At 59.5% G+C, this 66,010-nt stretch overlaps 5 protein-coding genes across 9 annotated transcripts; all 5 read left to right on the forward strand.

The window, feature by feature from the left end:
- Window positions 1–2,766: 2,766 nt before the first annotated feature.
- Window positions 2,767–18,823, forward strand: SFPQ (splicing factor proline and glutamine rich). 3 transcript variants are annotated; one of them, XR_012653106.1, is made up of 12 exons: window positions 2,768–3,524; window positions 3,905–4,093; window positions 4,188–4,489; window positions 4,603–4,698; window positions 6,052–6,248; window positions 6,540–6,624; window positions 6,916–7,033; window positions 7,252–7,300; window positions 7,380–7,501; window positions 16,500–16,544; window positions 16,840–16,914; window positions 17,838–18,823. XR_012653106.1 is itself a non-coding variant. In XM_075047276.1 (11 exons), the coding sequence occupies exons 1-10, from the start codon at window positions 2,868–2,870 to the stop codon at window positions 16,518–16,520; spliced, it is 1,836 nt and encodes a 611-aa protein (XP_074903377.1). In that variant the 5' UTR covers window positions 2,768–2,867; the 3' UTR covers window positions 16,521–16,544; window positions 16,840–17,895. The 3 variants fall into 3 exon arrangements, 2 of the variants coding, with proteins under 2 accessions (XP_074903375.1, XP_074903377.1); XM_075047276.1 differs by having other exon boundaries at window positions 16,840–17,895; XM_075047274.1 differs by lacking the exons at window positions 16,500–16,544; window positions 16,840–16,914; window positions 17,838–18,823 and adding an exon at window positions 10,152–15,024 and having other exon boundaries at window positions 2,767–3,524.
- A 2,493-nt stretch (window positions 18,824–21,316) lies between these two features.
- TMEM35B (transmembrane protein 35B) lies at window positions 21,317–23,261 on the forward strand. Its single transcript, XM_075048700.1, has 3 exons — window positions 21,317–21,589; window positions 22,521–22,701; window positions 22,793–23,261. Exons 1-3 carry the CDS (start codon window positions 21,482–21,484, stop codon window positions 22,921–22,923), a joined length of 420 nt encoding a protein of 139 aa, XP_074904801.1. The 5' UTR covers window positions 21,317–21,481; the 3' UTR covers window positions 22,924–23,261.
- A 2,038-nt stretch (window positions 23,262–25,299) lies between these two features.
- Window positions 25,300–26,307, forward strand: LOC142040613 (platelet-activating factor receptor-like). The gene has a single exon (XM_075048701.1). It carries the CDS (start codon window positions 25,300–25,302, stop codon window positions 26,305–26,307), a length of 1,008 nt encoding a protein of 335 aa, XP_074904802.1.
- Window positions 26,308–29,177: 2,870 nt separating this feature from the next.
- DLGAP3 (DLG associated protein 3) lies at window positions 29,178–58,161 on the forward strand. Of its 3 annotated transcripts, none has more exons than XM_075048702.1 (12): window positions 29,178–29,343; window positions 46,238–46,321; window positions 49,114–50,215; window positions 51,269–51,474; window positions 52,015–52,129; window positions 52,264–52,498; window positions 53,095–53,435; window positions 53,556–53,641; window positions 54,346–54,770; window positions 55,085–55,176; window positions 55,375–55,518; window positions 55,983–58,161. In XM_075048702.1, the coding sequence occupies exons 3-12, from the start codon at window positions 49,172–49,174 to the stop codon at window positions 56,199–56,201; spliced, it is 2,907 nt and encodes a 968-aa protein (XP_074904803.1). In that variant the 5' UTR covers window positions 29,178–29,343; window positions 46,238–46,321; window positions 49,114–49,171; the 3' UTR covers window positions 56,202–58,161. The 3 variants fall into 3 exon arrangements, with proteins under 3 accessions (XP_074904803.1, XP_074904805.1, XP_074904804.1); XM_075048704.1 differs by having other exon boundaries at window positions 52,063–52,129; XM_075048703.1 differs by lacking the exon at window positions 29,178–29,343 and adding an exon at window positions 37,464–37,615.
- A 1,066-nt stretch (window positions 58,162–59,227) lies between these two features.
- SMIM12 (small integral membrane protein 12) lies at window positions 59,228–60,600 on the forward strand. Its single transcript, XM_075048705.1, has 2 exons — window positions 59,228–59,282; window positions 59,533–60,600. The coding sequence occupies exon 2, from the start codon at window positions 59,550–59,552 to the stop codon at window positions 59,823–59,825; it is 276 nt and encodes a 91-aa protein (XP_074904806.1). The 5' UTR covers window positions 59,228–59,282; window positions 59,533–59,549; the 3' UTR covers window positions 59,826–60,600.
- Window positions 60,601–66,010: the final 5,410 nt, after the last annotated feature.

Below are 66,010 nucleotides of genomic sequence, written 5' to 3' on the forward strand. Positions count from 1 at the left end.
ATGTCTTAAATTTAAAATTCCTGAGTATGTCTAGTTCTATGACATACTTGAATTTGTGCAAACAGCCATTAAACTGTTTCCTTCTTGATGAAAAATGCCCAGGGAACGAACGCCCAGGGAATGCAGACATAGCAGCTCCTCACAACGTTTAATTGCTTCTTTAGCGGTGGTACACGTTACTGTGATTCATGCAATTTTACTGTTTGTACATGGGACACTTACAGAACCTCATGGGGTAATTATTCTTAATTAGCAGGTTGGACACATGCTGCTCTTTCCTCCTGCAATCTGCAATTAATAATATAGAGATAATGCAGATTTCTTCTTGTCAGTCTTTTGTTTATGTTTATAGGAGGAGGAAAAGGTTTAGGGAAAAATGATCTAAATCAACCACCTGCTGAGATTCATGCCTTTCCTACCTGAAGATTACCTTGCGCTCAATGGCGGCTGAGATGTTCATAACTTCAGACACCTCAGTGTCAGCCCGATTCCCTCTTTCAAATATTCCTCTAAGGCCGGCTGCAGGTCTTTTTCTCTTCAGTCATGAACTGCTGCTTACCATGGCTCAATTCACTTTTGTAGATCAGTTGTACAGTATGAAAAAAAAAAAAAAAAATCTTTGGAAGTTGTAACACTGGTGTTATCTTTTCAGTAGCCATTAATATTTTGGAGGAGGGAAGCATCTTCTTTTTTGCTTCTCCCAACAGCCCCCTTTAAACTAAACTAATGTACGTCTGCACTAAACGTCCCAATAACCAGATCAATATGAAGATGGAGAAGTACTACAGAGCCACTTCAAATGTTATTGCAGTTGTCATAAAGAGTTTCCAGTCTCAGACACAATGTTTATTTACAGTGGGACATACTGGGGAGAACATCTCGAGCTTTCTTCCTCAGTGTTTGTTTTTGTATGAAAACGGCAAGCTCCCTAGTGTGAGTATTTACAAAATAGGTGATTGTTACCGGAGGTCATTTTTATTTCAAAGTCCTCATAGGGACATCAATGTTTCTTTGATTTCAAGCCCAGGATAAATAGTTACAAAACATGTAATCATATCCTGGTCTCTGCTAGGTGTGTGGAAATTCAAAGCTACTTTGTAGACTTCAGATAAGTTGTACAGATTTATGCAGGACTGGGAGCAGAATTATACTCTTTATTTCTTTCAAAGGATGCTAAAAATTAACAGCTCCCTAAAATACAGTTGGCTTACACTTAGGACACAACAAAGGTGAAACCAACCCTTTTACACTCGACTTTTTGTTGCTTCGTGAACAGAGATAACCAGGTGTGACAGCGAGGCAGTGCCAGTTTGTGTGCAGGAAGGGCCAGTCCCAAATTTCTTCTTCCAGCACTTTAACCTCTGAGACACCTCGTGGTGGAAGCATTTACTGCTCGCAAAGAGGGGCTGACATCTTGGAGAGAATCCATTTTAAAACAACTTGGGGCTTCCATTCTGCTGCACATGGAAGTGGTCATCGTACGGCCAGTACAATACCGATTTGGGGAAAAGACCGATCTATACCAGATTTTTATTTAAAAAACGTAAAGCCACGGGAAAATTAATTTTGTTAAGAACAAAGTCAGCCTTTGACTGCCCAGGGCTTCACAAATATTTATGAGATCGATTGATAGTATTTTATCACAACAGTGCAACAGTTACAGTTTCCGTGCAAATAAAACAAAAGTGGCTTTCGCTTGGGTTTCACGTGGGGTTTGGTTCTTCAGACCTGAAACTGAATGTGAAACATCAGTGGGAGCTTGGGAGCGTGATGGATTGAAACCCTCATGAAGTGAAAGTATAAAAATGCCATGTTGTTCTAACGTTAGCATGTCTCCAGCGCAACGCCGCTGAAACCAGTGACGTTAAATAGATGGAAAGCGCTCTCAGCCTATTTTCTGTATTGGAATGTGGAATATAGTGACCACAACCGCTGTGAATTTTTACAGCCGTGCATTTTATTTTTCTACTGAGAGCACACTGCTTTACGTTTTGGGGACCTGACGCCCTCTTTCTCGTCAGCAGTGACAGAGCCCAGAGCCCTGTCCTGCGCTTACAGGGAGTTCGTCAGTTGTGGGTTGCCGTTCGCCGGCTGTCCGGCTTTTCAAACGAAATGGAGTGAAAGCGACCTCCCACGCCGGAGCTGCGTTTCCGCTGCCACCCTTGAATGAATAAATAAGAAACTTTTTGTATCAAATTTGCTTTCAAAGCACAAGAGAAGGCTGCCGACCGCGCGAAAAGTAGCCAGCCGTATTTATTTGAAAAACGCACGTATTGGAGATTTTCCCAGATGACGCCTGTGGCCGCTCAGCCGGGGGTGCCACAAGGCCCCGCGGCTCTGCTCTCTCTGCGGGCAAGCGGCTTCCCGGAGCCGCCCTGCCCGGGCCGCGGGGCTCGGCCGGGGCCACGGCCTGCGCAACGCGTGGCCGCCCCGGGCCGGCGGCTGGGCCGGCGGGTCCCCCTCCGACTGACTCCCCAGGCAGCCAATGGCAAGCCGGGCTTCTGTCGTGATTTCGCCTCCCGCCGATCAAACTGCCCAATCATCACGCAGGAGGTTAACGGATCGTCCCGTGCGAACGTCGGCGGTCAAAGGAGCCAATCGGCAGAGGGCAGGTTCCTTACCAATGAGATCAAAGAGTTAGCGGAATAGGGACGTGCCATTGGCGACTCCACCTATCTGTCAGCACCGTCGAGGCCGGTGGTTGGCTGGCGGGGCGGAGGGGCGGTTTCCGGGGGCGGGGAAACTATATTAGGGGCGGACAAAGGCGGCGGCGAGGCCGTTTAGCTCGCCGCCATTTTGAGCAGCGGGCTCTGAGGAGCAGCAGTCGCGGCCGGAGCACTTCTCCTCCTCCTTCCTCCATCACCACCATGTCGCGGGATCGGTTCCGTAGCCGTGGCGGCGGGGGAGGCGGCTTCCACCGGCGCGGCGGCGGCGGTGGCCGCGGCGGCCCCAACCACGATTTCCGCTCTCCGCCGCCCGGCATGGGCATGGGCCAGAACCGCGGCCCCATGGGGGGCGGCCCGCAAGGCCCGGGCGGCCCGCCGGGCGGAGGCCCGAAGCCCGAGCCTCCGAAGCCGCCCGCGTCGACCTCTGCTCCGCCTTCTTCGTCCTCTTCAGCCGCCGCCACCACGGCGGGGCCTGCCGGCAGCCAGGCCGGCCCGGGAGCGCCTCCGCCGTCCGCGCTGCCCGCCGGGCAGCCGCCGCAGCAGCAGACCCCGGTGTCGGCGGCCTCCTCGGCTCCCTCCGGCCCGGGGGGACAGCCGCAGCCCAAGCCGAGCCCCAGCCCCACCCCAGCCGGCGGCCCTAAGAAAGGACAAGGACAGTCGCCCGGCGGCGGGCCCAAGGGACCGGGTGGCCCCCAGCAGGGGCCCGGCGGGCCGCACAAGGGCGGACCGGGGCACCGCGGCGGGCCGGGCGGAGAGCCGCGCGGCCGCGGGCAGCAGCACCAGGGACAGCAGAGCCTGTCCGCTCAGCAGGGCTCGGCCGGCGGCGGCGGCAGCGGCGGCGAGAAGCTCTCGGATGAGGTGAGTCATGGCGCCCTCCCCCTCCCCGAGCCACAAGATGGCGGCGGCTGCGGCCGGGCACGGCGGTTCTGTGCGCCCTCGCCGCCATTTTGAGGGGAGGAGCGCGGCGGCGGGGGGCCCGGGAGAAGGGCGAGGCGAGAGGGGCGGCGGCGCTGGGCGCAGGCGGCCTGCGGGGACGCCTCGACATAATGTGCGTGTTCCCTAGGTGCCTAGGCAGTTCCCGACTGCAGCCTGAGGGGGTCTGTGGCAGCATGGGTTTGTATTCGCTTGCGGTGTCCTGGAGGTGCTCTGGGCTTCCTGGCGGGAGAAGGCCGCAGCTTGGCGGTGCAGGCGGCGGGGCTGCACGCAGTGATGGCTCGAACCGGTCTGCTTCTTTGTAGGGATTCAAAGCAAACCTCTCTCTTCTGAGGCGACCCGGGGAGAAGACCTATACTCAGCGTTGCCGCTTGTTTGTTGGGAATTTGCCTGCTGACATAACAGACGAAGACTTTAAAAGACTGTTTGCCAAATATGGGGAGCCGGGAGAGGTTTTTATCAACAAGGGGAAAGGCTTTGGATTCATTAAATTGGTAGGCTTTCACACTGTACGTCCATCCGTTTAATTCTCACAAAATAATAAGTTACGGCTTGGTTTTCTAAAATTGGATCTTAAACTTTCCTCAGGAATCTAGAGCTCTTGCAGAAATTGCAAAAGCAGAACTGGATGATACCCCCATGAGGGGCCGACAGCTTCGTGTTCGGTTTGCCACACATGCTGCTGCTCTTTCAGTGCGTAATCTTTCACCCTACGTGTCCAACGAGTTGCTGGAGGAAGCTTTTTCCCAGTTTGGTCCAGTGGAAAGAGCTGTTGTGATTGTAGATGATCGAGGTAGATCGACAGGAAAAGGCATTGTTGAATTTGCATCAAAGCCAGCTGCAAGAAAAGCATTTGAACGGTGTACTGAAGGAGTGTTTTTGTTGACAACGTAAGTATTTTGCTGCTTAGGATTTTTAGTTTTAAGCTGAATAAATGGTCGGCTTCTAGTTTTTCAGAATGGAGATTCTTATGGAAAAGTGAAATGAGTATTTTTTTCTTCAGCACTCCTAGGCCAGTTATTGTGGAACCATTGGAACAACTGGATGATGAAGATGGTCTTCCAGAAAAGCTTGCTCAGAAGAATCCAATGTATCAAAAGTAGGCACTATCTTTTGGTATAAAGAGTGTATAGATGATGTGCATAGTATTGTCCCTGACTCTGAAGGAGATGGAGTAATTTTTCAGAAACAGGCTTTGAATTTTGAGTAGTATTTTCAGTTCTTGGGGGTTTTTCTTTTTGAAGAGTGTGTTTGTAGATAATATACTGATTTGTTCAGTATATTCACTAAGTGTTACACAAGCAGTTTTCTACATTGTATCACAAAGAAACAGTAAAGCCTAAATAGCAGTCCATTAACAGATTTTTTTTTTTTGGTATATATGTAGAAACTCTTGAAAATCAGACCTCAACTGTTTGCTCATCCTGTTGAGAACTGTCATCTCACTTAAGGTGTATCTCAAGTTGATGATCCCATAGGGAACTTACAAACTGATTTTTTTTTAACTCATTGCATGACTAATAAAAACTAGTTGCCTTTGGATTTGCCTTCTGAAGCTGACCACTGGGCATAAAAGAGTAGATAAGAGTCTATAGGAGTCTTTCCTAAGTAGCCATTTTAGGTTAGGATCTGCATATTAATCCTCTTCGTTGTAGAACTGTTGTGTTTTCCCAGATCACAAAAGGGAGTGCAGAGGGGAAATCCAGTCAGTCTTGTTTGTGTGAGAAAGTGTTCAAAGTTACTTGCTTTTATCAAAAGCTATAAACGGTTTAGAGGCAGTGTCTTTGAAACAGTGTAGATTAGTATAGTGTTTCTAAAATGTTAAAATATTTTACATTGCTAATGTATGGAAAGCTTTTGAACTTTCCTAGTTTTGTTCCATTAATTACTGAATCTTAGGCTTCAGTTTCTTTATAGGACAGCATAAGCTGTTGGCCCTTAGGCATTTTGCAAATTATTTAAGTTAGTGAAGATTATTACTTGCCTTTAACATGCAGTGCTTTGGATAAGTCAGCACTGAAAAAAATCCATCTTTCCATATGCTGTTGTTTTGAGCAGCTGTACCTACTTGGGCAAAGGCCTGTCTTGTTTGAGGATTTTGCACCTGGCAGTTGCCAGCAATGGAGTGTCTAAGGAAGAAGTTAAGAACAAGATAAACATGCAGTAGAACTGTAAGTGGGAAGATTTGCTTGGATGTGATAGTGCAGGAGTCTCTATATTTGCTACGGTAGTTGTAGAGTTTATTTATATTAAATGCTGCTGTTTAAGCGTGTAAAATGCTGTACTGTTAGCAGCATTGTGTCACAGCAAGTTTTCTATCACATAGTTGTGAGGTAGTGTTTTCAGGACTCCTTTGATGTTCCCTGGTAATTCTGCTGTTTTGCTTGTGATCTTTTATTGACCTTCAGTTTCCAGGTTTACCTAGTCTGAATGAGCATCTTCCTTTCTGCAGGGAAAGAGAGACTCCTCCCCGTTTCGCTCAGCCTGGCAGTTTTGAATTCGAATATTCCCAGAGGTGGAAATCTTTAGATGAAATGGAAAAACAGCAGAGAGAGCAAGTGGCAAAAAACATGAAAGATGCCAAGGACAAACTTGAAAGTGAGATGGAAGATGCTTATCATGAACATCAGGCAAACCTCTTGCGTCAAGGTAATTGGCTCTGAATTCTGTATCATCTTTTTGCTTTAAATGCTAGCTTAAATGTATAGCTGTTTAATGGTTTAATGAATAAATTCATGCTTCTTAGTGCTAACCTAAGAATTTCAGGCTTAGGAAAGAGCAACTGGTAGTTTTAAAGTTTTTATTTAATTGAAATATTGTTAAGAATAGTAGTGCTCAGAAGGTAGCTGTCTGCCATACTGTAGATGAGGTTGATCTAATTCTGATCTGAGTTTAAATATGAGTTTGTGAAATAGCTGCTGACAGGCTTCATTTCTGCAGACCTTATGAGGCGTCAGGAAGAACTGAGGCGTATGGAAGAACTCCATAATCAAGAAATGCAGAAACGCAAGGAAATTCAGCTGAGGTTGGTTTGGCTTTCATGGAATTTTTTTCAATGTTACATTTGTTTCTTTTTAAAATGACTTATGTATGAAAGTTTTTATTTTTCAAGAAATACCATTGCCGCTTCAGTTTGTGTATGAGACATTGAACTGCAGTGTAAGTTTTTCCTTGAGTATTTGAGGATCATAAAGTATCTTTTTTTCCTTAAGTGTAATCATTCAGTGCCTTTTGAATTGCTTGTGCAAGTGATGTTCATGAGATAAGTGGATGTGTTGCACTCCTGGGGTTTAACAGTCTGCTTTGGGATGATCAGGCAGGAGGAGGAGCGTCGCAGGCGGGAAGAGGAAATGATGATACGTCAGCGGGAGATGGAAGAACAAATGAGAAGACAGAGAGAAGAGAATTACAGTAGAATGGGTTACATGGATCCAGTAAGTGAAATCATGATGGTTTTTGGATACGTTACCATGTTCAGGAATTTTTTTGATCTGTTTTCAAGATCGATGTGTTTGGCTTCCTTTATGTTACATAATGGGATGTCTTTGTGTAGGTGAAATGGTAGTAGTTGGCTGTACATATGCTTTATCTCCTGAAAGGTATGGATTTTAGTAGTTGATTATCTGTGCTAAAAGTTGTTTCTTCTATGCAGAGGGAGAGAGACATGAGAATGGGTGGTGCTACCACAATGAACATGGGAGGTAAAGAATTTTTAAATAATTACTTTATGTGGTTACCTTAGAAATTGTCAGAATATGATTATATATTTTTCTTTCTTAGATCCTTATGCTTCTGCAGCCCAGAAATTTCCACCTCTTGGAGGTGGTGGCGGCATAGGTTATGAAGCTAATCCAGGAGTTGGCCAAGCAGCCATGAGTGGTTCTATGATGGGAAGTGACATGGTAATGTATCCTGTGGTGGCTTTAGTTTAGCACAGGGGAAATGTTGTGGTTGGGAATTGAGTTCTCTACCAGTGTTCGGATGGTTGTGTAAATTTCACTGTTAACTGCTGACTTTCTTGTCAGGTGTTTAACATGAAGACTAGTGTGGCAGTATGTAGTACTAGATTAGTTCTTAACCATTATGGTAGCTTACACAGTCGGAAGTTGTTTGTAAGTGAATTCAAATGTGCTGTTAAGCATATTTGCAATTAACTCTGACTTTATTGGACTTTGGAAATTCTGCGTCACTGTTAGGCTTGGAAGGATTTTTTTATAAATTCTAGAGTATCTGACAAATTTCATAATCAAAATACATAATGTAGTAGCTTTTCAGTGATTTGACATTCTGTATTTATGGACAAGAGAGATTTTTGTTCTCCTTTCCAATGTGTAACATTGCATTTATTTTGGGCCTTCCAAGCCTAGTTAGGGTTGATGCATGTTGGTATGGGTATGCTGTTAATTTAAAAATCTGCGCTCATGACTATTCAAGCAGCAGATTAACTTAAGTAATCAATGGTAAACAGCATATCACTTACTCTGTATGCTGATGTTTGCCATAGAAGAGCAGAAATGCTGTTTTTTAGCTTTAGGCATGTTCCAGTGATCCTTGACGGTAGCCATTTTGTGGTTCCTATCTCACAAAGGAATGGTAGCCTGTTCTTGTTTTCCCGTGCTGGGCATGACTATATAGGTAGAGTTTGTTAAAGCTACGGCATATCTCATCTTCTGAGGTATGTTTCCAAACTGTACTATTTTTGGCACACTATATGTGTGAATGGGCTTTGAGCCTGCTTGGTGTTATCACACTGAAGCAATATGGATGTAGATTAAAGAAATGCTTAATGGGTAGGATGGAAATCTATGTTGGCTTAGGTGGCAATATTAGTGTGCTTTCACCCTCCTGAGAGGGTGTACACTCTGTAGCACAAGCTGAACTAAATGATTTTTGGGTGGGTTTAGGCCTCTGGCTTAACGTGGTCAGCTACCATAGTAGCTTGTCAGGTATCTTCTGTTTTTTTGGGGGAACCATATCTTTGCAATGATAACTTTGCAACCATCATTGATTCAGTAGACAGTGCCGTTGGCCTTAATGTATCTATATAATCTACTGATATTTAAGCAGTTCCTAAGTTTCCCGTGAACAGTTAGGCAGTCTGTGGTGAATGCTGTGTACATTTTTCTCCTGAAAATCATGGTACAGGTGCATGCTGAACTTGTGTAATACTTGAAAATGTGATATGGTCAGACGGTGTGACAGTAAGATGGTTTAACTGCCTTGAGTTTCTTAGCATGGGGATCTCTGTCACACAGTGCTGTCACAGTTACTGGGCTGATATCTTTTAAACAGAATTGGAGATAAGCTTAAGCTGCCATGAATTAGGCAGAAAAGAACCTAGGTAATCTTTCTGAAATTCCTTTCTTGGAAGGATTGAAACTGACTTTCAGCAGTCAAGAACTTGAAGTGTGAATTTTCAGTTGCAGATACCTTTTGTAACAAGCAACCTACCATTGTTCTGTTACTCGGTAGTGGAAAACTTGCTTGAAATGAAAGTTTAAAGCTATCTTTGACTTTATAATTTGTCAGTTCTGTAGATTGAATGCTGATCACACCTACTGATACAGTAACTGAATGAAGTATATGCAACTAGAGGTACTAGTAAAAATACCTGAAGTCTCTGCTTTATTGCAGGGTAATTTAGCTTTTACATCTTGGTGTGAAACCTTTCAACGCTGTGAAGTTGTGAATTTTCCAAGAGCTTGTTGTGAAGGTGGGGTGGGAACGGAGATATTGACTAGATGCACACAACCCTTTGTGCATAGTTCTAACTCGAAACACTGAATAAATTGTAGTTCTTTGAAGACATTTTGCATATTATACAGCAGCAGTTCCGGAGTACGTGGGATTTTAACAAATGCAAGTCTTTTGATCGAGCAATTGCGTTGGTTAGGTAAATCACTGGTCATTAGCTTTTTTCACATTTTTTTTTTCTTCTTGCAATCCAGTAGTGCTCACAATCAGTTTTGGTTACTGCCTAAGGCCTCTGCAGTTTAGTCAGCAGACCGTAGTCTTAACCCCATCTTGAAAAGCACATGGTCTCTATTGCAGCACATGCCATTAACTGGTGAGTAGGCATTCTGTTTACAATGACATTTTATGAATGTCAGCTCATACTTCAGTGAACTGAAGATTCATTCTCTGGCTAGGCTTATTTGGAAATGACAGTGATGTAATCTAAGCTTTTACTGCACTAAAGGTGAGAAGTTTGCAAGCTATTTGCATTAACTTGGTTGAAAATTGCTAGAGCTCATTTGGAAAAGTTGTTAATTCACATCTGCACTAATGCTTACATTTCTAGCACTGCAGGGAGGATCTGTTCTTTGTAACAGATGTATGAGAATGCATCAAGTGGGAACATACCTCAAGGCATGTATTACAATAAACTAATTTTTAAATTACCCTTTTTTCCTTTCTATGTTCCCGGTACCTGTGGATCGGCTCAATGGTGATTGTATCGACGAACCTTGACTACGGAACCTTCTAAAAATATATACTTAACACACATGGACATCAACTACATATAATGAACTGTTAATTCTGTTCCAATAGCGTCCTGAACGCTTTGGGCAGGGAGGTGCGGGGCCTGTGGGTGGCCAGGGTCCTAGAGGAATGGGGCCTGGAACACCAACAGGATATGGTAGAGGGAGAGAAGAATATGAAGGCCCAAACAAAAAGCCCCGATTTTAGATGTGACCTGTAGTTTCATTCCAGTTTGTTTTTGTCTGTCTTGTTTAGACACCAACTTTTTAATTCTTGCATTTTAGTAAGAAAGCTACGTTTTTATGGATGTTAGAAACTTACTGACCTAATATTTGTAAGTGGTCTGTTTGGGCGAGTACAATTTAATTATGTAATGCAGTGTTTCAAAACAAATTTAGCTGTTTTTTTGATGTATAACGTCCCTAACTTGATGGCAGTGTACCTTGTGCCACTGAATTCCCAAAGTGTACCAACTTTTTTTTACTGTGCTTCAAATAAATAGAAAACTAAATGTAGTAACTCTTCTTGCCATTCGTGGTTAAACATAACGAGGCTAAATACCACACCTTCCGCAGTAAATCAAGAATCTTGAGTAGAGGTCAAACTAGACCAGGGTGTGGAACTGTAGTGAAGAGTGAGATCTCTTCCCATAATGCCTCTAGCTTAAGATTGGGTCAAATAGTAGCCTAACTTTCCAGTAGGTGCAGATTTTTTGAGCATTAATTGTGCTGCAATAAGGAAGCAAATTGAAATCTTGCAAGTGCTGTAAGATACAATAATTAAAGCTGCACTGCAAGCAGTGTAGTATGTAATGAATTTCCTATTTTAGCTACGGATAATGGGTGGTGGGATGGTAGCTCTTACCACCTTGGCAGTTACTGCTTGGAATCTTTTAAAGACTTTAAGCAGAAGACTAGCAATGGTTATTTTAAAATAAATTCATAGAATGACTTGTATTGGCTGACTTCCTAACTAAAGGATTGTTAATGTGATATTTATATGCTCTTAAGCTGTCTGAGATTACAGGATCTGGCCTTGCTCCGTATTGTATACTTACCTGAAATTGCTTGGCAAAAAGACCAGAAGTGTTACTTGAGTGATTACGGTTAACTTGCTTATGTCCTCATGCTAATTGAGTGGACTAATTTGCATAGTTCAGAATACAATCATTTGTATTATTGGGACTGCAGGAACTATTCTTAAATCGTGTAGCTGGTGGGCAATTCCTAAAAACCTGTATGTAAAATACAGAAATTAGCTTGCTTGCATGATGGTTATCGCTCTTTTATTATTGATGTTTGGAGATAATGCATCAAAAGTAGTATCTGAATCTGGAGTTTAATAGTTAATACTACACAGTACAAATAAACTCCCTTTAAGGTTCTTTTGTAGAAGATTTGATGAATTCGTTAGCTTGCTGTTCATTTTATTAAGCCCCAGAAGAATTTCAAAGCATTCCGGACTCATTGATAAGGTAGTTGCTTTGCTTATTATTACATTGTACCAGATAAGCTGGGAACATGACTTCCCAGTGTAAAATACCTTGGTGTTAATGCAGGATATGTCAACCTGCTTGGCACGAAGTAGGTAAACTTATTTTGGCTGTACCTTCACACGATTCCCCAACTACCGAGCATTCTGTGAGTAGCTTTAATCTTCCAAAGATCTTTCCATTCCTTGTGTTAAGCATTGGCTAATCCTAAATTCTATGCTAAATTTTCTCTGCGGTTAAAACTTTAGTGTCAGATTGCAGTATTCTAGAGTGCAGATGATCCCTCTTGAAGTACTCACTGTAAGTGCTGTTACTCCTTAAATGAAAAAATAGCATGCTGTGAAATGCTGATACCAGGTAACACTGACTTGGAATATTAAGCGCACTAAATAGCGACTCAGCTTGTTTGGTGAACGCTTCTTATTTTCCCAGAAAAGTTTGGGGGTTGTTAACATGCTACAACAATGAATTGCTGTTCAGGAAATTCCGAATTGGCAGTTTGTAAACTGTGGACCAAGTATTTGGGAGTACTTGTATTGGATACTTAGTTTAAAAATCAGCAGTACCGATGCAATTTGCTTTATTGAAGTAGTATTAAATAATGCATATGTTTTCTGGAGGGTGTTCATGGGACACCCGCAAAAGGTGAAGGTGTCCTAGATGGGGAATTCTGAACGTGAACATTAAATTAATTTTTTCAGTTTATTTTTCAGATTACATGTCATTCTTTATTAAAGAGATGCTGGTGCATATCCTAAAGTATGTTCTTTTGTAGTTCTGTAACTTGGAAGAGTGAAGGATGCTGATGTCCTTGTACCTTACAGAGGTTGTCTTTTGCTACCCCTGTTTTGTATGTAAGCTACCGTTGCTAGGTATTAAAAATAGCCGAGTTGCAAACCCATGATTAGTAAATACATTGAAAGATTTGGCAGTTTTCAAAACATCTGAAAGTTTGGTTAAATCTAGCTTTGTTGTAGCTGCATAAGCAGAATTTCTAAAACAAGTTCTGCTTTTGAGTTGCATGTATTAAACAGGCATACAATTAACTAGCCAACTTCTTTTCAAGACCTTTTAAAGGTGGTGTCTTAAAAGCTGGCAAACATGTCAACTTTAAAATCTGATGAAGTTGCTAAATGTGGGAGGTGATAAAGTTATGTTCCTTTGATCTGTTCCTATGAGGTTTTGGACTTTTTTCATAAAATCAGATTTATATAACTGAATCTTTAAAACCATTTAGACAAGTGCTTTGTTGGTCAGACCTGTTTTTGGATGGTCTGGATCACATAACACATTTTTGTACTGGACTTGGAGGACATTGGCTGTTGCAATTTAGCTTGCTTTATCAAAATTGAGCCCATTTTGACACTTGGATCTCTAAAAACTGCAGCATGTAGAAACTGGTATCGTTATACATAAATCTTCACGCTTTCTCAGAAATGAATACAGAATAATCTTGTCTTCTGGTGTAGACACATGACACTAATCATTTATACAGCTGATGAGAAACTGAAACTGCTTTTGAGATTTTGTGGTATTTTTGTGGTAGAAAAATTCTTGGCTTCTCCTTGGCAACCATTTACTGTGGCAGCAAGTTTTTGCTGGAGTTTGAGACTGCAATTTACACTTAAAACTAGTGGCCTGCTACATAACTGCACTTAGCCAGCATTTCTGCAGTTCATAACTGTGAGGAACGTAGTACCACAAATGGCAATGGACATTAGGACCCGGATGTAGTATTCCTGCTTGCTCCAAGATTCTCATTGCCGACTGCATACAGGTAGGTAACAAGCAATATAATATAACTTGGTGACTTTCTATGTAATCTTATACTGTGGGTATTCTGACATCACACTTCTGACTGTGGAATTACAGTGCAGCACTCTTGATACCTGTATGTTAAGCTTGCATCAAAGCTGCGTGGTTTTCGGTTTTAAGCTTTGTCTTGTTCAGAGTCAATAAGCAACTTACTGTGATTCTTAGATAAGTATTTTCAGACCCGATTCCTTTGTACATATGACTCGGCTTGTGTGGATTTTTCTTAGTTCCGATGTAACGAAGATATTCTTAGAATGAGCTCTGTGGGGAAGAGGGAATGTGATCTTACACTCACTTAACAAGTCAACTAGGTGCTATCGGTGCCTAGAAAAGGACTGTTTAAACTTTCTGTAGTGACAAAATGGCCCATCTGCAGCGCATCCCTTTGTAGAGTCTTGGCTCAGTAGGAAATGCATTAGCAATCGCTGTTCTAGCCTTGTGTGCACTATGTGATAGTCACTTAAAGCTTGCTAATACAGTCAGCTTTGAGACTGATGTGGAATATTTTTGAGGACATACAAATGAGTGCTTGAATGAATATCCCCGCGAGTAGTTTCATAGACCTTATTGGACATTTCAGTTGTCTTTTTTTAATCTTTGATTGACAAGCATAATACATTCCTCTGCCTTTAATTGACAGTGATGAGATTCTGTATTTCTGCCTTGTAGAGTCATCTTGGTAGTGTAATGCTCAATTTCATTTTTCATCAGTCTTGGGGATGTAATTCTAAACTCTTCCATTACTAGAAATACTGAATGTAGTGTTTCAGGATTAACATGCTTACATTTCCAGACATCCAGACATGCTGATCTCCAGCTCTTTTGCATTAGCTCTTGAATTTTAAGGTCCCTTGTTTCAGCACATGATCTAGCTCTTGTCTGATACTCAGTTTATTTCAGAGGTGTTGTAACGTGTTTTCCCGCTTGTTCTGCAAAGTTCTGCTTTGCATACTTGTTTCTGGTATTGTCACATTTGGACCCTTCTGTGTTATCTTCCAGGCAAGACTCCTGCTGGTGAACAGGGGATCTGCTGGACGGCCTTGCCCTCTGCTGTAGCTATCTTCTCATGTTCCATTGAAAACTTGAAGTAGCAGCTGCACCTTAAGATCATAATAACAGGTCTTTGGTTACACCACAGTGAGTGTAGCCGAACTCTAGCTAGTCAAGCAGTGACACCGCTTGTCACAAAGTCAGTTTGGCTTTTCGTGATGGCTTACTCTTACCTGTGACGAGAATTCAGTAGCAAAACTGATGGCAGTATGCGTACTGTCGTGTAGCAAAACTGAATTAATTAATCTTTAAACCAGCGCTCAGATCTGACTAGTTTTTCCAGTGTGCTCTGGATACTTGACTTGACCTGCAGGAATGTCGTGGAGGGGTTACTGGCACATCTGCCTCGTTCTACGTGCTTGAACTAGCAGGTTTTTGACACTCTTGGAGCAAGCAATTTGTGACTGAACCATGGGTCTCATACCAGCTCTGACTGCAGTAATGAAACTTGGTGTGGTAGCTAACTTAAAAGCAAATAGTCATGTCTGCTCTAAGTCAGTCTGTAACAAGTGGGTACAAGTAATGACATTAAGTGCTTGCATTGTGTTTCATCTTGGGTTTTATCTGTGTGTGAAATACACTTTTTCTCAAAAGCTTATCTGAAGCTCAGAAGTGTGGTGTCAGAATACATATGCGTACCTGCTAGGCCCTCAGATCCAGATACTGGTGCTGTCAGGAGAGAGCACAGCATAGTGTGTATGGGGGCTTTACTGTAACATTAAGCATACAAAGTGTTGATTTGCTTGCAGTTTTCCCCATAGCTAAACACTGAGGCCTGTGAGTAGTTTTAGGACTTGAGCAGTAATGGGGTTGCATGTCTCTGTTAATCATTGCCAGCTGCAGTGACATGATCAGGAAGGCCAGTGTTTGTTCCATTATGTTAAATGAGGCTAAGCATGTTGGAAAGGATGCATAAAAAGTATGCTGTTCTGGGTAATTACTTGGCTTCTTCCACTACTAGCAAGTTTGGAATCAGCTAATTAGCTTCAGATTTTTTTTCTCCATACCAGCTAGTGGGGCTGTTAAATAGCTGCTTACTGGAAAAGGAAAAAAAGGGAGGATTGGCCTTCTCCCACCTCTGTCATTGCTGCTAGATAATGATTGACACGTTAGGACTTGGCTGTGCAATCCCGCAGTGGTCTGTGAATACCCCATCTCTATAAATGTTGCTTCTGAACACCAGTACTGAAGAGCTAACTGGGGAGGGTTGGGAGGAGTGTGGCTATAAGTGAATCTGGAGTGTTAAAAGGATGCACAAAGATATAGTATCCCTTATGCATGGTGTTTGTTGCTATGGCATAGAAAACAAAACGTGCATACTATACTTCTGTTCCTGAGGGCCATGATAAAACCCAGGTGGTGGGTTTGAGACTAAACTTGAACTTTGCCCTGCCTGGTCAGATCACATTGTGACCACGGTGTGATTTGCCTCCCAACTAGAGGTGTGCACAGAACCTTGTACTACATCCCTAGCTGCTGACCATTGCAGTTTGCCCTCAACTTAGCTATAGTAAAAGGGTGGGTCTTCAGAAGGGAAGAACCTGTTGCCGAGAATAAAAGCAGTAGACTGATAATGCTAACCTCTAGTGTCTTCCTTTGGCTTTTGAAGCACTTCTAGGACTATTGAACCTGAGGGCTGCTAGGAGTCAGGAACATGGCACTCCTTCATGAAGGGGAAGAAAGAGGGCATTGCTACAGGAGACAAACTAGGGTAAAATAGTTGAAGTAGCTTGACAAAATTGTTTATGCCTTCACATAAGGGATAGTATACCTCTGGCTGCAATCAAACTTCATTGTACTCAGACTGGTGATTTACGGTTTGTGCTCAGACAAGGTGCAGTTCTTCAGTCAACTACCTGCATATTCCTTCATCTCTTTACAAGTGTTTAGGCTAGCCTATTTTTGCCCCTTATTCTTCCACTTAATATTTTGGAATAATTTGTAAATTCCCCCTCATAACTAATCAGTCCATGTATCTTAAAACCTTATTTTTAAGTTAGTTTTGAAATGGTCAGAATTTTGTGTGTATTACTATAATAACTTCAGTTGTTATCCTTTAGGTGAAGATGAAAGCTGAGTGAAACCGGAGTGCTCATCCACGGGAAGTAAGCATAACTTCTAGTCTTGTTCTGAATGGGTGAAATAATAAAGGCTTCTGGACGCTTGATGTTCAGTCACTGACTACCTTTGAATTGGTGAATATTGAGGAATTGGTATAAGTGAATACATGAAATGTGTAGGGTAGGACTTAGTACCTGCTGTCAAGCTGTGGGGTTGAGCACCCAGGCTCCATCTGGGCTTGATATCTTGACAGCAGTGGTTAAAAATACCTTTCTAGACATGGGTTTGTACAAAAGATTTCAAAATCACTGTGGGTATAACTTCTGAATATTTCTCCAGTTCAGGAGCCGAGCATGAGCACATCCAACATGATGCCCAGTGATAGATGGAGGGACCAAGATAACAAGTGAACAAGTGAGTAGCTGGTGTCCTTGTACTGCTCTCAGAGCTCGGTAGTCCATCACCCTGTGATGTATTATGTAGTTTCTGCCTGAAATTTGCCATTGATTAATCTCAATTTTATATAAAATTTCTGAATCTTTCTTTTGTAGACCCAAGGTATAACCATTGTTTGAGGCTTTTCAGCCCTGCAGGATCAAATAAACGCTGTCCTCTGAATGCTATAGGTGGTCAAACGAGAAAAATAACCATTTCTACATTCGGGCTCCTGTGAATAGGGTGGGTGATTGTCAGCAAGGAAAAAGGGGAACAATAGAGCAGCTGCTTCTCAAATGTTACCCAACTAAAAGTTGTTAAAAAGCTACTTTCCTGAAATACTTTAATGAACATTGAACTTTCAAAATAACCTGGAATATAAATTAGCACATACAAGAGCACAAGCAGATAGCAATTTAGGGAAATAAATTAACTTGCAGAGCTGGAATTAATGAAATTTTCCCTCTAATTTACCACTTAAACTACAAGGGGGAACTTCAGGTATTTAAAATCTTGTGTGAGGAGGAACATGGAATGTGCCTTAACTCACAGGTGATGGGTGAGTAATGGCTTAGATATGCTACAACTGAACCTGTAAGATGTGAAGCCAGTGAGATTCAATCGGTGAATTCCTATTGAATCGTGTGTGGTTTGTCACTGCTGCTCTTGTTTCTAGGGTAGTAAAACACAAAGCCATTTCAGATCTTTGAAATTTATGAAGTAGATGAAAATGTGAATGCTGCTTGTTTCATCTCGAGTCTGACATGAGAACATGTGATCCTAGAGAACATATGACAGGTGCATGGCCTGTTGCGATGCACAGATTCCCTTTCTGTGTCATTACGTGTGATTTCTGCTGGCGTTTTTAATGTTCTTGCTAACTACGTGCTTTGCACTTGCAGAAGAAGAAGAATGCAGTGAAGAGGAGCCAGGAACATAACATTTTTAAAAATAAAATATTTAAATTTTTTTATAAATGACTTCTGTTTTGTTCCAGAGTGTATTCAGTGAGTAAGCAATCTGTTCAGCATAAAGTGGTATGGATGAATTTGAGAAACACTGCCACAAACGAGGCTGTAGACAGGGACACAGAATATGCTTGGAGTGCTGGAGGGAGAAGGGCTTGGGTCGTTGCGTCCTGCTCTACACTGTCACAAGCACATGGAAGATAACCACTCATAACCAGTAAAAAACCTGACAAATACATAATACAGTATTTTTTCCTGCTGGGATTGTGCTGTGGGCTTCCTCTTGTAGTTAAAATGCTCCAGTTTTCAGGCTGGCTGTATTCCTGACTGATGTGCAGCCATAGGTGCTCTTGCTAAATGACTACCTTAATTTTTTTTTTCTTTTTTATAAATTACACTTGCACCTAAGGCACTTTAAGTAGTTGCTGGTGGTTTCACCTGTTCTTCCCCCGTCTCGAGTCCTGTGTACTGTTGTGTTTTTTAGATCATAGAATTTTAAATGTTTACATGTGCCTGATTGGTTTTTAATAGTTTTCTTGGTGATGACCCACCACAGTAATTAAGCCTGAGGTGCCAAAGTTTGAGTTCTTCGGAAGCGAGAAAAGTGAAAAATTACCATGGTTCATGTTGCTTCATTAGAGTCTCTGGACAGCTGTACTGTGCACATATGTAGTTCATGCTGTCATTTATTAAATATAATCCTTTGTTTAAATATCAAGTAGTTTAATGTGTTAAAATACATCAGCAGTAGTCTCTGTTCATACAGCTGTGTTGTAACAAGGTTTTCCCCTACAGCGGCATCAAGAGTCATGAACATTTGGCTGGGAGCTGCCTTGCCAGACTAGAAAGATCAAAATAAATCGGATTTAATGTGGCAAAGTCATATGAAATACTTGAGACGTGTCTGGGTGTCCAGTGGTGCTGGCTGGAACACAAGTCACCCGTGCTTTAAATCCCGGCCAGGAATGCGTGTTGCTTTGGCCACAATGCAGTTTGTTTACTTCCCTCGGAAAGTTTCGTTAACAAAACAGAGTAAGGCTGGTCAGAACTGCTGTAGCAGTTTCCGATGTATGTTTCTGATGTTGACTCAATTATTTTACAGCAGTAAGGGCAGATAAGCTGTGCTGGAGCCTACCCTGATGCCCCTGGTGTGGTGGGGTTGGCCAGAGAAGAGCAGCTGCTGTTTGGGGGGGGTCAGGCCCGTGACCTCACCCCTGTCCTGCGTGTCACCAGGGCTTGGGTGGAGGGAAGGGACCCCAGCAGCCAGCCGCAGTGGGGGGGGGGGGGGGGTTCACAGCGGCTGAGCAGGTTTACAATGGAGAAGGTTGGTGCTGCATTAAAAGCTTCTGAGTGCTGCTGTTCACTGTCTTGTGCAATCAAGCAATTGGGTACAGGGTAATCTGAGGTATTTCACTCTCTGATTCGACTTCTTTGTGTTATTGTCCGGGGTCTGAAAAGGCTTCAGCAAGAAGAGGTTTTGCAGTTTCTCAATAGCCGCACTGCAAGGGGCTGGGTTTCAATGTCTTTCTCTCCACAGCTATTGCAGGCTTATGCAGCCTTTTTTTCCCCAAAATTCTGTTATTTTCCAGTAACTTGTCCCAGTTTCTTTTCCACTGTTGCAGCATGGGCTGCTTCCTATGTGAAACTGTTCCAGCCTGAACGTGAGTCCAGCATTCAACCAATGTGCTGAACTTCACCTCCTACAACTCCCTTTATAAGCCAACTGTGTTTTGCTTTCTGTATTGAGATGGGATGTGTTTTGGAGGATGGCGAAAAGCCCCCTCAGCTGTTCTCATCACCTGGTAGAGGACTGGCAAGGAGGTTTTTCCTCCAATGGCTGGGCACCATGCCAGTGGGTTGTTGTCCTCTAGCTGGCAAAGCTGATCACCTGGTTCTACCAAATGTTTCATTGCTCTGAGTAGCTCCTATAATTAAAAAAAAAAAAATTAAAAAAAGATCAGAGACTGAGGGCAGGCACGAGGTCCCATGTGGATGGTGTTAGAGTCCCATCCCACCCAGGCAGCAGCATTTATCTGTCATTGTGTCCTTCTGCCATGGGGGCTTCTCTGAGCTGTGCTGCTCTGCCAGGGCTTGGGAATGGTGTGGGGGCTGTGACCCCCACCCAGGCAGGATGGTGACCGGGTGCCCCATCAGTGGTGCTGGGGCAGCCCTTGGCTTGGCCCCGGCCGCCTGGGAAGAGCAAACACGCCCTGAAATGGTTTCACAATGTTTGCACAAAAAAAAAAAAAGCAACCTTTGTCCTGGCCGTGAGCGGGCTCTGCTCTGCAGCGGGGGCGAAACCCCGCTATTGGAGAAGAGAGCTGCTGCTTTCTAAGCTGAAGGAGGATGATTTCTGCGGGTGGGTGTCTCCCTGGCTCGCCTGAAGGACAAACCTGGGAGCAGGGACAAATGCTTCCTGCGGTAACGCCAGCGCGCTGAAGCCACAACCCTGCGCTGTGGGTGTGAGGGTGCCGAGCTGCTGCAATCCAGTGTCCAGGACAGGGGGTTTTGTTTTGTTTTGTTTTTTTTAAATACTTTTTCCCCCGAGGGGCTTTCTGGGACAAGAAGGGCTGGAGCCTGCCCTGGCCTGTTGCTGTTTATCATCCCTCAGCTCGCAAGACGGAGCAGGGAGAAGCTCCAAATCCTCCTGAGCAGCTCCTTGGCTGCGCTCGCTGCGGCTTCTCCCAGCAGAGCCGGGGAACGACGTGCTGCCAAGAGTAAAAATAGTGCCGCCGCACCGCCGTAAAGCCAAGCGGCCGCGGCAGCCCCTGCGAGGCGACAACACGGGGCCACCACGGCTGCTCCGGCGTCAGTGCTGGCCCAGGCCAGCCATGCCCTCCATGCCATGCGGTGCTTCCCGGTGCCTGGAAAGCAGTTCCTCCTCTTCCGTGATTTATTGGCATTAAAAAAATATTTCCACTCGAACCACGCTAACAGCAGTGCCCCCGCGGCTCCCCTGGTCCCTGGCTCTTGCCCATCCACGGCTGCCTTTTCCAGGAGCCTCGGTGCGTGCCAGCGGCCGAGACGCGACGCAGGCGGTGACGCAGGCCCCGGGGATGGCGGCAGCCGCTTCCTTCACCCCAACCAGGCCTCCCCGGTGCCAGAAGAAAATCCTTGCTGCGGCTGCCCCGTTAACCAGCTCGCTGCCTGACCCCGCGGAGCTGCGGGCAGGCCTGCCGGCATCCCTGAGCCAGCGGCCGTTGGCGGGTGCTGGCGTGGAGCTCGACGCGCCCGCGGCACCCACAAAGCCGCAGCTGCTGGTTTGGGGTTTGTTTTGGGGTTTTTTTTCCACTTTTTAATTTTTTTTTTTTTTCACTCGGCTCTGGTTTGGTGGGGTGCTGGCCGGGGGGGGGGGGATAACAGCTTCGGAGGGGTGAAGCTGCAGATTTAAGCACCCCCTGCCCCAGCAGCACCCCACGGCTGGGAGGGGGGGGGTCCCTGCGCCTGCCTGCCCCAGCCAGGACGGGCCGGGGAGGGCACGGACCGGGGCCCGGAGCAGCCCCGTTCCGTTCCGTTCCGGGCCGATCCGATCCGATCCGCCGTGGCCCCGCCCGCCGCCGTCCCCGCCCGTCCCCGCCATGGCGGCGGCGTTCACAGCCCTCCGCGTCCTGCTCGGGCTCTTCTTCCTCCTGACGGGCGCCCTGAAACTCTCGGACCAGCTCTCGGCCGACCTGCACCGGCACATGGTGAGGGGGGCGGCGGGGGGGGCTGCGGCTGGTGCGGGGGGGGGGGGGGGGCAGGAGCGAGCCTTTGGGGTGCAGGGCTGAGCCCTTGGGGGGGGCAAGTTGGGGTGCTGGGCTGAGCCCCTTGGGCTGAGCAAGCTTGAGCCCCTTGGGGTGCGGGGCAGAGCCTTTCTGGGAAAGGGGCTGAGCTGTTGGGGTGCTGGGGCGGGGGGCTGAGCCCTTTTTTGGGGGGGGGTGAGCAGGTTGGGGTGCTGGATGCGGGGCAGAGCCCTTTGGGATGAGCAAGCCTGAGCCCCTTGAGGTGCAGGGTAGAGCCTTTCCGGGAAAATCCCCAGATTTTATTTATATAAAAATGGACCCTGAGCCCGTTGGGGTGCTGGGGCGCAGGGCTGAGCCCTTTTTTGGGGGGGGGGGGAGCAGGTTGGGGTGCTGGATGCGGGGCAGAGCCCTTTGGGATGAGCAAGCCTGAGCCCCTTGAGGTGCAGGGTAGAGCCTTTCCGGGAAAATCCCTGGATTTTATTTATATAAAAATGGACCCTAAGCCCGTTGGGGTGCTGGGGCGCAGGGCTGAGCCCTTTTTTGGGGGGGGTGAGCAGGTTGGGGTGCTGGATGCAGGGCAGAGCCCTTTGGGGTGAGCAAGCCTGAGCCCCTTGGGGTGCAGGGCAGAGCCTTTCTGGGGAAGGGGCTGAGCCCGTTGGGGTGCTGGGGTGCAGGGCTGAGCCCTTTTTTGGGGGGGGGTGAGCAGGTTGGGGTGCTGGATGCGGGGCAGAGCCCTTCGGGGTGAGCAGGCCCCCTGGGGTACAGGGCAGAGCCTTTCTGGGGAAGGGGCTGAGCCCGTTGGGGCGCAGGGCTGAGCCGAGCAGACCCCGCCGGAGGGCCTGTGCCCCCCAGCCCCGGGCTCAGGGCAGCTCCGCTCCCTTCCCACCCTTCCCAGAAGTCGCAGTTCGTGCGGTTCGCCGACGTCTTTCCCCTGAAGGAATTCGGGTTTGCCCCCGAGCCGGGCCGGTACCTGGAGGTGGTGGGCTGGGTGGAGGTGGTGACCGGGCTGCTGCTGGCGTTCGGGCCCCAGCTCCTGCAGGAGATCAGCAACTTCATCCTCAGCGTCATCATGATCGGTGAGAGCCAACGGGCGCCCGCCGCCTTGCGCGGGGTCTCGGGGGACCCTCGGGCAAGGACCCCGGTTCCCACACTCTGCTCCTCGCCCAGGTGCCATCTACACGCTGCTGGTGCTGCGGGAGCCCCTGGCCATGTGCGCCCCCGCCACCCTCTGCCTCGGCCTCCTCCTGCTGCTCAACATCCGCGGGCACGCGGACCCCCCCAAGCCCAAGTTCGAGTGACCGGAGGTGGGAAGGGTGGACGGCTCGGCCGGCGGGGAGCAATGCCCTTACGGTATTTTCGGGGACGGCATCGCATCCCGCGAGGTAAATTGCCGCTGGTGCACAGTGGGTCCTCTCCTGCCGCTGCCGAGGACAGTCGTGCTGGTTGTCCCCACGCCGCAGGATCCGGGCTGGTGCTGTGGGACGGTGGCCGTGGCACCGCCACCGCTCCGGCAGCTCTGTTGCTAAACTCGCACAAAGCGTCCGGCTCTTCCCAGCATTCGGCCACGCTGGGCTGGGGCTGGCTCTGCTCTCCTGGGGGCTTTCATATTTTGGAATAAAGCCTCTTGTTTTTCGTATTCTGCCTCCCCTCTTTATTTCTGCCTCCCCCCCATGCTGAGCCACAGGGGGGGCTGAGGGGATGTCCTGGGGCTGGAGGTCCTGGTCCCCTGGAGCGGTGCCCGGGGACAAGGTCTGGGGACAGGCAGGAGCCGGAGGCAGACAGCCGGTGGGGAGAGCCCCACGCAGGCGGGAACCCCCCGGCCGCCCGGAGACACCCAGCAATGTGCCACGCCGCTTGCTGCAGATCCAGAGGGGGTGACAGCATGACCCTCCAAACCCTGTGCCCGGGCAGGCACGTGCTTTTTGGGGATCTTGCTCCAGTCGGGCCCCGCGCCCACAGGGACCGCTCCGCCACTTCGGATGGGCAAGGTCAACGCGGTCCACTCGGGATGAACCCCAAAACCACGTTTGAACCCGGTGCGTCTCCCAGCAAGGCAGCTGGGATGGCTGTGGGGGTAGACTGGCTGTTTTGGGATGAGCAGAGGGGGTACAACACCCCCATACCCCCAGCGGGACCTGAACCACCTTGGGCTGGCACCTTTGGTGTTCCAAAGGAATATCCACAAATTGCAGGACCATGCAAAGCAGCGAGTCGGATGCTCACAGAGCCGGGGGGGGGGAGTGTGTGTGCTGCTCCCCCTAAATCCAGCTTTGAAGCCAACAAAAGCACTAAGAGCCGGGAGGAGGCAGATTCCAGCTTTGATCCCTTTCAGGGCATCCCTCTTTTTCCCCAGCTGCTGGGTGCAGAAACTTGACCCTCCGCCACTTTCATCCCAGCGTGGGTGGGAAAAAGACCCTGGGAAGTGGTCCTAGATGGGGCTGGGGCTACGCGGGGGGGGCCCCAGCCCCGTCAGCCGGCGCAGGGGGTCTTAGCATGGCTCCAGTGGGGAATCCCCCATTACATACACACGCAGGTGCTCACCCCACTCCAGCTGCTGTCCCGCAGGCACTAACCCCTATGGGGGCTTGGGGTGGCAGGGGGGGGGCTCAGGCAGCCCCTGCCTCCCCCAGCACTTAAAGCCTTCCCCAGCCTGGTTGGATCAGACAGCGAGGAGCAGCCGGAGGGGACGCAGCCGCTCCAGCCCGACGCGGTGGGGTAAGTAACCAGCTCGGCACGCGTGAGATGGAGCATCCCCCGTGCAAACAGGGGTGGGGGAAGGAAAAGGAAAGGGGGACCGCTGAGGGAGCTGGGGGTCCTTGGGGGTCTGCGCTGGCTCTGCAGAACAGCTAAAGCCCACCGGGATGAGCCCTGAATCCCACCCCCAGGCTCGGCAGCTCATGTCCTCCGTGCCTCGGCCTGGCGCTGGGTGCTGCGTGTGCCGAATCCGGTCCTGCCATGCTGGAAAACACCCGCTGGGTGACTCAGTGCCGTTGGCAAGGTGTGGGCAGGCGGTGATGGGAGGTGAGGTAGCTGCAGCCCAGGGATACAGCCGTTGCGGCACAATGGGGTTTTCCATGGCCAGGACCAGCAAACAGCGGGGTGGCAGGGCTGGGGAGCACCCAGCCCCGTGCTCGTACCCCCTCCCCACGCCGAGGTCTCTCCGCTCCACCGCACGCTGAGCCAGTGGGCGACTTCCCCATGGGTGGGCTCCGTGGGGGGATTTAGGGTGCTGGGAGCAGCATGGGGGCTGTGTGGCCCCAGCAGGCACGCGGCTGCGTGGGAGGTGTTAAGCTCCCCAGCTGCCAGCTGGAGCCGGCGCAGCACCTCCGGGTGCCGCCGGCCACGGCTCTGCCCCTCGGCCGCGGTGCAGCTGCGCCTGCCGCTCCCCGGGGAGCCCCGGCTGGGTGGCTAGCGGTGGCCTCCGGGCTCCCTCGTGGCGTGGGGGGACATGGCTGGGGTTGGGATGGGAGGGGATCTTGGAGCCCCTCGTCTCCTGCCGGGAGCTGTTGGAGGCTGAGCCCCTCCGGCAGGCGATGGCATGTCCGCCGGGGGGGCTCTGCCTCCGGTGCCCGTGGGTGCCAGCCGGAGAAGTCGTCCTGTCCGGGTCGATGTCCCTTCCCTGTCCCCCCAGGGCTGTGCCACTGACCGTCGCCTCGTCTTTGCAGGAGCCCGGGATGAACGGCTCGGCACCGGGACCGCTGCCGGCGGGGCACCCCGGCGAGTGCGTGTCCAGCGACCCGGTGCAGTTCGTGCTGGTGCCCGCTGTCTACTGTCTGGTGCTGTGCGTGGGGCTGCCGGGCAACCTGGTGGCCTTGCTGGTCTTCCTGCAGAGCGGCAAGGTGAGGAAGGCCATCCGCATCTACCTCATCAACCTCACGCTGGCCGACATCCTCTTCAACCTCACCCTGCCCCTCTGGATCCCCTACTACCTGGCCGGGGGGGACTGGCTGCTCTCGGAGGCTGCCTGCCGCCTGGCCGGGGCCGCCTACTACCTGGCCACCTACAGCGCCGTCACCTTCATGGCGCTCATCAGCTTCAACCGGTACTGCGCGGTGCGGGCGACGCGGCGGGAGCTGCCGCTGACGGGGCGCCGGGGGGCCGCGCTGGCCTGTGCCTTGGCCTGGCTCCTGGGGCTGGGCTGCTCCGTGCCCACCTTGGCCACCTGGCAGACCTTCCCTGCCCGCGCCGGGGCCACCGCCTGCTTCGAGCAGCACGGCCGGCAGCGGGCGTACGCCTATGCCATGGTGGGCTTCTTCGCCGTCGCCTTCCTGGTGGTGCTGGGCACCTACGCCTCCATCGCCCGGGCGCTCTCGGCGCCCGCTGCCGCCTCCTCGCCGGGTTCCCACCGGCAGCAGGCGCGCGCCATGGTGCTGGGGATGCTGCTGGTCTTCGTGGTCTGCGTGGCCCCCTACCACCTCACGCTGGCCCCCTGGGTGGGCAGCCGGCCCCCCGTGCCGCTCTGTGAGCCCCCCGCCACCCTGGACGTGCTGCACGCGCTGAGCGTGGCCCTGCTCAGCCTCAACAGCTGCCTCGACCCCCTCATCTACTGCTTCTCCATCCGCCGCTTCCGCGCCGACCTGGGACGGACCCTGCGCAAGATCGGACGGTGCTTCCCGCTCTCCCCGCCGGCCCCCACGGGGCCCGTGCCCAGCGTCCGCGCATCCTCCTTTGCATCCTCGTAGCGGCGCGGGCACCGGGGTCCTGCCCCCCAGGTGCCCCGGTGCCACGGTCTCGGTGGGACGGGGTCCCTGGCACCCAGCTGGGGATGGGGAGCAGCGTGGGGGGGAGCTCTGGCTTTGTGCGCACCCCCCTCCTCCTCCCACCCCCGCTCTGCTCTCTGCGCATCCCCACACGCTCACGAGCCCACGGTTTCCGTTCACGCACGGATCCTGCCCTTTGCATTCGCAGGCACCGGGATGACAGCTTGCCTGGCGAGGGGGGGGGCTGAGGCGCTGTGAGGGGAGGCTGAGCTGTGGTGGGACCTGGTGAGACAGGACGGGGAAGGATGCCCGAGGTTTGCTGTCCCCTCCCGGGGGTCTCCATCCCGTGGGGACATGTATGATCAAAGACACCCATGGCGTGAGCTGGGCTGCCCGGGGTGGGGGGCTGTTAAGTGCTGTGCGGTCGGTCCCGTCCTGCAGCGTGCCCAAGCCTTGCACCCGCATCCCTCCTGCTCTCGGCCAGGATTAAAAACGAATGAGCCAAAGGCTTCCCCAGTCTCTTTGCTGGCGGGCGCCTGTGCCGCACACTGAGCAGTGCCAGCTGCTCCCGTGCCCCAGGACGGGGCTGGGTACCGGGCAGCCCCCGGCCCCCCCAGCACCAGCCCCGCATCCCCATCCTCCCAGCCCCGGCTCACAGCCCCGCTCCTGCAGCAGGAGCCTGCGCTGGGGCAGCTCCTGCTCCGGGGGCTGCAGGACCCTTCTCCCCCCCCACCCCATCCCCTACCCTGCCCACGGGTGGGTGGCCACGGTGGGCACAGCGCAGCCTCCGAACGCCGCGCCTGCCGCCCACCTTCCCGGCGAGCCCTGGCGTGCGGCGGGGGCGGCGGAGCCGGCACAGGGCCGTGGGCGGCCGCGTGGGCGGAAGATGGTGTTTTCCCAGCCCTGGCTCATTCCTGCCGCCACCGCAGCCCCGCTTCCCAGCGCTGCATGGACGGGAGCAGCGGGCGCTGCGCAGCCGCATGGGCTCTGGGGCACGTGGCGGGGGCCGGGGTGCATCAGCTGCCCCCTGACCGGGGGTCTCGCCTCCCCCCTCCAGCGCAGGGCTGCTCTCCAGCATGCTCCAACCCACCGGTGCCTGGGAAAGAAGCGTGAAGCATCGGGCGGGAGGAGACGGGCTGCATGGGGGACCACCGGCACGGCACGGGCAGCGTGGCGGCCGGGCACCGGGACGGCTGGGTGATGCTGTGCCTGTCGGCGGTGGGTTATCAAAGGCTGCTCGGCTGCCAGGGGGGAGGCAAAGGTACGGGGCAAGGCCAGGCCCCAGGGGGACGGAGTCTCCGTGGGCCGTGGGAATCGTGCACCGTCGTGACTCGGGGAGACCACGGCACAGTTAACCCAGCGCGGGCTCGCAGGATGCCAGGGTGCCCGGGCACTTTGCTCTGGCCCCACGCAGCCGTGCCCACGGGCCAGGCTGGACGGAGCTGGTCTCTACGTGCCGCAGTGCCGCGTCTCGGCAGAGCCAGGATGTGACCAAGGGTGCCTCAGCTCCGCACCTGGCCCTGGCCCAGCCATCCTCGACCACCCAGTTGTTCCCCTTTTGAAGTTCATATTAAATTTTAATCCTTTTATGTAACTGCTCAGGGAGGTGGGCAGAGCTCCGCTCCCCGCACGCAGCAGGAGCAGCCATGCCGGCGGCAATGCGGTGTGCTGCAGGGCCTGGCGAGGGCTGGGGCTGGGGCTCCCCTCCCTGGGGGCAGCAGGACTTTTGGGGGGCTGTCTGCATGCCAAGGGTGGGGGCAGCCCCAGCTCCAGCTCTGGCTCTGGCGGGGTGTCCTGGGGAAGGGACTGTTCGGTGGCGGGGGGAGCAGTGACAGGGGCCACAGGGGTGCTGAGCAGAGTGCCCTGAGATGGGGGCAGCTCTGCAGAGCCGCAGCACCAGGAGCAAGGCGTGGATCCGGCCTCGCTCTCCCCGCAGCGTGCTGCTCTCCTGCTGCCCCGTGCCACCCGGCAGAAACACTCGTGTCCTCCAGCCCCGGCCGTCCCGCTGGGTGACTGACGGTGTGACCGCTGGGGACAGCCCTGCCCGCTGACGCAGCCGGCCTGGCTAAGGACCACGGCGCTGAGACATGGCCGCAAACCACCAGGACACGGTTGCTTAAAAACCCGCTCCAGGCGCTTGCCTGGGCCTCGTCCCTCCGCGCTTCGGGCTACGCGGCGTGGCGGGCGGCTTCGGGACCGGCACGGTGCCAAGGCCGGGCACGTGCCCGCGGCGTGGGTCCCGCCACCGCGCGCAGCGAGGCGTGAACCGGGTTCTTGTTCCGCCGCACTTCTAACCCACGCGCGCCGTAATTATTGTTATTAGCAAATTACACGGCGCGGTGCGAGGGGCTTGCTGGGCGGGCGGCAGCCGGTGGTCTCCGGGGGGGGGCTGCACCCTGCCCGGGGCTGTCCCGGTACCCCGGCACATCCCAGGCGGGCAGCGTGGGCCACGGACAGGAGTGGGTGAGGGGTCCCGGGGTGCCCCCGCCGCCCCGGGGTGGGGGGGGGATGCCCACGGGTGGGTCCCACCTCTCCCGCTGCCAGCGCAGCACCGCGGGGCAGATCCCCCCGCGGCGCGCCCCACCGGCGGCAGCTCCCCCGGCCCCACGCGTGGCTCCCCCCGCCCGCTCCCCTCCGGTGCTCTGGCCCGGTGGGTCCCGGTGCGCCGGGAGGCGGCGGCAGAGCCGCACCGGAGCCATCTTGCGCCGCCGCCGCCGCCACCTCCCGCTCTGACTCCCGGGGAAAATCCACCGCCGTGTCTTGGCTGCGCCGCGGCGGCGGCGGCGGCCCCGCTCCGCACCGCACCGCTCCGCACCGATCCGCTCCGCGCCCATCCGCGCTGCACTGCGGGGCCGCCGCCACTCGCATGCTGCCGCCCACCCCGAGCCGGGATCATCCCAACCGGGATCAACCTAATCTAACCCAACCGTTCCGGTACCAGCCGGGCCGGGAACAACCGGACCGGGTCGCCGGGGAACCGCCCGGCGGCGGCCGGAGGATGTAGGCGGCGGGAGCGGGGTAAGAGCGGCGGGAGCCGGGGAGGGGGGGGGGACACACACCGGTGCCGCCGTGGGGCACCGTCCCGGGGGACCCGGGGTGCCCAGCGTGGGGGGGGGGGGAAGGGGGTTCTCCCCAAGCCGTGCGGGACAGGCTCCGGGGGGGACGACGACGAGACGTGTCGCCCAGGGACCCATCCAGCCCCGGCGAGCGGGTGCTGGGCGAGGTGGGGGGCGGGGGGGGGCGAAGAGCCGGCAAGATGGCTGGGGGCATCTCACCGGCCCCGCGGGGCTCGGCTCAGCCAGCGGAGCGGGTCAGGATCCCCCGGCGGGGGCGGGAGGAGGGGTGCGGGCATCCCCCCCAGCTCCTGCTGCCTGGGGCTTTGGGGAAGGGGCTGAAGCTCTCGGCCCCTCCAGCCTCTCCCCCCGAAGGCGATGCCAGCCATCCTGGCGCTCTCCTGCTGCGGAGGGCTCGGGCCAGGAATGGGCAGGCCCAGGACCCTTCCCCAGCCCGGTGGTCTCCCCTCTCACCAGCCTGCGAGCTTGGGGGGGGGGGTTGGCGCTGGGTGCGGGAGCCGTGTGCCGGCCGGGCCGGTGCGGGTCCGGGGCTGCCGGTGGGTGCTGGGAGCTGCTGCAGAGCATGAGCCGAGCTGTGACTCTCGCCGCACATCCAGGCTTCGTGGTACAACCCAGCCTGGCAGGCAAGAAGGGGAGCTTTTCGGGGGGCCTGGGTCTGGGCGTCCGTCTCGTCTCGTCGCCTTCCTTCTCCCGGACGGTTGGGTTTTGTTGGGAGAGCCGGTCTGGTCCCTCCACCCTGTGCCAAACCTGCAGAGCAAGTTGGCGCTGGGACCGCTCGTCTCTCTCCATCCCGTGACATCCAGCCCTGCACGTCACCTCCTTCGCAGGGTGCGGGGCCACGCTGCCCACAGGGGCTCCCTGCCTGCTCCCCGGGGCCGGGCACAAAGCTCCGAGTGGGCAGAAAGGGACAGAGCCGGGCTGTTGGGTGCCGGCTGCCCCTGTAGGAGCCCAGGCTGGGAGCAGGTGGCCTCCCTTGGGGTAAATCGGTGCAGGATCTGGCCAGCAGCGCAGATTCTCCTTTAGGAAATGGATGTCATTTCCCATCTATCTGGGTTCCTCGCCCCTGTGCTCCCACTGTCATCCCACACACGTCCGTGGCTCCCAGACCTTGAGGACCCCGTCTGCTGGGGGATGGAGTGGGGGGATGGCCACAGGGAGACGGCCACGGCCACGCTCAGGAGGTTGGAAGGAGGCATGTCGGCCCTTCCAAAGCATTATTCGAGCGCCAGCAGGGCTGAGAGGGAAAAAAATAGCCATCAAAGTGACCGTGGAGCATCTGAGCTGGAGGGGCCCCTCTTGGCTGCGGGGGCAGCGACAGCACCGGCGCGGGGCGGCACAGCCGAGAGCTGTGTTTGGGGCTGCCTTGGGCATTGTTACCCCACCGAGCCTGGGCACCAGGACCGGCTCTGGGCGTCCCTGCTGCAGAGAATGGGGTGACAAAACCACGGCATCCCCATCCACCCTGGGCGAGTTGGTGCCGAGCCCTCGGTGCCCAAACCTCCCTCCTGAGAGCCAGGTCTTGTGCTATGTGTGGGCTGGAGGAGCAGCACCCAGCCCCCCCAGCCCTCCTGCCGCCTGGCCCCTGCCAGCCTAGGCAAGGCACGAGGAGGGAGTGGAGGGCAGTGGGGAGCCCAGGCTGGGGGGTCCGGGGGGGGACCTTTTCTTCAGCCTCTCCATCAGTAGCTTGGAGGCAGAGCCGTGCCGGGACCTGCGGGACACAGGGCTCGTGCGGGAGCCACGAGACTGGTGGCCGTGCTGCTGCGTTAAGTCTCCATGGGTCTGCCCACCTGTGAGGGCAGGATCAGGCCCCGCGCTGGGGCCTCGTGCCCAGGTGGTGCTGCTGCGGCTGGGGCTGGGGCTCCAGATCCAGGTTTTGCAGACGCTTGTGTCTCTCTGACAAGCTGATCCGAAACCCTGGATCCCACCCAGCCAGAAATTTGGATCTGGAGCCAAAGGTGACTCTTGGCCCTTATTGCCATCACGGGCGAAGCTAAAATCTGGATCTGAGCGGCGACACGAGGAGCCTGGATCCTGCTCAGGAGCTGAACGTGTGGCTCGTGCTCCTTCTGCCCATCAAATTGGATTTCCTGAAATAGCCTGTTGAAGACCAGAGCTCGGCAGGGACCGAATGACAGGTCACCAGGGGTGTGGAAGCCCCACCACGATCCTGGCTGCCTGCTTCAAGACGTTGGCAGCCAGCAATAATAGTAATATACGGTGCCATTGCCGGGAGAGCGCAGCGCTGGAGAGCTAAGAATAGCAGGCGAGACGTGCCGGCAGCCGGGGGACTCGCAGGGAGGGCCGGGGGCCGGGGTTGCGCCGTCAGACGTGTGCCGGCCGACATCCCGGTGATGGGGTGGCTGGAGGTGGCAGCCTCCCTCCCTCGCAGGGGGGAGGACATCCCCGCGGTGCAGGTGGCACGGGGCACGGCAGGTGCCAGCGGAAGGCAAGGGGACGGGGACGTGCCGAGCGGCGCCCGGTGCCGCCGACCCTGCGTAGCGCCCTTCAGCGTGGCCTCGGGGCTCTGCCGTCCCCGAGAGCCGCCGGGCGTAATGCCTGTGCTGCCAAAGTGGCCTCGGGATTGTGGCCCTCTCGATGGCCCTGTGATGCCCGGTCCCCCTACGAGCAGCAGCGTAGGGGGGTCACCTGGGATCCAAGGAGGGGGCAAGGCTCTGATCTCAGCACCCCACGCTCACTTCCCCCAGGCTGGGCAGGATCGAGCTCCTTCTGCTCCCCCTGCCCTGCCCAGTGCCCAGCAGCTCGTCCCCAGGGCCGTACGGAGTTGGCCGTGGGGGGACAGAGAGGACACGGCTGCCACGGGCACACGAGCCGAGCCACGGGGAGGTTGGGCTGCTCTCTGCCAGCCGTGGCGGTGGCACGTGGCAGCAGAGCAAGTGGCTGTCAGATTAAGGAGAATTAATTTGTACTTTCCCCATTTCCATGGGGCTGGGGGTGCTGCAGGTGCCCAGTGTCCCCCTCCCATGAGCAACTGTGCTCCCACAGCTCCTGTGTCAGCACCTCTACAACCTGCCCTCAATCCTAATTAGATTTTCCACGTCCCCCCCCCCCCCCCCGCAGCTCACTCCTCCCCAAATGCTGGAGCGGGAAGGAGCCATGACATGGTTTCTAATCAGCTTCTGAATCCAGATATCTCTTGGCTGTTGTTAGAGGAGGCTTTTCACAGCCTTTGTCTGGTGCTGCCCGAGCAGGGTGCTGCTCTGTGGTTCCCCTTGAAGCCGTGGCGGCAGGCGATGCCGGCGCCCTGGGGAGCGAGCCACTCAGCACGGTACACGGAGGCAGCCGGGAGACCCTACAGAAACACGGCGCTGTTTGGAGCCGGACACTTGCAAGAGCATCACCAGCACCCCCAGATCCTGCCAAGCGCGGCCGGGTGGGAGCCAAAGCGGGCAGCCTCCCCACCGCAACCTGGGGCCGGTGGGCGCTGGGGCTGCCACGTGGTGCAGCGGTGCTGTGCCGGCGGTGCCAGCCGCTCCTGGCAAGCACGGAGCGCCGCTGCTGCTGTTTTCCTGGGGCTCGTTCTGCTTTGGTCCCGCGGGGCTGGGCGGCGGGTGCGGGAGCTGGGCAACGTGCCCCGTGTGCCTGTCCTGGCGCAGCTCCGCTGCGGCCGGTGCGTTGCTGGATTTGGCTCCTTCCCCGGCACATGGACCTCGTCAGCAGCGAGTTGTGGCTCTGAGTGAAGCCAGGGGATGCAAACACTTCCCAGCGCTGCCAAGCCCCAATTAATAGCCTGTGAATCATGATGCTGTTGGAAGAGCAGATGTTTGTGGCATGGTTGCCAGCGCTCGGCGTTTCACCGAGGGTCTGTTTGGCCTTAAACCGGCAGCTTCGGGTGGCAGGCGGCGGTGGTAGGAGTCTCGCTGCCTGCCTGGCCCTCTCCCCCAGCGGGGCCGGGAGCTGTTTGGGCTGGGAATTAGCTGAAGTTTTTGGTGGGCAGAGCAGAGCGGGAGAACAGCCTGTCTGTGGGCGTGTGGGGGTGCCGCTTCAGAGCGAGAGGACTGTGAAGGCTGAAGGTACCGAATCCCAGCATGACTCCCAGTGGGGGACCTGCTGGTGTCCCATCCCCAGCGCTGTGGCATCAGCCTGGGACACCCCCTGTCTCCCCAAGAGGCTGGAGGGGCTGTGGTGGGACTGGGAGCCCTGGGCCCATCGGTTTGGGGATGGTGAACTTGTTGTTACTGGGGCAACACTGCATGTCTCGGATGTGGCAGCCCCCGCCGTGGTGGGGCAGCTCAGCTGGGTCGGTGTCCCCAGCCGGTGGGTCGGGGGGAGACCCAGCGGCGGTTGATGCACCCCAGGTCGGTGCCATCGGTGCCACGGGTGCAGCTGAGCCGAGAGACAGTCTCGGTGTTCCATGTCACGACACGCATCTGCCCCGGGCTCCCCCGGGCCTTCTCTGGGTGGGGGGGGAGTTGGGGACAGCCCCGTGCCGGGGGAGCCGCGGTGGGTGGCGGGGGGGTGCGGGTGTGCGGGGGACCGGCGGGGGCGAGGGCTGCGCGCAGGTGCCTGCGGGGTGCAGAGGAGCGCGTGGGCGGGGGGCGTGGGGACGCGGCGGGGTGGGAGCAGCGAGGGTGCGGGGTGCGCGGCACCGCAGCGGTGCGGGAGCAGCCGGGCACGCGTGGCCATCCAGGTGCACAGGGATGCAGCGGTGCGGAGCGTCCGTCCGGGGCTGTGTGTCCGTCCGGGCGCGCGGGGCTGCGCGTCTGTCCGTCCGCGCGTGGCGACGCGGCGGGGCGGTGCGTGGGCGTACGGGCGCTGCTGGCGTAGGCAGCCCCCTTCCCCGGGGGTGCGTGGCTGTGTGCGGGGGTGGCCGGAGCGCGCCGGGGAGCGCGCGTGGGTGTGTCCCAAGCGTGCAGGGGCGCCGGCTCCGCCACCGCCTCTCGCCGGCTGGAAGGTGCCGATGTTGGCCCAGGCGCTGGGAGCGTGGCCACCGCCACGCTGCCGTGGGTGGCCGTGACCCCGGGGATGCCTCCGGCCGGGCCAGCAGCCGCACGCTACATGGCCTAACCTGGGCATGGGAAGCTCGCAGGGATTTCGCAGAAAGAGAGCGAAGCCAGCCACGGCGCCGCTTCCGTCCTCCGGCTACTGCCGAGCCCAGGTGGGCAACTTCATGGCTTAGCAGCAGCGGCAGGGTGAGTGGGGCGGTGGGGGCAAGAGAAGGGGCTGCTGGGCAGGAGGGGAGAGGGCCTGGCTCCGTACAGGGGGGGTCCATGCTTTGCAGAGCCCCTCTCCAGGGAGAGCCCCGCTTTGTGCCCAGCGGTGCTGGTGCAGCCGAGTCCCCCCTAGCCTGGCAGAATGGGAGCCCCCCCAGGCAGCCCGCACCCCCGTGCAGAGCCGCTCCTAACCCTTTCCTGGCCGAATCCTCCTCCCTGGCAGCCACCTCCTCGTCTCGGTGTGCAGCGTATGGCTCCCGGCCAGCCCTTGCCCAGGCAAGCCCCGGCACAGCCTTGAAGCTCGCCTGGCTGGGATGGGGAGCTCCCCTCCCTTTCCCTGCAGCCCTGAGCTGGGTTGGGGGCTGTGTCTGCTGGGGCGGGGGGCTGTGCACGTTGCGGGGTGTGTGCTGGGGCTGGGGGCCAGGGTCTGTGCACATCGGGGTCGGGGGCTGCGTGCGCTGGGGCTGCGCACGCTGCGGGTGGCAGCCTGGGCTGAGCTCACCCTTGGGGTCCAGCCAGGGTCAACCCACCACACGCCATCAGCCCTGGGGTGGTCTCAGTTCGGGCGTTTGCTCAGGATGAGGGGGGTGAGACCCTGTTGCTCCAGGCCCAGCTCTGAACGGGGCCACGCCGCGCTGGCTCTCCCCAGGTCGTGCCCCGCTGGGGTCCATGGCCGGCTGCAGGGAAAGGGAGGAGGGAGTGGGCTCTGTGCGGGGGAGGCTTTGCTGCATGCTCAGAGCTGGGGGGACGTGCTGGCCTTGCCCGAGCCCCCCGTGGGGTGGGTGTTCATTTGCCTGCCCGTTGCATTCCAGACAGCAGAGCCGGGAGCTGAGTCCCAGGGTGACTGGGCTGAGCGTGTCCTGGCAGCGCGGGGAGCGGGGCAGGGCTGCACCTCCATGTGTGCGAGAGACGGGGTCCCCTCTGCGGTGTCTGTGTGTCGGGCCACGGATGGAACCAGGGAGCCCCGGGTCTGCCTGCCTGCCAGACGGCCCCGCTGCCAGGGAGCGGCACAGCTGGTGCTGACATCTGTGCGTCGAGGCCTGCCTGTCTTCAGTTCACTCCTTGGCACAGTCACAGCGGCAGTCGTGTCGAAAGACACCCTCTGTGCCTTTCCGTGGTTTTCCCCCACCACCTTGCCTCTCCACGAGACGAACCTGTATTCTTCGTTGTGTTTTCATGGAGGGGAAACTGAGGCAGGAGGGAGGGAAGTAGCAGAGCCCTCTCCCGATCCCCACCATCCTCAGGCTCAATCCCACGCCTCACCCTGGATTGTTTTCTCCTGCCAAGTTATGCCAAGAGCCAGGTGGAAGCAAGGGCATCCCAGGACACAGCTCCCGGCCGTGTCTGCCCGGGGCCCTGGAGCCGCCCGGCTGCTCCTGCCGCCGCCTGGCGCGTCCCTGGCCTGGGGCTGCAAGAGGGGCTGGTGGCGGGGCTGTGGGGCGGCTGTCTGTGGTGCGTGCTGCCGGGCGGTGTGATGGCAGTTGTGGTCATGGTGGCTGTGGTGGCTGTGGCAGTAGTGGCCATTGTGGCCGTGGTGGCCATGGTGGCAGTGGTGGTCATGGTGGCCACAGTGACCATTGTAGCTGTGGTGGCCATTGTGGCCGCGGTGGCCATTGTGGCTATGGTGGCCATGGTGGCAGTGGTGGCCATGGTGACTGCGGTGGCCATTGTGGCAGTGGTGGCCATTGTGGCCATGGTGGCCGCGGTGGCCGTGGTGGCAGTGGTAGCCATGGTGGCCGCGGTGGCCATGATGGCAGTGGTGGCCATGGTGGCTGTGGTGGTCACGATGGCAGTGGTGGCCATTGTGGCCATGGTGGCAGTGGTGGCCATGGTGGCTGTGGTGGTCACGATGGCAGTGGTGGTCACGATGGCAGTGGTGGCCATTGTGGTCACGATGGCAGTGGTGGCCATGGTGGCTGTGGTGGTCACGATGGCAGTGGTGGCCATGGTGGCTGCGGTGGTCACGATGGCAGTGGTAGCCATTGTGGCAGTGGTGGCCATGGTGGCAGTGGTGGCCATGGTAGCTGTGGTGGCCACAATGGCAGTGGTGGCCATGGTGGCCGTGGTGGCCACGATGGCAGTGGTGGCCATTGTGGCCATAGTGGCTGTGGTGGTCACGATGGCAGCGGTGGCCATGGTGGCCGTGGTGGCCATGGTGGCGGTGGTGGCCACGGTGGCAGTGGTGGCCATGGTGGCGGTGGCCGCGGTGGCCGCGGCGGGCGGGCGCTGTCCGCGGTGCTGATGGCGGCGGCGCCGCCCGCCCGGCCGGGAGCAGGGGCAGCGCGTCCCGACCCCTCCTCGGTTCCCCCCCCCGGGGGTCCCGCCGGGCGCGCTGGGGGGCTCGGGGTCGGTCCCCGCTCCCCTGGGGCACGTCCCGGCCTGCCCCTGCCCTTTGATGCGCGGCAGCGGCAGACGGGGCCGGCGGGACGCGGCAGCCACCCCGCTCCCTGCCTGCCGGGCCGGGCAGGGCCCCCCCGCCGCCGGGCGCTGCCGGTCGCCCCCGCCGCGCAGGTCGGACGGGGTCGGGGTGGAGAGCGGGGCACCCGGGGACGTGGGCCAGCGTGGCTCCATCCCGCCCTGCCGGCTTTAGGGCAGGCCGGAGAGGTGCTGCCGGCTCTGCTGGGTGAGCCCGGGTGGGCGCAGGGAGGGGGGGGTCGATGCGCCGCTGCTGGCTGGGGACCCTGCGCCCCCCCCCCAGCCCCGAGCCGTGTCCCCCCACCACGGTGCCGGTGTCAGCGCTCCCAGAACAAAATGTCAAACCATGCAAATGAGGCTGCGGGAGCAGCTGATTGAAGGGCCCTGCCCCGCCTCGGAGTTGCAATCAAATATGCAAATGGCTCCCGAGGAGGCTAGTGAAGGCTATTAATAGCGGGGAACGAGGCTGCGAGAAAGCGTGGCGTTCCTTCAGAGGATGAGGCTGGGGGGGCTGAGCTGGCTCGGCTTCTCCCTCCGTCCGGCACGTGCCACCCGGGCAGGCACCCGTCTCTTTGCCGATGCCCTGGATGGGGTGGCGGGTGGTCCCTGCAGGGACCCCATGGACACCAGGTATCGCTTTGGCCGCCGTGACCCTTTGCAGGGTGGGTGCTCCCCGTGGCCTGGGCTCCTGCCCGGCGTCCTGTGCGAACGGTGCGTGTCTCCGCACCGAACAGCTGGGAAGCCCCGTGGGGAAATTGCATTTGTTGAAAACGCTGGGCTGAGATTTTCCCCTTGGGGAGTCTAACCTCAAACGAGGAGGAATTAGGTACCCGGGGGGACCTGGGCACTGCTGGGGGGGGTTTACTGTGGCTCAGTCTGGTGAGGGGAGCTCAGCCTGAAGCAGGCATCACTGTTTCAGTGTAGGGAGGGAGGAGGGGGCTGGGGAGGGCTCCTCCCGGCGCCCCATCCTTCACCCTCTGCTTTCATCTCCTTCTCTCTCTCCTGGTTTCCTTTTGTTGCTGTCGAGGCAGAGGACGTCCCTCTCCTGCCAGCTCCAGTGTGAGCATGAGGTGGGTTCCCACCATGGCGCTGGTGGGGACTGTGCTGTCCCCAGTGTCCCCAGCCAGCACGGGGGGCTCGGTGAACTTGGGCCCCCACCACAGCCCCTCTGCCCCATCTCGTGGCTTTCGGGAGCCCGGATCCACCAGACCTTTTTAGAAAACTGTGGAATTAAGGCTGGAGACAACAGTAACTAATTATTTAAAATCTGAAACTGGAATAATTAGCCCAATTAACAGTCTCAGGTGATGTCTTATTCCATCTGATAACAGCCTGAGGAAGAGGGAAATTAATTAACGCATCAGCCTGACGTTTGTAGGTCACCACCAGCCCCTCGTGCCTGTCCGGGCGAGAGCAGGGACGGCTCAGGAGTGCCCGTCCCACTTGGTGCAAGGGGTCTGCATCTTTTGGGGGTCTCGGTGCAGGGAGGGGGGCTGCGGGTGAGCCCAGAAGCCAGTTGGGGAAGACGGGTTGGGGGCTGGTGGGTGGGGGGAGAGGGTGCCGTGGTCCAAGGCCGGGGTGATGAGCAGGGGGACGGTGCTCGGTGTCCCCTGGGGAACGCTACCAGTGCAGGTTCGTTAGCGAGGCGGCAGCTGTAGGCCTTTAAGGTTGCTGTGGAAACGCTGGTGCTCGTTACCGGGAGGAGCCTCCTGCTTTCCAGGCAGGGCCCCCCCATCACTGAGGGAGGGGGACCCCCACCCCGGCCACCTGGGACATGGTGGCACAGACCCCCGCCCGTGTCTGGGAAGGGACATGGCGAGGGCACGGCCGTGTACACGCAGGCGGGTGGCGTTGGGCGTGCAGCTCCCCGTGGGCCAGGCCCCCTCCAGCATGGACCCCTCTCCCAGCCCCAGCTTGTCCTTGGCGTGTCCGGTGGTGCCAGGCAGGGCTGCACACGCATGGACACACACGTGTGCATCCCTGCACAGCGTGGGATGCCAGCGTGCACACCTCCCCGGGCAGCGCGGCCGTGCCCCCGCACTCCCTCGGGACCCTGTCCTCGCACCTCCGCCGGCACACGGCCGTGCATGCTGCCGCCACGGGAGCGTGCACGTGTGCACGTGTACCTGCCTGTGCCCCAGCCTGGTAGCTCTGCCCAGCCTGGCACCGCGGCCGCAGTGCCGTGCTGCCTACCGTCCCCGGCACGGCACGGGGCCCACGGGGTGCAGAGCGTGCCGAGGCAGAGCCCCCGGCTGCAGCCCCGTGGGCGGCTCGGTGAGGCCTCGGTGCTGCTCTCGGCTCTTGGAGTTTTAATGAGGTAAATTGTATAAAAAGCTCCGTTTGCCCTAAATGCCCATCCCTGCGTGAAGCTGCTGCGGCGCAGCCCGGGGCCCACCCTGGGAGCTGGGCAGGGGGCTATGGGGCTGGGCACATGCTCCTGGGCTGGGCACGTGGCAGCGGCAGGAGGAGGAGGAGGAGGAGGATGAAGGCGTTTTAGCACATTTGCAATAATTTCCCTCCTCCCCCCCAAGTTTACAGCTTACCTCAGCGGCTTATCAGCCTCCAATCTCATTAAATCAGGCAAATTGTAGCATCTGATATTTTATGGAGATTAAGGTGTGCGCCCAGACTCTATAATTATCGGCAAAGATGTATTTACAATACCTTGTTGCTAGTAAACAAAAAATAACTTCAGATCAAAGCGTTTTTACAGGGAAATAAATCTGCCGATGGAGCCCCACTGCGGCGCGCGGCACGGAGACGTCGGTGCTGCCCGGGGCGGGTGGGCATTGCAGGGGGATGCGTGAGGGGCGGTTCAGGGATGTCCCTGGTCCCACGTGGCTGCTGCGGGTCCCATGTGCCGCTGCTATCCCCAGGCTGGTGCTCTGTTCCTGGGTCTCCCTTGCTGGCATCTCCCACGGGTGCCCACTGGCACCCACTCCTCCGTCCCCGGCTCCGCCAGGGATTTCCACCCCGGAGACCTCCCAGTGCCCCTGCTGACACAGGACTGGGATTTATTGGCACAAGCGTGTGAGCAGCAGCGGTAGCGCCTTGCCCCTCGATTTTTCACCACGGTGGGAACGCTGCGGATTACCGATGCGGTGATGCTGGTTTATTGCTGCCTGAAGTGGATTTATCTGCGTGGCGGGGCCTGGGCTTGCCGCTGGTGTAAATCACTGCAGGGCGGCCAGCATGAGTCCGAGCACGGTGGCTGCCTCCCGCCGGGCCAGGGCGTTCCAGCCTCCCCGGGGGTTTTCATGGCCGGGCTCCCCGTGGGGCTGTACACTGCACACCCCGACTCGGCTGCCTGGCAGCAGGCATGGCCGTCCCTTCTCTGTCTCGCTCTCCTGCCCGCTGAAACGAGAATAAAATGGTGATAATGCCACAGACGTCCTCTGGAAAGGGCTCTGAGGCAGATGAAAAGCCCTACTTAAGAGTGAGGCCATTATTATTAATAACTCGGAGCGAAGCTGTAAATTCAGCTGACACAGCTATTACGGGAAATGAACCTGCTCCCGTGCTGGATCCAAGGCTGCCCAGGCACAGGATGGGGATGGGGACAGGAGAGCGGGGCTGGATGGCCGTGGGGCTGCTGGCTGGGTCATGTCCACAGCCATTGGTGCAGCATGGCTGGAGGGGGCAAAACCTCTTGGCAGACACTGGCTCCATCTGGGCTTGCTGGGATTTCTTGGCTTTTCTGGGAAGGTCAGAGGTGTGAGGGAGGGGACCCGGAGCACGGGTCTCCCCTCAGCGGGAAAGGAGGCGGCTGAGGTTTGCGACAAGGCTGAGACCTGGCTGAAGCTCAGGACAGGGGTGACGCAGGCTGCGAGGAGCGTGGCCGGGGTTGGTGCCAGGGCTGGGTGCGGGAAGAGGGGCCACAGTGCCGCAGCCGGCACAGGGCTGAGCTGGGCAGGGCCTGCCGTGATCACCCTGGCGCAGGCTGGTTGTGCCCAGTTGGGGAGCATCCGCGGGAATTTTACGCCTCGGCAAAGGTTACATTAAAATAAAAATAACCCAGTACCATTCATCGCTAGGCGCCTGCAGCCAGGTCAGCCAAAGGCGAAGAGCTGCCGCGGCTCCTGCTCCGTCGGGATAACTTCACCTCTGGCATTGCTGCCCCATGAGCGGTGCAGCTGGGGCACCCACTGGGGGCACCCACTGGTGCCGCCGCCCTGGGGCTGATGGGCTGTGGGTACCCAGGATGGCAGAGCTGGGTGTGGGGCCGGGCAGGGGGTCCTGTGGGGGTGTGGGGTACCGCAGGGTGCCGGGGCCACGGTCTCGGGCTCGTGGTGCTGCCTGTGCCCAGCTCGGGAGCTTCTGCGGGGGAACGAGCTTTGATATAAATATCTTTTTGCTCAGCACACGACCTACTTTCCAGACAATGCCATTAGCCTCCCGACTCCCTCATTCATCTTCCACCATCCTCCCCCAGCCCGCCCCGTGGCGGCACCCGCGCCGGCACTGCACACCCAGCCGTGGTGCGGTGAGGCAGGACGGGCACCTGGCTCGGTGGCACCGGGGGGACCCCTGTGCTGGGGCTCGGGGCCAGCCAGTAGCCCCGTCCCCACGGCTGGCTGGGGGCTCTTGCTGCCTGGCCCCTGCCCCTGCTCTGGCCTTGCAGGGGGTGGCCAGGTGCCCTTTGGGGTTTCTCCACCCCGTCGCGGAGAGCGCTCAGCTCCATCATCCCTTCCTGCTGCTTCCAGCCCCATTCTTTGGCACAGTCTGTGCCCTGGCTGGCAAACGGTCTCATCCAGGGACATCCTCATCCAGGGAGAGCCTCGTTGGGGACATCCTCATCAGGGCAGGGGGGAAGTACAGCGAAGCAAGCAGCAGCCGAGCGTTGGCTCTGGGCTGGCCCATGGGCAGCATGCGGGGCCCAGGGCCCCTCCTGAGCCCCCCCCCAGAGCATCCGTGGCACTGGGGCCACACACGTGGTTCATCCGGGGACGATCCTGCAGGAGCTCCCACGTGGCAGCGGAGGCTGTGCCGCACAGTTGGCAGCTGGCGAGTGGCTGGTGGGATTAGGGGCAGGTTGGGTGCCCGGTCCCACCAGCATGGAGCTGCCCAGTCCCTGGTGTTGGCTCTGGCATCGGTTCTCCCCTGAGAGCTGGAAATGCCTCCCTGGGAGGCAGGGCAGCCCCTGGACCCACTGCCCGCACACCTCCACGTGCCCCTGGGGCCAAGCCCCCACTCCTCCCCTGCAGCTAAAATTAAATATTCAATTTGTATTGCTGGTAAATCCTGTAAATCTCTTTTATCTCTAAGCTCTTGTAGCAGGAATATCGGTGGTGTAATCTTTGCAGGGGCCTGTCCCACCACCCTTTGCAGCTCCCTGGCTCGGACCGCGCTCCCCTTTCCCCACATCTCCCCGTGGGGCGCTTTGGAGGCTGGTGACGGAGCAGGACCCCGGTGCCCACGGCAGAGTAACCCACGGCCAGAGCACCCCATGGCACCCACCCTGCCTGCGCTGCCCGCTGTGGGGGTGAGGGCGTGCGCTGTCCCCATGCTGTGCATGATGGGGATGCCAGTACCTGGGTGACCGACGTGGTCCCACCAGGATGCCCCCCCATCCCCACCATGCCCCTGGCTCACCAGCCGTGTACCCCCCCTCGCTCTGCCCCCGCGCCAGGCCTGCGCTAAGAGCATTGTGCAGAATTATGTATTTAAATATTTAGGTTTTCATCAGCTTTGCAAATTAAGCCCATCCATTAAAGCAGCAGTTTGGGTCCTCCACTGGTGAGCTGGGCTGTGCCGAGCCCGGGGCTCGCTGTGCCTGTCCCAGCCCTGGCCCCGGGGGTGGGATGCAGCCTGGGAATGGGGCAGGGTGGCCCGGAGCATCCCTGCCGGCACGGGAACCAAGGGCTCTGCTTCCTCGCCGTTCCCAGGTCCTGCTTGCTGGAAACCCTGGCCCCTGCGGCCACGTTGTGGGAAGAGCTGTGGGACGGGACAGTGCTGCAAAGGGAACCGGTTGGGATGGGTGTTATTTGAGGTTGGAGCAGAGGGTGCCACGTGCTGGGGAAAGCGGGGCACGGAGAAACACCAGTGGCAGGTGAGAGCCCTGGCACGGCTGAGCGCCTGGCAGGATTGGACCCAGGGATGGAAGGGCCAGCCCGCTCGAGGGCTCGGCAGGGACGGGCAGGGGACGGGCAGAGATCGTCTCCACTGCCGCGCTCGGCGCGAACACCGTGCCGCCCCGACCTCCCCAAAGCAGCTTTGGCGTGATCCCTGGCTTAAGTCATTACACCGTGTGGCTGGGGAGATAAGTGGCTTTTTAAGCCCAGGGAGCACGGCCCGTCCTGCTCCAACAGAGTGTGCTGCGTGCGGGTGGGGAGGGTGAAATGGCACAGCCGGGGGGGTGGTGGGGAAATGGGGTTCAGCCAGCTGGGGACCCTGGCACAGCCAGCAGCGCCTGGGGGGGCTGCCATGGCCCCCAGATGCCTGGAAAGGGTCCTCCGGTGGGGGCAGGTCTAACTCCTGGGGGATCCCTGGACCCCACCACCCGCCTGGGGCTCTGCTGGGCGCTGGAGCGGGGTGCCCGGTGGGGATGTGGGCAGAGCCCCCAGGGTGAGCGCGATGCGGGGGGATGCCCCTGCTTATCCCCTCCCTTTGCCGCAGGTGAACATTCAGCGCCTTGGTCTCACGTCGGCTCTCTGTCCCGCCGGGCTCCCCGGGGTCACCTGCACGTCCCCCCTTTCCACCAAGCACTGGAGGGGCACTGGGGGAGCGTGCCGGCTGCTGCCGGCCCCAGGCACCACGGGCAGATGTCAAGTGCGTCTGTGGGAGCGAAGCTGTCCGTGGGCATAACTGGTGATGGGTGCTTATCCGTGCGGCGCGGTGCCCGTGAACCCTGCGCCAGCTGGCGTGGGCTGGGGTCCCCGGGGCTCTGCCTGGCCTGGGGGTCCCTTCAGGGTGGTTTCATCCTGCCGCGCTGGCCGTGGGGTCCCACCTCTGGCAGTTCGCTCCCCGTGTGCCGTGTCCCGGCTCCCATGGGCAGGATGAGCATTGCTGTGGGGCCAAGGGGGCCGGAGGTGCCTGTGCCTTGGGGCAGCTCAGCCCTGCCACCCCTCCCTCTGCCCGTGCCCACCCGGGCATGCTGGCACAGCCCTTCCCCGTGCCACCTCTTTCCTTCTCGGCCAACTTCTTCACGGGCGCTGGCTGCCAGCCCCGACCGCTCCACACTTGTACGGGGCTTTTGAAGAAGTGGCTCATCCGCCAAGATCCAGGTTTGGGCTTTGCAAGGATGGAGCACCGGGCTCCCTTCTCCGCCGGCAGATTCTCCGGGATGCTCTGGCTCCCTCGCACGCCCTGGCGCAGGAGCGTGGCTCTTGCCCCGGGGGTATCGGCTCTGGGGACGAGGGTATCCGGGCGGGTGATGCTGGGCTGTGCGGGGCAGGGGGTCCCGTTCCCCCCGCGGCGGCGGCAGCTGGAGGCACCTGCGTTGTGGCGGGGAGTCCCGGTGCCGGCGGCCGCGCCGGGATCCCTGGCAGCTGGGGCGCGTCGTGGCCGTATTTCCTCGCTCTGCTCCAGGAGTAATTGCTCAGATGGGGACTTGGGGTAACTCCCATCCCTCTCACGGCATGGTAATGAGTCAAGAAGACTCAAAGACAAATGGCTCATTAAGAAGCAGTGCTGCATTGCAGGATTTTTCATCCCACCAACCGCTGCATCAGCAGAGGCAGCACCTCTCGCGCTCGCTCTCCCCAGCCCTGGAGAAGGAGCTGTCAGGCAGCCGGTGCCGGTGCCAAAATTAATCATGTGCTTAATAACCTGCCCCTCCCGTAGAACAGCCTGTCCTCAGCCTCCCGGCACACGGAGCGGGGTGGCAGCGCTGGGCTTGGGCCCTGGGGCACCGTGGGTTTCGTGGCTGGGAAGCACCCGTGCTCGGCGAGGAGGGATGTGCCGGGGCAGGGCTGAGCCAGGGGAGATGCCCCCCGGCTTTGGGGTGCCAGGGTCCCCCCAGCCCGGCTCCGTCAGGGTGCCGGCCAGCCGTGCTGGGCAGCACGATGCTGCCGGCCCCTCTTGGCGGCCTCGGTAAACACTTCTTGCTCCGCTCACATTTGCAATTCTTCAGCTGGTATTTGTCCTTCATGACTTTTTAAAAATCTTGCCTCATCCCTTATTTACAGCAGCGGCCGGTTGGTTCCTGCCGCTCGCAACCCTCTCCAGGCAGGGCCCACCTGCAGCCTGCTGGGTTTTCTTTCGTTAACAGTAATTGAGCGCGTTTGCTGCAATCTTTGCATCCCGCTCACTCCCTTTGCCCGTCCCTTTCCCCTTTCCCCTTCCCCTGGCCAGCCCTTACCTACCGGGGTGACGAACCTCTCCTTAATGACACTCTTCCCTGCCTGACACGATTAATGAACCGTCGGTGAGCTGCTTTCAGCTAATTCAACTTTTAAGAAAATAATGACTCGTCGCAGAATTATGTACTAAATTAGGCGATCTCTTACTAAGCCCCTCTTTTTTTTTCAGGCTGAGTAAATTTTACTAATACAGCCTAATAAAATAACAGAGCAATTAGTAATAAAATAAAATGTTTGCTTTCTACAATCCTTCTCGCTTATGACGAGTTGGGAAAAAGTAAATAGATTAAAAGCGTGGTGGAAACGACCTGGCAGTATTCCATATTTATTTTCTTCCGTCGACCGTAGATCAAATTTGCTCAGCTCCTAAGTGGGAAGACCACTTTTTTTTTTTTTTCCCAGGCTCCAGCTTGCGCGCGGTGCCGGGCGCTCACGCTGCGTGTTTGTTCTCTCCTGCTTTCATCCCCAGCTATAAAGATCCCCAGCAGGACCCGCGCTGGCAAAACCTCGCGCTAATTTGCAAAGCACAACGGGCCGAGCTCGTGCCTCTGCCGGGCCGGCGGCTGGAAAAAATCGCTTTGCTCACGCCAGAAAGCCGGGGTGGCGGGAGGAGGCTTTGTGGAGCATATGGCCGGATCCGGAGCAAATCAAAGTCGACGGCGAGGTGGCCGCTGGGCCGGCTCCGGCGCCCGCTGGCAGGGAATTGCATAAGAGGATGGGGCTGGGGATGGTTTTGGGGCTAAGCTGGGCGAAACACGTGTCCGCGGCCGTGCGGAGCCGTCCCCGTCGCTGCTGCCGGTACAGGCAGCGCTGCCTACGGGGCGGCCTCGGGGGAGGAGGGAAGGTTGGGCTGCTGAAAAAATACACTGGGAGTTGGGTCAGGCTGTTCTTGGGGAGGAACACCCTTGCTCTTCATCCCTGGGCTTCATCCCCCTCGTGTCACTCCCCCCAGAGCCTGCTGCCCCCGGGAGACCCAGCGTGGAGGAGCTGCCGCCGGCCGGGGCCATGAGGACAGCATCCCCCTGAGCGCTGGGCGGTAAGTGCTACCGACGGGCTTCGCCGGGACCCTGGCACACACTGCCCGCGGCTGGGGCTGCTCGGGAAGGGCAGGGGGCTGGGACACCCCCCGGGCGCAGGACCGCCAACCCCAGCTCTCGAGGTTTGACCTGGAAACGTTGGAAAACCCAGTCTTGCCCTGCGCCAGGGCGGTTTGCCGGACCCAGACGTTGTGGTGAGGTTTTTGCTGTCCCGTTGCCTCTCCGCCAGTGGTCCCAGAGCTGGAGGAAAGGTGGGGGGACCCTGGGGTCCCAGGCAAGTTCGGGGTCCTGCTGGCGCTGACCCCGGTCTCCGCAGCCCTGGGCCTCGGCACGATGCTGCCTAAAAGGCAGAGATCTCACCGGGCGGCTGCTGGGAAGCAGAGCCGCCTCTGCCAAGTGCCCCTATGGGAAATTAAGCGGGAGGCTGAATTTCGGCGTGGCCCGCAGCGCCGGGGGGCTACGGGCCCCTCTCCTCCCTGCGCTGACCCTCGTGGCAGGGAGAGACGCGGTGGGACCCGACGTCAGAGGGAAGGTGGCGGTGGGGGAATCGCCGGTGGGAGTTTCTCCAGGCTTTGGATGCAATAAAGGCAAGAAGTGAGTTATTTGTAATGGTAATTATGCTCTTCCAGTTTATCCTAGCACATAATTGTGTGGGCGGTAGGTTCCCACTGGTGGTAATTACCCTGGTGTTAAATGGCACAAAATTCAGCCGGGCTGGGTTTTTTTTTTCCCCCCTCCTTTTTGAGTCTGCGGTTCGGTGGCGCAAATCCCCTCCTTCCCGAGGGGTGCGCGGCGTGAGTGGCCTTCAGCGGGACACAGGTCCGGCTCTCGGCCGCGGCCGTCTGCCCATGAGCCGCGCTCCGGACGGTTCTCCCTGCCCCTGTGGCAGCCTGCGCTGCCCACCCTGGACGGGGGAGAGGAGCGGGCTCGGTGGCTTCTCCTGCCCTCTGCGTGTGGCCAGGACGTGGGGACGGGGACCTTGGGCGGCACAGCCTGTGCTGAGACCCGCAGGATCGGTCCCGACCCCTTCCCCATCCCTGGGGTACCCGTGGGGGGACCGACTAGTCCCTGGTCAGGGCGCAGGCGCCCGCGTGGTTTTGGTGAGCTGGTACTGGCAGGGATGGAGCATCCTTCACCGTGGCATGTCCCCATCCATTGCCTCTGCTCCGCCAATGCCCGCGGCTGCGGGAGAGCTGCGGCGCTGCCTCGCCGGCGCGGCGGCAGAACCCAGCTTTGTTTAATTCCTGCACCTGCTGAGCGCAAAAGCCCGCCGGGCTCGTGGTGACGGGCTGCTCAGCTATTTTGACTCCTTCTTCTCGCCGCAGCGGCAATATTTGGATCAGCTGAGAGCTTCCCTCCCCGAGCAGGAGATGTTAGCTCAGCCTGCGGAGGCAGAGCCGGGGCTGGGAGCCCGTCTGTCTGTCTGTCCGTCCTGCTGCCAATTGCCGGCTCCATCCCAGGGCAGAGGAGGCAGCCCCCTCCCACACCGCTGTGCCCGCTCCTCGTAGCAGCTCTCCCAGGAGGGGAGGCATTTCTTTTTGTAACAGGCTGCAGCATCCTTCAGTTAAGATGCAGCAATTAGGGAGCCTCATTAGAGCAGGAGCGTGATGGTGAGGGTGGGGGGAGAGGCACAGGACCGAGCCATCCAGCCTTGAAGCCAGGAATGAAGGTGACGGCGGAGGCTTATTAGGGCAGACGCGTTCCCCAGGTGCTGCCGTGGCCCCATCTGCCGCTCACCATGAACATGCGCTTCCCGGCCACCCCTGTGCCCCTCGGGGACCTCCAGCCCCTCTACCCTCCCGGGGCTCCTTGGGGTACATGGACCCCCCCTCACCACACACCCCCAGTGTCCCTCGTTTCCAGTCCCCACGTGTCTAACGGACCCCATGGGTCATGGGGACCGTCCCATGGTCACCTTTCCCTGCAGCCGGTCTCGCAGACGGGCTGCCTTGCAGCACCCTGCCCAAATATGGATAACAAGAGCATTAACGATGCCTGTTAATTAGCCGAGCTACACTGGAGAATAAGTAATTTCCTCATTTACAGTCATACCAAAGGCAGAGCCTTTGAGGGACTGTAAGGAAGACAAACCCCCACGGGTGCCCGCAGCTCCAGCGTCCCGGTGGCCGGCGCGGCGCTCAGCCTGGCTCGACGCCGTCTGTCCTCCTGCTTCGGCGTGGGGATGCCCCACACGCAGCATAGACATCTCCGCTCCCTGGCTTTCCATCCGGGGGTCCGGCGGGGCGGCCGGTCGAGGGTCTCCATCCCACGGCCGGGGCCGTACGGGGAGGATGGGCTGGATGGAGACATCAGAGCGCGGCCCCCCCCCGCACCCCGCGGCAGCTCATTAACGGCTCCGTGAATCGCAACGGCTGAAAAACTCAGCCAGAACGGTTTTCCTAATGGAGAAACACTTCACAATATTTGGTGTCGGAGAAGAAAACAAGTTTCTGATGATGGCAGCGTGTCCTCCCTCGCCGTCTGCAGGCCCCGTGCTGCCTGCATCGCTGCCGGCGGCGCCTTCTCCTTCCCGCTCCCCCCTTAGTGCTGCCCCCTCCGAGCAGCCAAGCCGGGGGCGACCCTCGGTGCCCGGCCCCGTGCCCCCCTTTGCCCCACGGAGAGCCGAGTTTATGGCACTCCAGCCCAGCTTCACAGGGGTTCAGCCAGGGCTGGATCCTGCCCTGGGAGCTTCCAAACCCCCTCGGTCGGTTCCCGCGGGACAGCCCCAACGTTTCGCCGGCGGTGGGGCGCAGAGGGGAGCGTGATGCCGTGCCTGTCCCTGTCCCCACAGATGAGCCCGCAGGGATGACCCTGCAAGATGCCGAGGCTATGGGGTGGGTGCTGACACGATGAAGGGCTACCATGGGGAGCGTAGCCAGGCACAGCCCTCCTCCGGCCACCGCTGCCGCTGCATCCCAGAGGACTGCGAGCACCCCGCCGACTACGTCCAGCACGGCCCCGAGGGCCGGCCGCCGTACCTCCTCAGCCCCAGCGAGCCGTGTTCCCTGGAGCATCCCTACTGCCCGGCGCGGAGCCCCGGCGCGGCCGGCGAGTGCCCGGGCGGTCCCCTGAGCGAGCCGCCCTCCGCCAGCGCCAGCAGCACCTTCCCGAGGATGCACCACGCGCAGCAGCAGCAGCAGCAGCAGCAGCAGCCCTACGACTCCTGCGACGAATGCATGGCGACCGCCCACCCCGCCAGCAAGATCAACCGCCTGCCCCCCACGCTGCTGGACCAGTTCGAGAAGCAGCTGCCGCTGCACCACGACGGCTTCCACACGCTGCAGTACCCCCGGGCCGGCGGCGCCGAGCCCCGCAGCGAGAGCCCCAGCCGCATCCGCCACCTCGTCCACTCCGTCCAGAAGCTCTTCGCCAAGTCCCACTCCCTGGAGGCGCCGGCCAAGCGGGACTACAACGGCGCCAAGATGGACGGCCGCGGGGACGGCTACCACCACCACCACCACCACCACCACCATCACCACCACCACCAGTCCCGCCACGGCAAGCGCAGCAAGAGCAAGGACCGCAAGGTGGACTCCCGGCACCGGTCCAAGATGATGGGCTGGTGGAGCTCCGACGACAACCTGGACAGCGACAGCAGCTACATGGTGTCCGGCCGGCACGCTGCCGAGCAGGGCACCCAGTACTGCGTGGACGCTCCCGAAAGTGCCTTCAGAGACTTGACCTTGAAGAGTCTAAAGGGCGGCGGGGAAGGAAAATGCCTGGCCTGTGCCGGCATGTCCATGTCACTGGACGGCCAGACGCTCAAGAGGAGCGCCTGGCACACCATGACCGTCAGCCAAGCCCGCGAAGCCTACCCCAGCGCCGGCGGCACCGAGAAGACCTTGATGCTTCAGGAAGCAAAGGCCAAAGACCGAGCGTACCAGTACCTGCAGGTGAGGGGCCAGGCAAGTTGGGGGGGCTGCCGCCCCGGGGACCGCGGCCGGCGATGCCGTGGGGCGAGCTGGGGCTGGCACCCTCCATCCCAGCAGCCCAAGGCGCCCTGGGGATGCTCCAGCTCTGCTCCACGTCCCCAGCACCCGTGACCCGTCCCCCGGGGTCCCGTGCCGGTCCCCGCTGTCCCCTCACCGGTGGCGTGAAGCCCCATCTGCCATCTCCTGCCCCGTGCCCGCTGGACCTGGGGTCGGACCAGTTCTGTCGGCTCGGGACTGTCGGCAGCCCCGCTCCCGCTCCCTCCTGGCGGCTTTTATCCCGCTTGCGCCTGGCCGGGTGCCACCGCCTGCCTCGTCACCGGGCTCCCTTCTAGGTCACCCCCCCCCCCCCTTCCAATTAAAAAACTAATTAACTCTTCTCTCCCTTTCCCGGGGGAAGGAGACAGGGAGCGGCAATGCCGCGTTGGCCGGGGGCTGGGGGCGTCCGGGGCCTCTCTCTGCCCATAGCGGGGGCATCAGGGCAGGGTACCATCCCCACCACCCTCCCCGTGGGGGCCGGGGGACACCGTCCCCCTGCTGCAGCCCGGTAAGGACCCCGTAGCGCTAGCGTCAGCGGCGCGTGGCGGGACCAGCGGCCGCTACGTCAGCCGGGTGGCTGCACTGGCATGGGTGGGATTTGGCCCAGCCGTGCCTGCCGGGCAGGGGGCTACGAGGTGGGAGCGCCTGCACCGCCGTGCGTTTTAGGATCGGACCCCCCCATGGGGCACGGGGAGCCGTGGCTGTTAGGAGGGATCAGCTCTCCTGCATTTATGGGTTTTCCCAGGGGGTCAGAACCCCCGGGGTCTGTCCCTGCAGCACTGGGGTGCTGCGGGGAGGGCAGGGGAGCCATGCAGCACATGCACCGGCCCTGGGCCGTGCACACGTGCTGGGTTTGGGCCACGCGCGCGTGCCAGGCTCGGGCTGGCACGTGCCACGTGGCAGGCGCGGGGCTCGGCCGTGCGTCCCGACCGCGGGACCGCGGCCACCGCGTCCTCCCACGCTTGCCTCCCGCTCCAGGTGCCGCAGGACGAGTGGAGCGGGTACCCAGCGGTGGGCAAGGACGGGGAGATTCCCTGCCGGCGGATGCGCAGCGGCAGCTACATCAAGGCCATGGGCGATGAAGACAGCGCCGACTCGGACGCCAGCGCCAAAATATCGCCCAGGGCAGCCACGCGGCGAGACAGCTACCGCCGCTCCTCCAGCGCCGACCAGGCCAGGACCAAGTAAGGGCTGTCGCCTCCCGGCCCCGTCTCAGCACCGCGGGCAGCAGTGGGACCGTGGGCTGGGGCTCCCCAGGAGGACGAGAGGCATCGTCCTCGCTCACGGCCGCGCTCCCCAGGAGGACGAGAGGCATCGTCCCGCGCTCCCCAGCGCAGCAGCACCGAGCCCTGCCCTTTGGCGGGCACCGGAGGGGACGTGGCTGTGCTGGGCTTCGGGGTGGGACCCACTGCTGCAGCCACGTGCAGAGGTTGGGGAGAAGATGCACGTTTGAAAGGAGACGACTGGGATGCGCCCCAGTCCCGGCGGGTGACAGGCTGGCTCCTCGTCCCTGGCCCCACGTCCCAGAGCGGGCACGTAGCCTTCTGGCAGCCCTGCACTGCTGGGGGACGGCTCCGTACCCCCAGGACAGCGTTTTGGGGCAGTTAGGAGTGGGGACAGCGGTGGTGGCCGGCGGGAGCATCGCCGCGGCTGCGTTTCCAAATGCTCTGCTTGAATGTGTTGCTTTTGGTGCGATCCCTTCTATTCCCACTGTCTCTCATTAGGTTTGCAAGTAGGCACTATTCTGATTCATATATCTGTAACTGTCCCAGCTGCTGCACGCCACCGCGAATGCTCCCGCGGGGACAGGGCTACGGGCGTTCCTTCACCACCGGCCAGGTAGGGTCCCACGTCGCGGGCGCTGTGGGGCAGGTTGGGGCACGGGGTGGGGGGCAGCAGAAGTCCCTCTGAGCATCTCCTGCCCCACTCGACCCCATCTCACCGCCCCCAGCCTCACCCACCGCTCTCCCCAGATCAACGACGAGCTCAACCACCAGTTCGAGGCCGTCTGCGAGTCGGTTTTCGGCGAGGTGGAGTCGCAGGCCGTGGAGGCACTGGACCTGCCCGGCTGCTTTCGCATGCGGAGCCACAGCTACCTGCGGGCCATCCAGGCGGGCTGCTCCCAGGACGACGACTGCCTCTCGCTCTTTTCCATGTCGGCCCCCGCCGGGCCGCCCATCACCAGCAGCATCCTGAAGCCCAGCACTTGTGAGTCCCGGGGGTTGGCGGGGGCTCGGCCGCGTGAGGGACCCCCGCATCTCCCTGCTTGCAAACGTGGGCGCCTGCCAAGGGCTGCCGCTGCCCCCCCGTCCTGCCCCGCGCAGCCCCCCGGCACAAGGCGTGAGCATCCCGCTTAGGGCATGAGCATCCCGCTCAGGGCACGAGCATCTTGCTCAGGGCACGAGCATCCCGCTCCCAGCTCAGCACCGGCACGGGGCACGAGCATCCTGCCTGTGGCTCAGTCCCGCTCAGGGGGCCGCTCTGTGGTCCCAGCACCCATCTGCCTTTCCCTCCTTCTCTCCACTTCTGTCCCCATCTCTGTCCCTTGCCGGGTGCTGCAGCGGCGTGGCCAGCGTGGGTCTGGGGTGGTTTCCGATCCCTTTCTGGGGATAAACCGGCCAAAGAGTCCCTGCGAGCTCCAGCCGGGATCTCAGCCGGCTGAGGTGCAAACCCCGCGGGGCTGCGAGCCCTGCGCCGCGGGAGGAGGCGGGCAGCGTTCCCCCGGGGGCCCCCGTTCGTGGTGGGAAATGAGCCAGTGTCTGTGTTTTCACGTGCCTTTTCATCCTGCGCCTCTCCCACAACAGCCTTCAGTTACAGAAAAGCTCCACCTCCCATCCCTCCAGGAACCAAAGCCAAACCCCTCATCTCCGTCACGGCGCAGAGCAGCACCGAATCCACCCACGAGAGCTACCTGCCCGGCGAGGTCGCCCGCAGCCCCGCCTGGTCCAAAGATGCCGCGGCCCGCTGCAACTCGGCCGAGAGCCTGGAGAGCTCCAAGGTGACGGCCGTGGCCCTCGACCTGCCTCCGGTCCAGCCCCGCGCCGCTCCCAAGCCCTCCACGCTCATCATCAAGGCCATCCCCGGCCGGGAAGAGCTGAGGAGCTTGGCTCGGCAGAGGAAGTGGCGTCCGTCCATCGGCGTTCAGGTGGGCTTCCCTGCGGGCTCCGAGCCGGCTCTGAGCCTGCCCGAGTGGCGTGGGCGACGGTGAGCCGCCGCGCCGCATCTCGGGGCTGCCCTCCAGCGCTCTCCTTCTGCCCCTCGGCAGGTCGAGGCCATCTCCGACTCGGATACGGAGAGCCGGAGCCAGAGGGAGTTCCACTCCATCGGAGTGCAGGTGGAGGAGGACAAAAGGTACCGCGCGGCTGGGCTGGGCTGAGACCTGCCACGCTCGCTGCACTGGGGGATTGGGTCCCCTCGCGACTCCCTGAGCTCTGCTTGCCGCCACTGCCCGAAGCATCTTTTCTCTCTCTCCTCCGGCTGAGACCCCCAGAGCTCTGCATCGTCCCCATCCCGGGCCGATTGCCCCCACCTGGGGCAGGATCTGGCCCTCCCTTTGCCCTTGCACCTCGCTGCTGCAAACGGACTGCCCCGGGGAAGGGGGTCCCCTGCTCGGGTCTCCTCCGCTGGGGCTCGGCCCTGAGCTTTGAGCCTGGCCCAGGCACAGATGAAACCTTTGGGCTTTTCTGCAGCTGAACATGACATTTTGGCTGGGGTGGGAGTGCCACGTGCCGGGACCTGCACGGCCCGCCGGAGGGGAACTCCGGCAACGTGCCCACGCAGCTCCGGTGCACGCTTCTCTCCATCCTCGGTCCAGCACCGGTAGCCATGGAAACGGGCTAAGAGCAGAGGAGATGAGGGACTGGCAGGTTGCGGCTGCTCAGGGCTGTCCCCGCGGCCCCAAATGCTCCGGGATCCAGACCAGCATCCCCAACCCCATCCTACCTGCGGGCATCCCTCACGCTGCCCCTACCCGCCATGGTACCCGGTGGGGAGACGGGGCACCGGGGCTGCCCTCGCTGGCTGCGAGGGTCCCCACGCGCTCTCGCTCTCCGCAGGCGAGCACGCTTCAAGCGCTCCAACAGCGTGACGGCGGGCGTGCAGGCGGACCTGGAGCTGGAGGGCTTCACCGGCCTGGCCGTGGCCACCGAGGACAAAGCCCTGCAGTTCGGGCGCCCTTTCCAGCGGCATTCCTCGGAGCCTGAGTCCGGCCGGCAGTACGCGGTGTACAAGACGGTGCACACGCAGGGGCAGTGGGCGTACCGGGAGGATTACCAGCTCCAGTACGATACGGTGGAGGTGCCCCGGCGGGATGCCTGGATGGAGCGGGGCTCCCGCAGCCTCCCCGACTCCGGCCGTGCCTCCCCCTGCCACCGCGACGGGGAATGGTTCATCAAACTGCTGCAGGCGGAGGTGGAGAAGATGGAGGGCTGGTGCCAGCAGATGGAGAGGGAGGCCGAGGACTACGACCTGCCGGAGGAGAGTGAGTCGGGGAGGTCTGCGGGGTTGGGAGGGTCTGGGGGTCCTGTAGAGCTGGGGGGGGGGGGCACAGCCATGGTCCTGTGGTGCTCCCACCTTGGAGCATCTCCCCTGCCAAGGTTAAAGAGGTTGGGGGGGGGGCAAGAAACACCGAGAAACCCTCTGGGACTAGTGGGATCTGGAGATGCCACATGGTTTGGGGGGCGTCCGAGGTGCCCAGGCTGTCCCGCTGACCCCAAGAGGGTGCAGGTTCCCCCCATGCAGGGGAGAGGCTCCGTGCCCCATGGGAGGGCTGACTGTCTCCTCTCCCCCCGCCAGTCCTGGAGAAGATCCGGAGCGCCGTGGGCAGCGCCCAGCTCCTCATGTCCCAGAAGGTGCAGCAGTTTTACCGCCTCTGCCAGCAGAACATGGTGAGTGCCAGGGACAGCCATGGGGGGGGGGGGCGGGTCTCGTATCCTTAGCCAGTGGAAAAGGGACTTTGTAACGCCATGGGGGAGAGCTGGACAGAGAGCTGCCCCAGCAGCGTGGAGGTGGGACGGCCACGCGGGCAGCAGAGCCGAGGTCCCGCAGGCGGACGCGGGTGACGCTCTGCCCCTCTGTCCCCATAGGATCCCAACGCGTTCCCCGTGCCCACCTTCCAAGACCTGGCCGGCTTCTGGGACCTCCTGCAGCTCTCCATTGAGGACGTCAGCATGAAGTTTGCAGAGCTCCAGCAGCTCAAGGCCAACGGGTGGAAGATCGTGGAGCCCAAGGTAAGGGCAGGGCTCTGCCGCTGGCGCTTGTCCCCTGCCACCTCTCCCTCCTTCCTCCTCCCCAAGCACATCTGCGCCCAAACCGCCGCTGCTGGGCTGTCGCTGGCAGCTGCTTTTAGCAAACACTGGAAAAACAGAGCTGGAAAAAAAAACAAGGCTAAAGAAGCCCCCGCCGCGGTCTCGCGGATGGCTCGGTGGGCATTTCTGGGCAGCGCTGCCCGCAAAGGGCCGGGCAGGGTCTCGGCACGGGCAGGGGCATCACGCTGCGGACACCTTCACGCCTGTGCAGACGGACGAAGGGACGCGCAGCCCTGCTTCGCGGCGCGGGACGGGCGCGGGGCCGTCTCGCTGCGGCTTCGGCTTCGCCACCCACGTCTCGCGCGCCCCGCTGGCTGTGGGGACGCCTGTTCCCCGGAGGTCCTGGCCCCCGTGCCCGCCCTGAAGCCCCCCCGTTATCTGTGCAGGAGGAGAAGAAGGTGCCTCCCCCGATACCAAAGAAGCCGCCACGCTCCAAGGTGCACCCGGTGAAGGAGCGCTCCTTAGACTCGGTGGACCGGCAGCGGCAGGAGGCCCGCAAGCGGCTCCTGGCAGCCAAGCGAGCTGCTTCTTTCCGCCAGAGCTCGGCCACCGAAAGCGCGGACAGCATCGAGATCTACATCCCCGAGGCGCAGACCCGGCTGTGACCGCAGCCTCCGCTTTTCTACCCGGACTGGACGGCGCGGCCGTAGCTCACTGTGATGGGGGGCCGCGGGGACACCCTGGGGCACCTCTTGGCCCCACTCACAGCTTCTCTCTTTTCTATCTTAGACCTTTCGTGGATCCGACGGCGGGTGAACGCAAGCCCGGTTCTGCCCCGTCCCGTTGCCCCCCCCCCGCTGCCCGCATGCCCCTGCCAGCCTCTCCCGGGGTCCGGGGCTCTCCCTCCCTCTGCCCTCCCTGGGGCCGTGTCCCAGCTCTCTGTCCCCCCCCCCCCCAGCCCTTCTGCACCCCCCCACCCACCCCAGCCTGCGTCCCAACCGAAAGAGAGGTGACCCTCAGCCCCCGGCCCCACCGGGCTGGAGGGGAGGGGGCTGCAGGCAAGCCCCCCCCCCCCACCTCTCTGTACTCAGTGCAATCCCCCAGCCTGTGGTGGGGACGGGCCCCCCCCCCCCCCCGAGTCCCCGTCTGGCCAGAGCCCCCCCCCAGCCCCGCTCCCCGGCCCTGCCGGCACGAGGCTTTGGGACGCGGTGGGGACAAGGGGCTCCCCCGTGCTGCCCCTGCCTGCACCCTCTGGCTCGGGTGCCACGGGGCTCCTTCCCCCCTATACATATATAAATATAACCTGAGGAATAAACCAGAAACTACACGTGACCAGCGCTGTGTTCCGGCTGGTGGGACGGACCAGAGCAGCAGAAACCCCCCCACCGCGGTCACGGCGAGCCGCCCCGCTTCCCTCGCACGGAGCATCGCGACGCGCTTCTCCCCGCTCGGCCCCTTCCTTCTCCCCCATCGGTCTGTCCCTCCATCCGTCCGTCCTTCCCTCCTGCCAGCCTGGAGTCCGGGAGCGCCTCTGCAGCGTGGCGCTAGCCAAGGGTGGGGGATACGGTCCCCCCGTGCCTCGTCGCCGGTGGGAGATGCTTCCCTGGTGTGCGAGCGGGGCGGTAGCGGCGGGGAGACCTGACCGCGGCTTTTTTGCACCCACAGTGCCAGGGACCGTGGCGGCTTTGCCCCCGGCTTGGCACCCGTGGGTGGGATGGGAGCGTGGACACGGCCAGCAGCTGCCCCTTGAGTGCGGAGCTGCTAGAGATCACCCTGGGGGGGTTCCCCCCTTTTCCTCGAGCTCCTGGTGCCCCGCGGGGATGGGAGAGCCCAGGATGGGGCTGTCGTGCGCCTGGTTCCCCTACGGGGCCGAGGGACACGCCGGGATGCTGCTCATCCCAGCTCCTCCATCGCGGCGCACAGACCCGGGAGCAGGGTGGGGGGGTCCCCAAAGGTCCCCTCCAGGGCAGAGCAGCGCGGCGGGGCAGGAGGCTGCATCTGCCCCGTCCCCGTCCCTGTCCCCATCCCCGGTCCCTGTCCAAGCATCCTGTCGTCCCCCCCCCCCCAGTGTCCCTTTTGGTGGCAGAAGGGGGGGGGAGGACCCCATCCTGTCCCCCACCCCGCTACGCCAGCAACCCCACACAGCATCACCAGCCACCCCCCAGGCAGGGCCAGTGGGTGCCGGGGAGCTCCCAAAATCCAGGGCCAAACCTCGCCCGGTGCCTTCGGGCAGGGCGGTGGGATCGGAGGCAGCTGGGGGGGGGCCCAGCTCGTGCCCCCCGTGTAGCAGGGGAGGCCGGGGCCAAGCAGGCGGACGCCTCGCTGGGGGTCCCTCGCTCCGGGGGGGTCTGTTGGTGCTAAACACCTCCGGGACGGCAGCGCCCGCTCAGCCACCCAAAAACCGTTCCCACCCCGCTCCCCCCCCCCAAAACACCCCGGATTTAGGGATGTGCCTGGGAAGGGCCCCCCACCAGGGCCCCCACCCCGGCCAGCGCCGTGCAGTGACCGTGACACGTGGCTCCCTTTTTATTGTAACGAACCGCCGCAATTAATAAAGATGACTTTGGTTACTCCGGGCCAGCGGCCACCTCCCCGAGGGGACACGGCCGGTGCCGGGCTCGCCTTTCCCCCGTCTACAGCCCCTTCGTGTCCGTGGGGTGGGAGGGGGTGTCTGTGGGGTGGGAGAGGGTGTCTGTGGGGTGAGAGGGGGTGTCCATGGGGTGGGAGGGGGTGTCTGTGGGTGGGAGAGGGGTGGGAGTGGGTGGGAGGGGGTGTCTGTGGGTGGGAGAGGGGTGTCTGTGGATGGGAAGGGGTGTCTGTGGGTGGGAGGGGGTGTCCGTGGGGTGGGAGGGGGTGTCTGTGGGTGGGAGAGGGGTGTCTGTGGGGTGGGAGAGGAGTGTCCATGGGGTGGGAGAGGGGTGTCTGTGGGTGGGAGGGGGTGTCTGTGGGGTGGGAGAGGGGTGTCTGTGGGGTGAGAGGGGGTGTCCGTGGGGTGGGAGGGGGTGTCTGTGGGTGGGAGAGGGGTGGGAGTGGGTGGGAGGGGGTGTCTGTGGGATGGGAGAGGGTGTCCATGGGGTGGGAGGGGGTGTCTGTGGGTGGGAGAGGGGTGTCTGTGGGGTGGGAGAGGGGTGTCCATGGGGTGGGAGGGGGTGTCTGTGGGGTGGGAAGGGGTGTCTGTGGGTGGGAGGGGGTGTCCGTGGGGTGGGAGGGGGTGTCTGTGGGTGGGAGAGGGAAGTCTGTGGGCGGGAGGAGGTGTCTGTGGGGTGGGAGAGGGTGTCCGTGGGGTGGGAGGGGGTGTCTGTTGGGTGGGAGAGAGTGTCTGTTGGGTGGGAGAGGGTCTCTCGCCCTCGCAGGAGCAGATCTCCCTGGGGGGTGTCTGCAGGTCTCCCCGCGGGTCTCCCCCCGTGGGTGTCCCCATGGCCCTTTCCCTCTGCACCTCCCCGTGGCTGCCTCCAGGTGGCTCTCTCCCCGGGGGTCTCTCTCCGTGGGTCACGCCCTGGGTGTCTCCCCGTCCCCCCCGTGGGTCCGTCTCTCTCCCCCCCCCTCCCCTTCCCGTGGGTCTCCCCGCGGGGCGGCCTCAGCCGGGGCCGCTCCTCCAAGCGCCGCCGATCCCGCGCTGTCCGCCAGGGGGCAGCACCGCCCCGCCGGGCCTCGGGGGCGCCTGGCTGGGCCGCGCTACCGCTGACCGGAAGGGGCGGGGCGGTGGCGGCGGCGGCGGCGGCGGCGGCGGCGGCGGCCGGGCCCAGGTGAGCGGCGGCCGCCGAGGGGCTCGGTCCGGGTCCGGGTCCGGCGGCAGGGAAGCCCCGCGGGGGCCGGGCGGGGATCCCGGTGTCGGCCTAGGCGGGTCCCGGTTCCCTGTGGGTCAGTACTGAGGCCCCGGTGCGGCCCGCCCCGGTGCGGCCTTGCCCGCCCGACCCTCTCCCGGGCGTTAACCGGCCCGCAGGCCTCCGGGGGTCCGGGCCCGGCTTGTGACCGCCGCGTTTCGCCCCCTGCCAGGCGCAGCCCCCGGCACCATGTGGTCCGTGCTGTGGGCGGCCGTGCGCTCCAAGGCCCCGTACGTCACCTTCCCGGTGGCCTTCGTGGTGGGGCTGGTGGGCTATCACCTGGAGTGGTTCCTCCGTGGGGACCCCCCGCCCGCGGCCGAGGAGAAGAGCATCTCGGAGCAGCGGGAGGACCGCAAGCTGCAAGAGATCGCGGGCAAGGACCTGACCAAGGTGGTGAGCCTGAAGGAGAAGCTCGAGTTCGCCCCTCGGGCCGTGCTGAACAGGAACCGCCCGGAAAAAAGTTAATAAAGTTGTTTGGGCAAATGCAGCGCCCTGGAGCGACTGTGCCTGGGGCTGGGGCCGGCTGCTGGAGGGCTGTGGCCCGCAGCACCATGCTGGGGACTCCCCTGTCACCTGCACGTCTCCCAGCAGCGTCCTTCCTGCACCGGGCCGTATCTGGGCAATACGCTGTGCCCACTGCTGCTCTTCGCTCCCCTGGGGCCCTCCGGAGGGTCAGGGTTTGCCCACCCCACGGATGCGCTTGAGACACAGCACCCAAACCTCTTCCTTTGTGGCAAAGCAGGCAGGGAACCATGCTTTGGAGGTGGAATGTGTCTGAAACTCGTCAGCTCTCAGCCTGTCCTGGCCCCTGAACCACAAAACCCTCTCAGCCTGGTTCCACCCACGTCTCTTTAGGTTTGGTTTCTTCCATGGCGTGAAGATAGAAGAAACTTGGACCTGAGTGACGTGGGGTTGGGGTCAGGCTAACCGCCTGGAGCGGGAGGACCTGCTGTCCTGCTTACAGCTCTCCCGTGGCTCTTTGTGAACCCTGACCACAGCACCACGCTACCGCGTTACGCCCACGGGAGCCTGAGCAGCGGTGGAGATCTCTGGGGAAGCCCTCTCTGCGTCACCCCCAGGCTTTGCAGCGAGGAAGAGGGACAGGGGGAGGTAGAAGTCCTGGCCTTGCTTCCGTCATGTAGCTCAGAGCGTGGTGGTGGCTCTGGGCTGGCATGTAGAGAGCGGGGAGATCTCTGCCTTGTATGGGAACAGCCAGAATAAACTTCTGTCAGTCCTTGGCCCTCTGTGTCGTCTGCATCAGCACCTGGCCCCAACCCTGGCTCAGCGTGTTTCTGCTCCCCATGTTTTCAAGAAGCAACCCCTTCTACAATGGGAGAAATGCCATCGTCGTCCCTGGCTGGGTGCTGACCTCGGGGCCTGGCAACAGGGTGGCGGGCAGGAAGGAGGGGGAGGCACCGAAATCCCAGCCCGTGCTGTGCTTGTGCCTCCCTCCCGGCTCCCCCAGCCACGTCATTTGCTTCCCTTCGACCTCCTTATCTAGAGAAGAAGGGCTGTGGCAGTGCCGGGTGGGGTCCCAGCAGACAGGGAGGGTCCCACTGGGCTGCTGAGCAGGGCAGCCCATGGCAGGAGAGACTGGCAGCGAGCACTGGGGACCGGTGGCCTGTGTCCCATCCAGCCTCAGGCATCACTGGCACAGCAGGACCAAACCCTGGTGAGAACTGCCTGAGCGGGGCCAGCCGGTAACCGTGCCACCGCTCGCTACCGGCAGTGTGCCAGGGCCATAGCCGGGGTTATCGCTGCCTCCCGGCTTGTTTTTTCCCCTCGTGCCTGAGCGAGGCCTTGCTGCTGCCCCAGCCCGGCCTTCCCCTCCCGGGGACGATAAATCTGTCGTGCCTGGTGCGAAGCCCTGAGGTCAGCAGCCAATTCAGCGTTTCACATCGCTCTGTCCTGCTTCCTCGGGGCCAGCTTCTGCCCCGCTGACAGCTTTACTGCCGTCGCTGCCTGGCTGTGTTTACCTCCCAACCTGCTGTCCTCGGGCTGGATCGCTGCCCTCCAGTCAGGCTGATGGCCCAGCACTGCCGGGAACTCGCAGGCCTTTGCCGTTGTGGTGTGTGAGGGCAGCTGAGGCTGGGTTAGAAGGTGCAGGAGGAGTCTTGGGGCAATGCAAAGGCTGTCGAAGCCCTGCCCCACTGCTGCCTCCCACACTGGGGCTCACAGCACCTTTCATGTCATCACCCTGGTCCCCCTGACAGGCTGGCACTGTCCCTTGAGCTAGCCCTTGGCCTCTTGCTTTCCCAGCTTGGCTGTGGGGTGATGCTGGGCGCCGACTGTTCCCTATTGTGCACCAGGGTGGGAACGGTCCCGTCCCTTCCCCCAGCCGGGACCCACCAGACCCAGCTCGGAAACGTCTTCTGAAATGCCTTTGTTCACCCCGCGACAGAGTGGCTCCCCTGGCTGTTTATAGCCCATTGATCTGCCTGTTCCCAGCGCCGGCTGGGCACAATTGGGCTTTGTCGGGGCCTCTCTGCCCTGTTTCCTCCCCTGGGCCCACACCGTGTCGGTTGGGGGGGCTGCTCTGGTGCGGTGCTGGAGCAATGCCCTCGGGAAGGACTGAGCCCCAACGGTGGCTGCACAGGCACCGACAGCACCTGGCTGGGCAGCCCCAGCCCCTGCCCTGCTCCCGCCACGGGTCCCTTGCTGGTCCCACCATGTTTCCGGCTGGTTTCCGTGTGTCTGGGGACTCTTGTCCATCCCCACAGCAGATGCTGGTGTTGCTGCAGGGCCATGGTTCCCCGCAGGCGCTGGGGAAGGGGTGAAGCCGCTTCCCAAAGACCAGTCACAGTGCGGGAAAAAGTGCCGCTTTTCTCCTATAACTCTTGGTGCTGTAAACCCACCCTTCCTCCCATTGAATCCCAACAATGTGCTGCCTGGGAAGTGCCGGCTGTACAAGAATAGGAGCCGGCAAGCACTCAGGGCTGGGGTGAGCAACCACAGTGGCTCAAGAAGAGCGAGAGGAAGCTTTGTTGAATAAACCATTACGGCAAAAAACTGGCTTCCCGAGCTTGCAACACAACTGCCCGAGTGCAAGTCCTTGGTCTGGCTCAGGGCGTTTGTAATCCAGCTGTTCCCAGCATGGCACAGCCGGGCGCTGCAGCGGGAGTGTGGCAAGGAGCCGTGCCAGCAGCGTGTCTGGGGCCGTGCGAGGCGGAGGGGGAGTCCTGTGTCTGGCCTGGAGGCTGGTGTTTTACAGGCGAGCATCCTCCCGGGGCTTGCCTGGCTTTGGGGAAGTCCCTGCAGCCACGGCCGGCTGCGGCTGCTCTGTGCCACAGGGCAGGGATCGAATCCGGCAGCTGCAGAAGTGCTGCCTGTCCCTGCCCAGCACGTGATGGCCGTGCCCTTGGCTTGGTGAGGGCAAACTGGCTGCAGTGCTCTTGGCATGGCCCTGCTGCCTTGCTGCTTCCTCCCCGTGGGCTCCGAGGGTGGCTGTGGCCCCTGGGCTGACCCTCTGCCCTGCTTGGGGTCGGGTTTGCTCCCGGGGGTCCATCACGAACAGCTTGTGAGAGGAGCAGGTGGTGGTTTCCGGAGGCAGGATGCAGGGAGCGAGCCGGGGCTGTGTGTTGGGGGGGGGGACAAGTTGTGCCCCAGCTCACTGGAGGTTGGCCCAGGGGACTGGGACAGCTGCTGTGCAGGCAGGGACAGTGAGACACCCCCCCCGGCCGCTCGGCACAGCTCGGCACACCTGGACGGCTGCAGCGGACGTCCGGTTAGATCAGAGCAGGGATGCACCAGCTGCACAGGGCTATGGATGCTGTGACCCTGTGCTGGCACAAGAGCGGCTCGGAGCCATCGGTCCCTTTCCCGCAAGGCCCTGAGTGATGATGCTTTGGGGAGGAGAGGAGAGGCACCGGGGGGCTGGAGCGGGGAGGGAGCTGGGGGCCCACAGGGACTCATGGTCCTGTGTCCCGTTCTGGAGCAGCACGGTCACCCTGGGCACCCAGGACCCACGCACAGTGCGGTGTCCCTGCAGCCCCAGGGACATGGAGGGTCCTCACCCCAACTGCACTGGAGAGCAAGTGGTGCATCCCCCGCAGCCCCTGGGGACGTCTGCTCCCTCCCCTGCCCGGGCCAGCCGAGGCTGTTTTCCCAGGCTCCCGTTTTGCCCTTTCCCCAAGTGCAGCCGAGTCCTTTCCCAGCCTCCCTGTCTCGCTTGCCTCTTCCTGCCACGGTCCCATGGCACAGGCGCACCGTGCCATATCCAGTGGCTCCTTTCTGCCACCAGGAAAAACCCTGAAGTGCTATGGGAGAGGAGCAAACCCGCTCTGCACTGAGATGCATTCCTCGAGGCTTGGCCAGGGACAGCTACAGTGGGACGTGTTCCCTTCCCACTCGGCGTTGCCTCTTGCAGCCGCAGCTCACGGCTGCCTCCCCATCCCCAGCACCCCAGGGCCACCGCAGCTCCTTGCTTTTAGACAACATCAAACCTCCCCATGCCAGGAAAAGCCCCCGGCTATGCAGGCAGCAGCCCCTGCCCTCCTGGTGCTCCATTGGGATGATGCCCTGAGTTGCTGGGGGGTGCAGGACCCATCCTGGGATGGGCATATGGTGCTGGCTGCCGCAGTCCCGTTGCCTCCGCACAAGGAAGCGGCCGGAGGGGAGCGACAATGTCAGGATGCGGGAAGTCGTCGGGGCTATTGAGCGCGTTTCCTCCTGCCTGCGGTTCTCACACGGGGCCGCATTGTCTGCTGTGCCCACGCGTGGAGGGCTAAATATAACCCCGCGCTGGGGATGGGCCAGGGGGAGGAAAGGAACTCTTTGGGGTTTGCTTTTCCTTCATTGTGCACTGTTGGCAGCATCGCTGAGAAGGGCAAGATTGTACCTCGTTTGGTTATTGCCTCGATGGTGGGTCCTGAGGGCATGGGGTGCTGGGGTTCAGGGACCCAGGAGGTTGCTCCTGCCTGAGCCCGCTCCCCCCGAGGGGCTGCGGGAAATGGGGCACTGGTAAACTGCAGGCAGAGCCCTGGGCACGGATGGGGCCCCAGGGGGACGGGGGGCTGTGCTGTGGCCCCAGCTGGCATCCCCCTGCCCAGCCCTCTGCCCTTCCTCCCCTCTCAGCTGCAATTTTGCTCCCGCCGCAGCTCTTCCTGCGAGCAGGTCGGATTTAGACACTTGCTATTTTCTGTATGCTGGGAAAGCTTAAAAATAAACTCCTTGGTGCTTGGCCAGCGCCTTGGGCAGAGCCTTGCAGGTGGGATATGCGGCGGCAGCCCACATGGCTCCTTTCCCCCAGCCCAGGGCAGGACAGTGCAGAGGGAGCCCAGCACGGACTGGTCCTAACTGGGAGGAGGACAGGAATCTCCCTCCAAACCCATGGCTGTGGGGCAGTCACTGGCGCAAGCTCCTGGGGGCTGCATTAGGCCTATGTCCCCAGCAGGAATTGGGGTCCCAGGACTGTCAGAGCTGCCCCAAAGCCTTTCCAGACTCAGGGGGTGCTCCAAGTGGCCACCCCCCCCCACCCCAGCATCCTCCTGAACCGCTGGTGAGCAGCCCAGGGGGTGCACAGTGCTGCTGGCCATGCACCCAAGGGACACCCCACGCCTATACACCCCCAGCCTCAGGCTGTTGGCGGTCAGGTGCGCATCCGTCTGTCTGTCCACCTCTCTGCCTCTTCCTTTTGCTCTTTCGGCCACGTCACATCCCTCTTTGGACACTCGCATTCTTCCAGGAGCTGAGGATGCGGGAGCAGCCCCACGGCACTGCCTGCACCCTGCTGAGGAAGACAGCCTGGCTCCTGCACCGCGGCACAGCGCAGGCAGGCAGCTGTCTCCCCCCCCCCGATAGTTCTGGAGGGCTGCAGCTGTGCCTTGGGTTGGGATAAAGCCCACAAGGCTCTTAGGTGAGGGGTAAAAAAGCTGCCCCCCCCCAAAACTCCCAGCGCCGGGGGTCACAGCCTGTGTGAGTGGCCATGGGAACAGTCCTGTGATGCTCCCACCCCATGGCGATGCCCAGGGCTCTCCGCCGTGGGTCCTGGTGCCTGCGCATCATGGCACACACTCGGGGCTCTGCTTGCTGCCCGTTATCCCAGGGCTGGACCCGGAGCTGGGTCTTGGGGGTGCCCACGGGGACCCCCTCACCGCGGCCCCCAGGCTGCCCGTGCCACCGCAGGGCTCAGCATCATGGTATGGGGCCGGGTGTTGTGTGAGCAAGTGCCATTCCCAGAAAGGGACCAGAGGGGCCTGTTTACTCAGGAGGGAGCGCGGAGGTGTGAGAAAGGCCATACGTGTCGGTCTGGCTGCTATCTGTCCCCAGGCTGTGCCAAAGGGCTTCACCGGGCCAGCCCCGTGCCCTTATCAGCTCCAAACTTTTATTTGCCTAAGGGCCTCCTGCCCGCCTTCTGGGGGGCTGCTGCCAGCACCGGCCCCCGCTGTCACCCCCTCCGTGGCCCTGCCTCGCAGGTGAACCCCTCGCTGTTGTTGTTGGCGTGTGCCGTGGGCAGGTCCCGGCGGCGTGGGGGTCACGCCGGCAGCCCCCGAGCCGCCTTGTCACAACACGGGAACAATAGCGGGACGTGGAGTTGTGTTTGCTCAGCGCCCACGGCCGGGCACCGTGTCCAGGCAAGGGGGGGGGGTCTCGGCCGTCTTGTTTACCACCTTGCAGGGCCGTTCGGAAAATGCGTGATGCTCCCCCGGTGC

This window comes from Buteo buteo, chromosome 16 (genome assembly GCF_964188355.1).
Source record: "Buteo buteo chromosome 16, bButBut1.hap1.1, whole genome shotgun sequence".
NCBI classification, from domain to species: domain Eukaryota; kingdom Metazoa; phylum Chordata; class Aves; order Accipitriformes; family Accipitridae; genus Buteo; species Buteo buteo.

Bases quoted from the DNA above. Each gene is read 5' to 3' on its own strand.
- TMEM35B (XM_075048700.1), top strand. From the start codon at position 21,482: ATGGCGGCGGCGTTCACAGCCCTCCGCGTCCTGCTCGGGCTCTTCTTC. The intron at 21,590-22,520 runs GTGAGGGGGGCG...CACCCTTCCCAG, and splicing joins CCGACCTGCACCGGCACATG to AAGTCGCAGTTCGTGCGGTT. The intron at 22,702-22,792 runs GTGAGAGCCAAC...CTCCTCGCCCAG, and splicing joins CCTCAGCGTCATCATGATCG to GTGCCATCTACACGCTGCTG.
- SFPQ (XM_075047274.1), top strand. From the start codon at position 2,868: ATGTCGCGGGATCGGTTCCGTAGCCGTGGCGGCGGGGGAGGCGGCTTC. The intron at 4,094-4,187 runs GTAGGCTTTCAC...AACTTTCCTCAG, and splicing joins GCTTTGGATTCATTAAATTG to GAATCTAGAGCTCTTGCAGA. The intron at 6,625-6,915 runs GTTGGTTTGGCT...TGGGATGATCAG, and splicing joins CGCAAGGAAATTCAGCTGAG to GCAGGAGGAGGAGCGTCGCA.
- LOC142040613 (XM_075048701.1), top strand. From the start codon at position 25,300: ATGAACGGCTCGGCACCGGGACCGCTGCCGGCGGGGCACCCCGGCGAG.
- SMIM12 (XM_075048705.1), top strand. From the start codon at position 59,550: ATGTGGTCCGTGCTGTGGGCGGCCGTGCGCTCCAAGGCCCCGTACGTC.
- DLGAP3 (XM_075048702.1), top strand. From the start codon at position 49,172: ATGAAGGGCTACCATGGGGAGCGTAGCCAGGCACAGCCCTCCTCCGGC. The intron at 52,130-52,263 runs GTAGGGTCCCAC...CGCTCTCCCCAG, and splicing joins GTTCCTTCACCACCGGCCAG to ATCAACGACGAGCTCAACCA. The intron at 52,499-53,094 runs GTGAGTCCCGGG...CTCCCACAACAG, and splicing joins CATCCTGAAGCCCAGCACTT to CCTTCAGTTACAGAAAAGCT.